Below are 72,089 nucleotides of genomic sequence, written 5' to 3'. Positions count from 1 at the left end.
GTGTCTCTCCGTCTGCACCCCAGTTTAATATTCAAGTCAGCCACTCCAATTTGACAGTCCTGTATTTTATCCCTATTTTCCTTTTGCATAAAAAAGTAATCAATCCGTGAATATACTGAGTGTATTGCCGAGTAATAGCTGAAATCCTTTTTTTTTGGACATCAAAGAATCCCATTTCTTCCCAAGTGTTTTTCACTAGTTTTTTAATTCTCTTACAGTTTGTTGTGTCCAGATCATAATCCATTATCAAATTGAGATCTCCCCCACTTATACATATTCCCTCTGTTTCTACTGCAATCAGATCAAGCAAGGCCCCAAAGAAATACTTATCACTCTCAGGTGGTGCATATATGTTTACCAATGTTACTTTAGTTTTGTCAATTGTCCCTTTCACAATAATATATCGTCCCTCTCTATCTTTTATTTATTTTTGGTACTCAAATTTGACTGCATTAGAAATTAAAATTGCTACTCCTCTTTTACGTGCGTTAGAGTGGGAGCTGTAAAAGGTGTTTTTGAATCCAAATTGTTTTAATTTTTCATGTTCCGTCTGTGAAAGGTGGGTTTCTCTTTTCTTCATTTTTGCTCTTTTTATCGGGTTTGCTAAACCATTAACGTTAAGGGACATAAGCTGAATTCCATCTTGTTTGTTAGTCATAGGTTGATTTTGGTTCAGTCATTTTGTAGTGTCTCCCACTCAGGTTAACAGTGATACAACTATTGGCACTTAACAACATTGAAAACAAGAAAACATGGAAATGTTATTTTAAATACAATTTAATCAAGTTATATTTGGTAAAACTAATGACAAATATTACTAAAAACATATTTTAAAAAGAAAAATATAATTTGTTTTAATGTTTTTAAATATTATTTTGTAGAATATCTTAGGCCCTCAGAGACAGGCTCGCCACTGGTAAAAATATCTCATACATGTGAAACGCTCTCACAAACACACAACAGCGTTGCAGTCGGGAAGAAAAGCAATGTGGAGCGAGAGAGAGCGAGAGAGCAAGAGAGAGAGCACACCTTTATCTGTTTAATAAAGTTGTAAAAAATAAAGTAAGAAATCATTCCAATGTGTACTATAGGACAGTAAAAAGTTTAAAAGGGGAGGGATTAGTCAAATATGCATAAATAAAAAGAAAGAATGCTAAATAGGTAACATAAAATAAGAATAAACAAGTTTACATTTTTTGTTGTGATCATATTCTAAAGATGTTTGAATTATTGAAAAGTATACAGCTTCCTTTCATCCGAGTGTTGAGAGCTGTTTCCATAAATTCATGTTGGGCTCAAAGTAGGGCTGCTCGATTATGGCAAAAATCATAATCTCGATTATTTGGATCATTAATTGATATCACGATTATTAAAAACGATTAACCATTTACTTTGAAAACATCAATTTATTGAAGAAAATAACTTGGAAAGTATGTTTTTAACAGTTGATTACCCTGAACTTTAAGTATAATTCAACTGAAAAACCTATTTAAAAAAAAAAAAAATCGTTTTATTTCGATAATGTTGTTTTCATAATCGTTGCAAGCCAAAAATGTAATCGCGATTAAAATACGATTAATTGAGCAGCCCTAGCTCAAAGTGCACCAGATTGATGCATTTAACTTCAACATTTAAAAAAAATCTTCCTGGGGGTGCATGACCCCGGACCCTAGAGGATGTGACGTCCACCACCAAATAAAGCAGGTTAAAATAATGAAATTGCTAAATTTTCTTTTAGTAAACACTGAAAACGGGTCCCACAGACCCAAACAACACACAAAGGTTAAAGGTAAGCATATAATAATGTTAAAATGTGCTAAATATATACACTGCAAAAAAACAAAAAAGAGGAGTAAAAGTAGCTCACGACTTGTTTTATTTTTTGAAAGTAGCTCTCATCCTTAAAAAGGTTGGAGACCCCTGAGATAGAACGATACATTTGACAATTTTAAGCTTGGCCAACCATTTTATTGGAGCGATGAGGAACAGGTGGGGAATGAAAAGGACCAGCTGTTCAAAGTGGGGAATGACAGAAAAAGTTTGAGAACCACTGGGCTAAGGGGAACTGGGAATATGTATCAGCTGCTTGTGTGAGTCGGACAGTGAATACTTTAGAGCGGCCGCTGCAGTGTGAGCTAACCGGGAGCTAACGGGAGAATAAACTCCCGTGGAAGAGCAGCCAACACTGCAGCGGTTGGTAAATGCTGCAGAAACACATTAATAAACAATGAACCACGGCACTCTGGAGAAAAGTATAAAGTTGGAGAAGTCATTATTTCATTTAATCTGGCTTCGTGTGATTAAAAGCAACACGATCATCGACGCGACGCAGTTCCCCGTTGTTGTTGTTGTGAGCGCCGTAACGCCGTTGGGGAGCAAATCAGCGATGTAAACGGTGACGTCATGACGCAGCAGCGGCAGCACCAGTCGGGCTCTGGGCAGTGTGAACAGAGCGGGAGCAGAAAAGGGAAACCGGAGCTGAACCAGAAAAGCTCTAGCTCGGAGCTAGAAAGGGTAAAGCGCTGGTGTGAAAGCCGCATGAGTGCCCGCGGGCACCATGTTAGCTACCCCTGGTATAAGGCTTCACCCTCTAAAGCTATCGCTATTGGGTAATCCCCACTGCACGTGTGCAGCACTGACAGACTTAATCCACGGCCACCATGACGTGGGCCCCTCCGGGCTCACTTCCGTATAAATAGGAAGTAGGCCCTACAATCCACTCCCACTTTTCTTCAGCACTCCGTTGCAGAAGCATTGTCAGGCAAAACAAGTTCTTTTAAGAGCTACTTACTAAAAAGCAAACATTCCTGGTTCCCCTGGGCCCATCCTCCCTCTCCTCCGGACGGGGGAAACAGGGCGGGGGCCCGGTGTCAACCCGACATATGAGTTACGACCGGAGCTCACGGTGTGAGTCTTGCCGGGGATTAGAGCACGCAAACGCGGCTCTCACTCCCCAGGTGTCGTGCACTCATTGTGTCCGTCTCCCTCTGGCCCACAGACAATGGAGAGCGGACACTGTCAGCCCGGTAGCCGAGCCTAGGTTCGGCTGCCGGGCTGACGCCGGGTCAACGGGTCCCTCTATCCGCCATCACGGCTCTGCCGTCGATAGGCGGTATTCTCCAGGAACTCCCGGAGATCATCGGAAAGGCAGCCGCCTAATGAGATCTCCCCGTTCCCCCGGTTCAGGAGAGCTCTCCTCCGGATGACATAAAAAAAAGCTGCATAAACGGCAGCCTCACAGCCTGTTGGTTGTTAGGCAGCAGAGCTCGCGGCTCAAACCGGCTGTCTTTAAAACCTGTCGGTTAATTAGACAGCCTGGGTTTGTTTCCTATGTCACAGATGTGCCTCCTACACACACCTCCGCTCATTCCTCAAGCAGGTTTGAGCGTGAACCTCAATGTCTGTTTTACGAGTTTTCTCCTAAACGGCGACGTGAAGAGAGCCGCTGTGCAATACAGCGTGTGGAGGTGCATAAACCAGCTGTTTGTTACCTGTCGGTTAACAGACAGCGGGGCTCGCCGTTTGAGCCGGCTGTAACCAGTTGGTTAGCGCGGCAGCAGAGCTCGCCAATAACCTGTCGGTTATTGGCAGCACGGTTTTTCCTCTGTCCCAGATGTGCCTATATATACTACACACGGTCGTAATGAGCCTAGGGCTGGTATTACGCACTGTGTGAATAGCACTGCACACACCTCCGCTCATTCATCAGAGCAGGTTTGAGTGCCTCAATATCCAGAGCCTTCTCCTAAACAGAGACAGGGTGAGAGCCGGTGTGAGAGGCAGTGTGTGGAGGCCCCCTCGCAGCCTTTTCGGTCCGGGCCCCTCTTGGACTGCTTCACGGGCAACGGCGGCGAGGGCTCTGGCGTGGCTCGTCACCATGACAACCACAGCACATCCAAAACATGTTGTGGCTCTCAGAGTATCACGGCCCATCCACACTACAGCGTCGACAGCGTCGACAGCATCGACAGCGTCGAAAACTCCAATCTGCCCATTCACTTTCAATGGGGTGACGTCACGTTGCCTCGCTTTTTCCCCGAACTGAATTGTGGGTAGCAGAGCGGTCCGTCTCCGGCGTCAGAAGTTGAACAATGTTCAACTTCTGACGCCGGAGACGCCGGAGTAGCCAGCGCCAGCCAATCAAATCCCGTTTCTGAAAATCTGACAGCTGAAGCCGTAGCCAATCAAACCGCGTCTAAGCTGGGAGAGATATTCCGCCGTTCATTTCTATATTTCAAAAAAAGTTGGAGGAGAAACTAACTATCGCCGTAGCAATCACCCGGTTTTGTATGACCAGACCCTCTTCACCTACCGGGATACAAACCGGAGGAACCAGGCATGGAGGGAGGTGGCAGAGACAGTGGGTGAAACTGGTAGGTTTTCGCCTGTTTGGGGAGTTTATATATATATATATATATATATTGCTCGCATAAAACCCCCAGGGTTTTTTGCTTTGTATGTCGGGGGCGGGAGATTCATGTGATTGGTTGTTGGTCGTGTTGCTTGAATAAAATCCCCAAGCTCCAGACACGCCCAGCTCCAAGCTTTTTTTGAAGCTGTAGTGTGGACGCTCCGTTACTCAGACTGGCGACGCGTGTGTTCGATGGATAATAATAAGCAGCAAGGCCCACCGGGTAAGCCGGCTGCCCCTAACCTGTCGGTTATAGGCAGCATGGCTCGCTGCATAACCAGCTGTCTTTAAAACCTATTGGTTTTTAGGCAGCTCGGATTTCTTTCCTCTGTCCCAAACCTACCTCCACACGGTCGTAATGAGCCATGAGGGCCATTATTACAGTGTGAACAGCACTACACACACCTCCGCTCATCCCTCAGAGGTGTTGAGCGTGAATGCACCTTAAATGTCCGGTTTACGAGCCTTCTCCTAAACGCGACATAAGGAGAGCCTGTGTGAAATGCAACGTCTGGAGGGCTCTGGCGTGGGTCGTCACCATGAAAACCACAGCACATCCAGAGCAGGTTCGCGCCTTGAGTGACGGCCCGTGTGTTAGATGGACAGAGGGAAGTTAATATGCAGCAAGGCTCCCTGGTTAAGCCGGCTGCCAATAGCCTATTGGTTACTTGGCAGCATGGCTCGCTGCCTAAGCCGGCTGTTTTTTTTAACTTATCGGTTAATAAAACAGCAGGGCTTGCTATTCAAATCTGTCTACCTTAAACTTTTTGGGCTTAGGCAGCATGGATTTTTCCTCTGTCTCAGACAGCTCCTACCCACGGTCGTAATAAGCTCACGGAGGGCCATTATTACGCATCGTGGGGACAGCACTGCACACACCTCCGCTCATCCCTTAGTGGTGTTGAGCGTGAACGCGCGGTTTACGAGTATTCTCCTAAACGACGACATATTGAGAGCCTGTGTGAAATGCAGCGTGTGGAGGGCTCTGGCGTGGTTTGTCACCAACCACAGCACATCCAGAGAATGTACACTTGGCGCTATCAGAGTACTGTGGCGGCGCGTGTGTCCAGGGGCGCCGCCAGGGATGTTGGGCCCCATGAAAATATATCACATTGGGCCCCACCACCAGGCACAGGCCACTTTGTTTATAAATTACCTCGAGGGCCGTACCAAATGGTCTAGCGGTCCGTATACGGCCCGGGGGCCGGAGGTTCCCCACCCCTGCTTTAATATAATAACATTAGTATTAATATCATAACCAAAATACAGACTGATCACTCAATGCTTCAAACTGTCCATCATCCTAAATAGACTAAAAGCAGTTTTTTGTTTTATATAGATCATTGGCTATGTGGGAAAATACTGTGTTTGAAATGTATAATTTAAATTAGATGTTAGCTTTTTGTTATATATATATATATATATATATATATATATATTGTATTCCAGTCTCCCTTCAGATATGTTAAGTGGCATTCAACACAATGCTGCTCTCCTCCTTCAGTTGGGAGAAAAGCTGGTTCAGGTTCAGCCTTATGGGGGGACAGGGCTGCTGAGCCTAAAGATGGATCTGTTGGTCCTGGCACCAGGGGGAGGGACAACTGATTTAGTATGAATATGCGCTAAAAATGTGTCTGTATTTATTAAAGGTAGGTAGGTACGAATGGAGAAACCAGCTCGAGTGCGCTAGAATCTGAAATTACACAACCGAAAAAAATCTGCCCCTTCCTTCAGAGTTCCTTACAGAGCCCCTCCTCCAACACACAAGTTTGTGCACAGATGGAAGGCTGACAGGCAGGTAGGCCATCCAGTCATTTTAGCCGGGCCGGCTCAGATGATTGGTGGTGCTTTTTACAGCGCCAAGGCTTCCACAGATGACATTTTTGTATGTATTTATTGTCAAAGCACTTCATATATTCATTACTATCGGGATGTTAAGAGCCATGGAATATAACAAAAAGTGTTTCTGAAGTGAATTACCTACCATACCTTTTACATGTCAGCTAAAAGAGCAGTGAAATGAAAGACCTCTGAATTTTCTGTAAAGATATTAACAGTACTTAATGTCAGCTTAGTAAACAAAAACACATTAGCTAAGAGACTAATTTCCACCACTCATGGACCACACCCACCTTTTCTTGTGAAAACTGGGTGACATACTGTCGCCCTTTAGTCCCTCTCTCTTGTCTTTCTCTCCTTTCTCTTCTTTTCTTAGAGCCTGACTTTGTTGGTCGTTGAAACATGGTACAACCATAGTACAACACACTTACATAGGCTAAGTACTAGCATCCCTCCTCACATGCTTTCACTCTCTGCAAGTGCCGGTGCCGCACCGCGTTTGGAGGCAGGACCAAACCATTACATGTAAATAGAAGGGGGTGTACAGAGGCTTTGGGTAATTAACTTTTGGAAGAAAATAAGTTAAATGAATCGTAAGTTTAGTGAGTAATTTATCAATATAACGTTCTATTAATGTTAATTATTGAGGATTGATGAAAGGTTACTTACATTTTTTTTCTTAATGTTCTAAACATTTTGGGGCCCCTGTTAGTCACGGGCCCTTAGAATCGTCCTAACTTTTCACCCCCTTACGGCGCCCCTGCGTGTGTCTGATGGACAGATGGATGAGCAGGCGGATGGGCAGAGGGTAGTCTCTGCATTTCGCCTCTCCCCCGCGCAGTTCTACGGGATACAGGAAGTCCTGTCATCCCAGGAACAGTGTCTCGCGCTCCGTGCAGAGCGGCAGGAACTCTGGTTAAAGAAAGCCTTTTCCCAGGGTTCCTCAAAGGGAAGAAAATCGTTTTTTTTTACTCCTGCTATTTTCTGGTCTCGAAGGAGACGGGGCGGGGGGAATGAGACCCATCCTCGATCTGTCAGTGTCCAACAAGGGAATGGCCTTTTCCCATGCTGACGACGATCAAACAGGTGCTGGAGTGTGTTCACCAGGGAGGTTCACATCCATAGTCCTGACTCCTGAACGATGCTTACCTCCACGTAACCATCATCCCGAAACACAGCAAATTCCTGCGTTTCTCATTCCTGGCTCGGTTGGAGACGGTTGGAGCAGCTACTCAGAATGGGGATGAGTGTTATTTTGCCTGGACGACCGGCTGTGGCTGGCTTGCTCCAGGGAGGAAACGGTTTTGCAGACGATACAGCTCGTATCTCATCTGTCAAGCCTGGGTTTCATTATCAACTGGAAGAAGAGCTGTCCTCTTCTCCCGCCTCCAAACTAGGGTTACCAGAAACTGACCGTGATCAAAATCGATTATTCGGCAGCTCTGGCGAATAATAATCGATTATTCGACGCCTCCTTTATATATAAATAAAATCGATTTTTTTAAATAATATTCGATTATGGAGACTGTAACGAATATTCGAATAATCGAATAATCGCTGGCATCCCTACTCCAAACGCGGTGCAGCACCGCCGGCACTTTCTAGCAGAGAGAGAGCATGTGAGGAGCAGGGATGCTAGTACTTACGTGTGTAGTATACCATGTCTCAACGACTAACAAAGTCCGTCTTTCAAAAAAGAAAGGACAGAAAGACAAGAGAGAGGGACTAAAGAGCGAAAGTATGTCACCCAGTTTTTCAAAAGAAAAGGTGGGTGTGGTCCATGAGTGGTGGAAATGTGTCCGTTAGCTATATTTTTTATGTATTTTGTTTACTAAGCTGACATTAAGTACTGTTAATATCTTCACAGAAAATTCAGAGGTTTTTAATTTCACTGCTCTTTTAGCTGACATTTAATAAATGCAGGTACATTTTTAGTAGCTATACTAAATCAATTGTCCCTCCCCCTGGTGCCAGGACCAACAGATCCATAGGCTCAGCAGCCCTATCCCCGCCCATAATGCTGAACCTGAACCAGCTTTTCTCCCAACTGAAGGAGGTGAGCAGCAGAGCCATTTAATAGAAGAGTTACGACATCTCCGTTCACTCCAATGGACCACTTTTTTACAGCAATGGCGGATCGTGGAGTCTCTCAATCGTTCCCCGGAAGTTAGCGCCAAGGCTGGCAGAGCTGTGGAGTTGCAGCATAATAGACCGTTCGTGACGGATTTTTAAAGGTAAGAAGAAGTTTAAAGATTTATATTGCCGATATTATCAGTACATCTGATTCAAATGAACATGTGTATTAAAGGATGTCAGTGGATTATCCCTAAATTAGTAGATTTAGGGAACGTTTACAGATAACAGATTAAGCTGGCATACCGAAGCAAGTTAGCAACACACGTTGAACAGCCTTTTAATTGTAAATTCCGTTCTCTTAATGTCATTTCGTCCAACATGTTGAATTAGAGAAGAGGGGCTTCTAAACGGGATTGTATGCTGGGGTGGAGGGTGTTAAATATTAGATAAATATAACTGTGGTGCGTGTAAGAGTGAGTGTTTTTAGCAGAGCCATATTGTGTCCTTGTGATTCTGTTGATTATTACCTGTCTGTATAATGTTGCAGCTCAGCTGATTTTGGATTGATGGCAAAGGGAGAGGGACTTAAAGAGCCTGTGACACGGTTTTCCCCCATCATCCAAACCCATCAATTTGAGTACATATTGTCCCCTTGAAAACCGTTACTGAACTGATTTTGGATATTTGTACTTTGATAACCATTAATCTGCCCTTCAATGTTGCCAATTTTCTGGATCTTCTCGCGGATTCTTCAAGTCCCGCCAAATGATGGGTGACGTCATTGCGGGCACAGCGCTCCAGCTGCACCGTCCAGGATCCCAGCATCTGCATGTAAACCTTTATATATATACAGTCAGATGTAAACGCACGACGGCGCACACAGCAGCAAGCTCAGACAGCGATGACAGGTTAATGTTGAACGTGTCTGAGAGCTCATATGAGGCTGAAGGATCGGTTTATGTTGTATCTGTTAGAAGTTTAGGAATGAGGTGCGTCAATATGGGCGATCATATGGTCATGTAGCCAGTGGTGGAATGGGACTAAAAATCATCCCGGGACTCTCGACCGGCCCACTTCGGTACCGCTAGTAAATTGTCAACGGGGGGAGTGGGGGATGTCAGGGGCGGCGGGTGCTGTAGATAGTAAATGTAAATATGTAAATATTTGTGTCACTGCATCCTGGTAAAATACAAATATAATGTATAATGTCTGTGTCTTTGACATTAGCGCTGCTAGCCACCTGTGCCCTGTACTACGAAGCCAGTTCAACAGACCCTGGATATGTTTGAGTAACAAACAAACTAAAAACAACAAACTAACAAACGAGATCTCGCTAAGCGGTCCTACGACGCTGGTTATCAACTCGGTAAATCAAGCCAGGGTTTCTCTCTCCAGCTGAGAGCGCGTTCACGTCTAAGACACGAGTGGATCTGACTTTAATTACATTTGTCTCGAGTGTTTCGTCAACATAATGTGTTAAATAATACTTCTGCATACAGTCTGTGACACTGTGAGTGTTGCACGGCCAGATGAGGCTGGAGAAGCTGACTCAGATAAGGAAATATATGATATATTATGATATTATATGATCGATGATCTGATTGATGATGTAATATGAATGATAAGTGCGACACGTCAGCGTCTTCTCTGCATACGGCAGTTTAAACTGTATTTCCTTTATCCTGTAATATAACTTGAGAGATTTAAACTCCGCACACTGAGTTGATCTCTTTTCTATAGACGCCGGAGGTGGGCAGCGTCAGGTAAAATAAGTTATTTAGCCTTCTCAAACCTGAGCCTCACGCGCCGCCTATGGGGGATGTGCTAGTTGCTTATCCGACCGGCCCACTTCGGTACCGGCCCATCGGGATTCGTCCCGATGGCCAGTCCGCCACTGCACCCAGCCCACGTAAACTGTCAACGGGGGGAGCCTCGCTGCGGGGAAACGGTGGACCTAGTGTCCCGATCGGAGTGGGAATAATAATAATAATCCGTGCATTTTATCCATTAATTTCCCCAACATTGTGGTAAAAAAAACACACGTTTAATCCATGTTGTTGGTGTATTACAACTACAAAAAGCATCGGTTTGTTTTCTCATCAGGAAATGCAGACCGGCTCAAACAAACGATTTTTAATCATCATCCTCACGATCATTTAATGTATCATATATTCGCCGAATTGACATGAAAGCACTAATAAATGTAGTTTCATCCACTTGAGTTTACAACCACAAAAATAATCGATTTGTTTTTATATCACATCCGACGGGAGGAAATTCAGCAGCTCTCACTCCCGATTTTTAATCCTAATGTAATCATCATCTTCACCACGATCATTTATGTTTATGTCGCTGAATTGACATGAAAGCACTGACAAATATGAATATACTGTAGTCAACTTCATTAAAACGTTATTAACGTGCCTAATCTCAGTAATTCACCTTTTCTACGCATGACAACACACTTTGTCCGTGTTTGGCTCTCAAAGCGTTCCCGCATTGACGTCACTTCTGGCTTCCCCCAAAACTTCAAAATGAGTCGAAGGAATTTCCCCGCGATGTTCGAAATTATTGATATTTAACGGAACGGTATCGCTTTTTCTTTTTTAAACTGACGGTTCGAGATGACTAGGAGCCCAATATTTCATTGCACAACAGTTGTTGGGATGCTGTCACAGGCTCTTTAAATGTTCAAATAAATGTTGCTCTTCTGTCTATATTGGTCATATGATGCCCCTTGACTGAAATGTTTCCTGTTCAATATCTCCGCTGATTTCCTTAACATTCTGGGATGAGAGTCCACATCACAATTTACTCTAAACTGTCATTTCCCTTTCATCACTCACCTCAGCAATGAACCTCTCTCCACTGTCCCTGTTCTGCCTCTGACTCACTCTCAAGCGCCGAGGTGGTGAAGTGATCATTATTTATTGAGCAGTATACTCTTTCACATTGAATCATAACAAGTCATACTGAATGTAAATACAACTGACTCTAAACGTAAGTCCCAGTCTGTGACATTGGACATTTTGAAGACTCAAAGTCCCAAGCAGTAGGTAGAATATTAGCTAGTCTATGTAATGTTCACAGAAAATAAATAGTTAACTGAATACTGGGATGAAAATGGCCTATAAGCACTCAGTAAAACATAAACACACACAAAAAGCTTCTGAATGATAAGAAGTATAATTAAAACATGATGCACATTACCATTTTGAGAGAGAGTACCGAAGTTAAAGAACTCAGAAAAGAATCTCTTATCGAACTGAGGCTCCAGTAAAACACACTGACATGAGTGTTTACATAACATGAGCACAGAAAGATCGGGTTATTCATGTTCCCTGTTTACATGATAAATAACGTCCGAGGTGTTAAGGCTTCAATGATACTTCTGTGTAACAAAAACTCGGGAATTTAGTACTTTTTGGAGCGTCCCAGATAGCGCCTCCGTTTATTATTGTACAATCACACCACGCTCTCCTTCACCACACCAGGGGGGTATACTACGAAGCAGGATTTTCGCTTAGCCGGCTAATTTCAGGGAAAACTCGGGCTTTCCGGTCCTACGAAGCTGGTTCTCTTTTTAGCAGGCTAGATCTCCATGGTAACTTATGCTGTGCGGCTAACCTGGTCGGGACCAGGTTAGGTTGCAGGCTAAGAGCTCAACTCAGTGAAAGCACTGCCTGCTGACCAATCAGAGCTCAGTGTGCGGAGTTTAAAGCGATCAAGTCATATTACAGGAGAAAGGAAATACAGAAAAGCTGCCGTTGCAGGAAAGACGGCCGGCAAAAATCCCCGACTGTGTGAACGTGAACATTAATGGAATATCACCTCCATCTTCAGAGCAATCTGACTATTATAACATTAGCGTTAAGAAAGCTTACTTAAATATCTGCCACAACATAAGTAACCGGATCAGAGTAACATTAAGTACAGTCCGCGGCATATCACTTCATAATGTATCATATATTTCCTTATCTGAGTCAGCTGAGCCGTATCTGGCCGTGCAACACTCACAGTGTCACATACTGTATGCAGAAGTATTATTTTAAGCAACACATTAAGTTGACGAAACACTCGAGACAAATGTAATTAAAGTCAGATCCAGTCTTCTTTTAGACGGGGCAGTGATATCATAAACCTGTTAATGTACGCATTCAAATACTTTTTCTTTTACCAGCTGTATTCACCTTGCAGGTGCAGCTATGTGGCTTTGATCCTGGATCAAGTGTTTAAGTCATGGATGTTTAAAGTTTAACTTCTTCATATGTCTAATATTATAGTTTACTTTTCATTCAGGAAGTATGACGCTGCGCTGTCCGTATGCTTCTCCATGTTTGTGATTGGTCGAATGCTCCAAATACCACCCCTTTCATGTGAACGCGAACCTAACTAGATAGGACACGGCTGGCTTGAGCGATCCACTTGATAACCCGCGTCGTAGTACCGCTTAGCGAGAGCGCATATGTTTTGGATTAGGCCAACCGGCTAACTCAAACATATTCAGGTTACGTTGAACCAGCTTCGTAGTATAGGCCTCAGGACAGACTGCACATGCTCACAACACATGACCTCTCAACCCAATGCTTACACTAGTAACCTGGCATTTCGATGCCTTTTCTCATCTAAACTATTCAGTATTTGTATCTCTCTATCATGACATAAAGACGAAATTCCTCTCCAGAAGTGAGGCCCCTTTGCCGCCATCGCCGCCATCACTGTTAACTGATTAACTGCTACCAGCTGATGACTTACTTTCCTCTTCTTTGACATTTTTTTTCTTAAGTCCATGTTGTCTGGGGGAGAAAACATATCAAACCAAGAGATCGTCAGCTTTGATTTTCGCTGTATTAACCATTTCCTGAACATTTGGTGTGTGTGCCTACCGGCATCGCTTCATACAACAGATCTCAGCTGTCCAACTATGGCAACACTCCTTGAACATGGCAAGCTATGTGAAAATCTGCCTTGGTACAAAGTAGCAGTGAAAACATGGTATGGAGTTTCATTTATTTGGGCATTCTCTCAATAAGCAAGTGGAATGGATTTGAAAGTGAAGCACTGACACAGCGCTCTACAAAGTGTGGCGAGTGGATAGACTGATTCACAGACTTTCCACATGGTAAAAGTGGGGGGGGTCTAAAATAATCATTTCAAAAAGTGGGGGGGACTTGTCCCACCCTCATATAATGGCTGCGACGCCCATGGTTCTGTAACATACCAGCAAGGTGGTTCCCTCTCATTACTGCAGAGTCTAAGTGAGAGACCCCTCCTAGATGCTGGCAACAAATTATCAGTTAACTCTTCTCTCTGATATGATTGTGCATTATTATTAACTCAACAGAACATCTATAAAGGGGCTAAATAATTTCAATTGTAAATATCACTATATGTCTTAAACATATTTCTACATCTACTTGGTTTTAAATTCATTACTACCAACCAGGAGTTGGATAAACACCAGATACTACAAAAGGAGTTGGTAACAATCTCTGCAGTGAGCAAACATATTCTAATGACTATTAGCAGTTAAAACCCTTCTAACATTATTCTACTTATTGAACTGCTCCCTGATAGGAAGAAACTAATAACAAACTGAACTCTTCTTTCTGCTAAAAATTGATAAATCAATAAACAACTCAGCGTTGGCCGATTGATAAGGCCATTTTGCCAGTTTCTAATAAGTAAAATGGGGATAGCTAAGATCAAAGTCCCAAATCCCCCATTCTTTAATAACTTTGGGGTAATCAAAACTAAATAAAAATCCAATCAAGATCTCCTGCATTGACTGGGATGAACCATTCTCAGAGGTAAAGTTCTGTCTCTCCATTACCTACTGTCACTGTCTCAGGTCCAGAGAGTTGCGAGAGTATGTAAGGGCGGGGGTGCTGATCTCTATCTCGGAGCTGCATGTTAAACCGCACATGTCAAACCGCATCAACATCCGGTGCTTAACCTGCAGCAAGGAGCAGAGTCAAAAAAGGAGAAATCTCCCTCTAAGCAGTTTTGAACATTTTCTTTATAATTTAGTTTAGTTATCTTAAGCCGCTTTTATGGATAATGGTTTTTAGCAAAGTTGGGAGAGGAGAAATCATGTTGATCTACCTAAGCCAACCTCTCCATTTCCCCCTGAACAACAGGATTTTCCCTCCCCAATATCTTCGTTTGTTTAACTCTCTTGTTTTGTTAATCCATGACCCTTAAAGAAACATGTAGATTTTAAGATTAGCTATAGTAGTTTAAGGGCCAGCCAAATCATCTTAAAGGTGAATTTGATCAGGAACAACAATTATTTTGTCATGTACAGTAGTGCTTGTTGAAGCAGTCCAAATCTTAACAAAACACCTAAAACTATTGCGACAGCTAGAATAATAAGAAAAGCCAAAAGTCCCCACTTAGCTTTATTGAAAGCATAGACAATGTTTTTGCCGTAAATCATTCACAAATGTCTTCTTAATTTTACCAAAAACAGAATGCATTGGATCCTATATTGAACTAGCAGACAAAATTGCTCTGAACAGAAAAAGTCCCAGATGGGACTCGCAGGTCCTTAATTTCTCCCCATCCCACGTGCAATGACAGCTAGATATTGCTGCCTTATCCTGAGGTGGCCAATGGCCAACTATCAGCCTCGGCTGATGCTTCAAAGAGCAGTCTCTGCACGTAACACTCTGCCTCCCAGAGTCACCGGGCACATAAGGCCCCCACTCCAAAGGCTCCAGTCTCTCTTCACGAAGGTATCCTTGCTTGGCCATATTGGCATCCAGTAGAGCTTTCCCTACTAGATGAAACCCCAAAAGTCCTTCCTTGGACCAAGATTACCAGCCCCCCGAATGTATTCGCTAGTGCAGTCCATGGCAGGGCCATTATCTTTCTTTCTTAGCTGTGTGCAGTGTATTTAGGCAAAATGTGTCAAGCTCAACAGTATTATTTTTATTTACCTGCACTACGGTGTCTTCTCCCTCAGTTTTAATAATACTAATAATACATTTAATTTCTAAACGCTTTTTTTCAGCAACACCATTAGTTTTTTTTTTGGGTACCTGGCTGGCGCCCCCTAGCAGCGGAGCGCATATTTCAGCAGCGGCGCTGCACCGCCACTATTTGTATATAGGGGAAACACTGTAATAAGCCTTTGTCTCAAATGGAGAACATTGTAACTAAGGAGATTTAAACTATACAGCGATTCTGCACTCGGTCAATCAGCTGCTCTTCATTTTCTTTCCTGCAATATTCAATGAGTGATACAAATATTTTTTACCACAAGTTCTTAATAAAACTGACACTGTTGGACTCGGTACTAGTTGACTGCTACCAGAAATAAAATGAAGTACTTTACTGTGTAGCCTACTTTGTGAGTAATCCTCTGTCAGAGTCCCCTCCATACATAATGCATGTTTTCTGCTATCTTTGATGAATGATAAAAATAAAATGTTACCATTAGTTCCCAATGAAATTGGTACTGTTTGACTTTGTATTAGTTAGCCTACTACTGACAATACATTGAAGTACTTTTACAGTGTATCTTTTGAGAAATACTCTGTCAAAGTCCCCTGCTGAGAACAAAATCAAGCCACTTCTTCTACGTTTGATGAGGGAATTCTTTTTTGTTGCCATTAGTTCTTCGTGAGATTGATCCTGTTGGACTCAGTACTACTGAAACTACCCCCCACGAGTACTATGAAGTACTTATTGTGTACTTTTAAGAGGATGATAGACATGATATCAGCAATACTTCCAGTCAGTACTCCGGCAGCAGCATTTTTACACCTTGGAAAGTCTTTAGAGTCTGGCCTGGATAGCTCGTCACAAATATCCTTCAGCAAAGTGACACACTCTGTCACATGGTTGCCCTCTTATGATGCCGTCTTTTAATATATAATTATTCCTCTGCCGCTAGTTCGTACCTCGCAGATTCTTCAGTCTCATCAGCCTCATCCTTCCATCAGTCCCAGTCAACGCCTCCAGCACACTTCCAGTGTCTGACTCCATATGATATTGTCCTGATGCTGTAAGGGTGATGCCCCATGATCACACAATGACCCCTCTAAAGTCTGAGTGCCAAGGACCTCATATTATGTCTGTCATTAATGTTACATCACCCATTATAACAGTTTTCTTTCCTTTTTTCTCTTCTCTTAACTGAATATTTCTGTCCTTAACCCAATGCAAAGTATTTTTCCTGCACCATTGTAAAGCTTCATAACAGGCATTTTTACTGTACTGTATGTGTTTGGAGAAATTACACAATCAATGGCCCAGAATTGTACTTTTTTGCAATATTTATTAAAATGTCACTAGTTATTTAAACAAACCACTATCTGAGGATAATACAAGCAACCATAAAACACCCTTTATCTAGAGAGCCATTGAAGCCCAATTTATCCTTCCACACATCTTTTCAACTGCTGTATTAATAAAGTTGCCACGTGTTTTCAAATTCAAGTTAAGGCACTATCTGTGTAAAACATTACAAATATTCTTAATTTGCAGTATTTTAAAAGTGTTCAGAAAGACTGCGTCAATTATATGCTATATCTATCTAATATCAATATTATTATTAACTTCAACCAAAGTCAATTTAAATAGCAGGCAAAAATGGGTTAATTGCCATGGATGTGGCGTTTGATATAGTTTACGTTCAATTTGAACTATTTTAGGCAGAAAAACGTATATTGACTAAACCTTTTTTAATAATTTAGAAAGGTTTTTGTGAGAAATAATTTCAAAAGTAAACTTCTTTTTCAATTTATTTTTAAATTTGAAATGTTTGCACACAACATTATTAATGTATACATTTTTATAATTTTTTTAATTATGAATCCATTTATTTTATTGTATTTCCTTGAGGCTGGGGAAGATATCCAGCATGTGGCTCAACATGTAATACAAGTAAGTATATGTACAACATGGAAAAGTAAATAAAAGAAGTGTAATAGGAGGATGTGGATTTATTTTCTCTCACCTTGTAATTACACTATCACACAATCTATAATTTAGCTCTGACCTTCACAAAAACATTTTGTTGAATTGGACACATTTTTCGAAGCTCTATTGACTGACATGCAATGACTGGGACTGATGGAATAATCTGAGAGGAATGAACTAGGAGCAGATAAATAATCATATTTAAAAGACAGCAGCCCCATAAGAGGCCAACAAGAGTCACAACGGTGTGTCACTTTGCTGAAGCATATTTGTGACCAGCTATCCAGGCCAGACTCTAAAGACTTTCCAAGGGGTACAAATGCTGCTGATGGAGTACTGACTCGAAGTATTGCTGATATCATGTCTACCATCCTCTTAAAGTACTCTGTCCAAAAAGCAGTCTCATGAGAAAGGTGTTTTAACGCTTCAATTCAAAATAGCAGAGAAACATGCATTATTGTACTCAGGAGGGGACATTGACAGAGGATTACTCAAAAAGTACACGGTAAAAGTACTTCATAGGACTTGTGGGAGTAGTTTCACTAGTACTGAGTCCAACAGTGTCAATCTCACAAAGAACTAATGGAAAAAAATATTCATCAAACTTAGCAGAATTGATTTTGTTCTCATGATGGGACTTTGAGAGAGGATTAAAAAAAGAAACACACACTCGAAGTACTACAATGTATTTTGATAGGTGGAAGAATACTGAGTTTAGCAGTCTCAATATCATTAAGAACTTATGGTAAAATTGTCTTTTTAACGCTTATTCAAAATAGCAGAAAACATGCATTATGTACTGTGGAGAGGACTCTGACAGAGGATTACTCACAAAGTACACAGTAAAAGTACTTCATTTTATTTCTGGTAGCAGTCAACTAGTAGCCTACTGCAGTGGTTCCCAAACGGTGGGATTTTGTGACAACCATACGTTATTATTGCAATATACAACTACACACAAATAATTATTTTTTAATTTACTATATCAGTACTTTGTATGCACTCATTTCATAATACAGAGGCAAACTCTAATTTAAAAAAAAGTCCTCACAGAACCCCATATTTCGGTGTTAACGCAGTTGCACAGGTGGGAATTATAAGACCGTGACACATCAAAGGCTGAAGGACAACATTAAAACAGAGAAACACGCAAGAGGGAAAATGGAGCGCTTTCTTGTGCGGAGCAAACCACCAACCACCAGTGCAGAGACTGCCGACAACCCACCACCGAAAGAAAAGAGGAAAAAAACTGTCAGCAGACAGTATCATGAAAGTTACCTGTCTTATGGCTTCAGTTGGACCGGGGATGTCAACAATCCTCAGCCCGAGTGCGTCGTCTGTCGGGAGAAGTTAGCTAATGCGAACATGGTTCCAAGCAAGCTGAAAAGGCACTTGGAAACCAAACATCCCTTCCATGTTCAGAGAAACTTGGCCTACTTCAAAAGAGCACGGGATCTGAACCAGAGGCAGCAAGACCGTTTGTTGGATTGTGTGAAAGTGTCTGAAAAGGCAATGGAGGCTAGTTACATGCTTGCGGAGCTCATTGCAAAGCAGAAGAAACCTCACACACCAGACACTCATCGTCCCGGCTTGCAAAAAAAAAATTGCAGGTGTCATGCTGGGTCCAGATGCCGCAAATGAGCTATCCAAAGTGCCGTCGTCTGATAATACAATCAAAAGAAGAATCGACGACATGTCAGAAGACATTGAGCAACATTTGACAGAGAAACTGCAGGCGAGCGGTAGATTTTCCCTACAAATAGACGAATCTACTGACATAAGTGGGGCTGCCCAACTTCTGGCAAACGTCAGATATGTTGATGCTGACTCTATCAAAGAGACGTTTTTCTTCTGCAAAGAAATGGAAAGCCATACTACGGGAGAAGAAATATTCACGGTAACTAATAACTATTTAAAAGAGAACAGTCTGACCTGGAATATGTGCGTCAGTCTTTGCACAGATGGTGCGGCAAGCATGACGGGGAGAGTGAAAGGATTTATTGCTAAGGTGAGAGCACAAAACCGACATATAGTGACAAACCACTGCATTTTGCATCGAGAGGCATTAGTTGCCAAAACCATGCCCCGGGAGTTGACTGAGGCGCTGAATCAGGCTGTGCAGATGGTGAATTACATCAAATCAAGGCCCCTGAAATCTCGCCTCTTCTCCCAGCTGTGCACCGAGATGGGAGCCGACCACCAAAGCCTGATCCTCCACATAGAGGTACGTTGGCTGTCACGGGGGAAAGTCCTATCCCGTCTTTATGAGCTTCGGGAAGAGCTTTTGGAGATTTCATGTGAACACGCTGTCCCACATAAAGACAAGCTCGCGGATGAGAGGTGGTGCGCCATGCTGGCTTACCTCGCAGATGTCACGATTCTTGTGTTGTGTCACGTTTTTAGTTTTGTGTGTCTGGTAGTGGGTGTTTTGCTTTACTCCTTGTCATGTTTTCCTCCCTGTGTATTGTCTGGTCTTTTTCCCTGTGTTTTCCTGTCTGTCGTTAGTTTCCTGGTGTGTCTAATTTCCTGATTGTTTTCACCTGTCACCCCTTCAGTGTCTTCTGTGCTCATCAGTGTCAGCCCCGCCCCTGATTGTTCCCACCTGTGTCTTGTTACCCTGTTTTTAAATTCCCCTGTTCCCCAGTGTTCTTTGTCAGTTCGTTTTTGTCTATGGCCAGGTCTATCTATGCTCCTTGTCTTTTGCCTTGGTCAGGTCTATGCTCTTTTTTGTACTCGTGAAAAGTTGCTGAGTTCCCCAAACAGAAAAACCCCAGAGCCTAAATGCCCAACCCAATCAACCCAACAGGACACAGGTGAGGGGGGGGGGAGACAACACAGGGCACCAGGTGCACACAATCAACGGCAACAGACAAGGGGAAAGGGGAACACATTTCAAAATAAAATACAATAAACACTAATCAATAGTATAAATTGTATAAAAATGCACATGCAAGGCCCGAAGCCATCAGTCCACAGTGACAAAGTTACCTTTGTCACACTATGTTTAGATCAGATGGGCAGGCAGTCAAGCAGCATGTAAAAAGCCTCAATCCCAAGTGAGCTTGTAGTCTTAATTAATGTTAGCATGTGTGCTTAGCTGTAAACACAGTCGGATGGGTGACCAAAACGTCCCCGTTTTCCGGGCAAAGTCCCCTTTTTCGGAATGTGCGTTAAAAAACATAGAGCAAGGTGAAATAAAATGTTACATGTCAGTAAAAACAGAGTAACAGTGTTGTGCCTGTTTGTAGTGTTAGCGTATTTCTTTTTCTAATACTTCTCCTTGCTACTTCTTCTTTCTTCTACCTCTACTTCTTCTTCTTCTACCTCTACTTCTTCGGGCCCTTCTCACTTCTCTTATTTTTCATTTCCTCGCTCCTCGGTCTCGGTCTCACCGGAAGTTGATTTGTCTACGCCAGTGGTTCCCAAACTTTTTGTGCCCAAGACACACCAAAGGACAAGTAACAATCTCAAGGCACACCTATTGTGCAAACTAGCCCTTATAACACGTGTTATCACTCATATCATGTAAAATATCTGTACATGTGCATAATTATTTACTAATGCCAAATAAAATGTGACAAAGACAACTATATTACTCATGAAATATTTCTTAACGAAATATTTCAGAAATTAAATTTGAAACTTTATCAAATTAGGCTTCATCAAAGCAGGAACACGCTCATTTAAACCAGACAGGTCACAAAATTAAAAATGAGGCAAAGGAAACTCAGCAGAAATTCAGCACAGAGAACTGTCAATGCAAGGAAGCTGCATTGTCCATGGTCCTGAACTACAAATTATAAATGTAACATTTCAGCAATCAGCATTGAAACATGTGCTATTGTAAATATTTTTGCCGACTTACAAATTAGTGAGATACATGTGCCTGTCGGGGCGCACAGAATTTTTTAATCCTTGGTGGCACTGCAACCCAGTCTCACGGCATTTCGTGTTCACCAACACGATTTTTAATCTATTGATTCGTGTTCACCATCACGATTTGCCCCTTTTTTTCGTGTTGCACAGCACGATTTTAAAAGCAATGTATTTCTACTGGTAACGTGTTTCGTGCCTGCAGGCTGCAGCACGTCTTTTTCTCCGGTCGGGTCATGGAAGACCGGAAGCTGTGTGGTTCATAAAAACATGTTCTTACTCAGTCAATATCAAGCAACAGTTATTGCTTTTATTTCAAATCGTATAATTTCGGACTTTTGTTGTCGTCTGTGAGAAAAATAAATGGGGCTCAGAGCCTCAGGATACTGAAATCTGTATTTTTTAAATATTTTTTTCCTTCTAATTTGTTATTCTTTTCAAAATAACACACTGTTATTTACTCACCAATAACACACAATTATCCTTGCTTTTATTTATTGGTTTAATTCTATAATCTCGGGCTTTTTTGGCGTCCGTCAGGAACTGAATTTCAAAATAAATATAACCGGAAACAGACGTAGGCATTTCGAGCGATTACCCAAGATCCTCAGCTATGGTTTTAAGCTCGCTGATTGGATGTGTTAGCCGCAATGCATGCTGGGATTTGGTGTTTATATTATATGAAATCCGGAAAACATTTTAAAAGTATAAAATAATACTTAATTCCGAGTGCTCTTGCTTTTGTCTTTGAAAGTCATCACATAACGTCATTGTAATACACGGTTCGGCTGCATTACATATTACAGATCTGCCGTAGTTCTTTATTTAGAGAGCCCTGATGAGAAGACCTTTGGAAAAACTGGAAGAAATGGCGCCGAAACTGAATACTTGACGTGGATCATAAATATATCAACAATTAAACAACATCTTTAATTTTTCTTCACACAATACGTCTCCTTGCAGTATCAACACTAATTCGGCTGACTTTTACATTTGATCTAATTCATAGATAGGTTATATTTACACCATAACGGTGCACAGCTGATAGAAAAGGACTGTAGTTTTTAAAGATATTACTGATTTTCTTTGAATGTAAGAATGTAAATACTGAGTCTGACATAGTATAGAAATATGCTGTAAAATGATGTGAAAGCATGCATAAAACTATACATCTTCAGATGTTGTACATACACACTAATAATACAAAGTTATTATGGCTGTGTGCACCTTGTGTGCACCTCCTAGTGGTTAAAGCACGTTATTGAATTATTGTTTGTATGTGTTATATTTGATTAAAAAAATATTAAGAGTAGGCCTACATACTTTCATAGGGGAAAAGTAGAAATATAGAAATATAGAATATAAAAAATCAAGAAGATACTATAAGTGATCTCTACAATAAAACAGTTTAGTGCAGGATGTACACAGATATTAATAGGTGCAAAACAGAAAAACGGATTAACCTTTATTTAAACATTACATATTAAATATTAAGCCTGACAAAGTAATTAACGTCTAATATATTGCTTTCCTGCAATGTTAACTATGTTGAAGCACTTATTTTAACTGATATTATACACATTAATTATACTCTGATGTATGTAGATAGAATAAGAAATGTGCAGAATGACAGTTTAATGGTGGAGGTACACACATATTGATAGATGTCTTGTAATGTACTGTTGAGGAACCTGTGACCCAAGTGTTTCATTCATTGCATAACTACACCGTAGTTGTGTATGATATGTCAATAAACCTTTGAAAATCTTGAAAGGGATGTGCAAAATAGCCATAATATACAGTCTTTAATGAACTATTAGTAGAGAATAACGAGTAATGAATATACTTTATTACTTGTTTCCATTCATGTCAATTGCAGATACATGTTTAGTCTTCTCAAGCACCAACTATCAAATATCTCTCCTGATTGTTGGCACTTGACAATCACCTTACCTGAATTTTACTCAGGTGTAACTAAAGTCTGATTTAAGGGTTGTTTATATTTCACATAATTAATCAGAATCTGCAAAGTAACTCAAATAAATGCAGTGGAGTAAAAATACCAGGTTAACCTCTGAATTGTAGTGGAGTAGAATTACAAAGTAGCAATGAGCTATCATGTGGGTATACGGCATTAATATAATGCTGCGCATTATGGACACAAGTGATTTTCACCCATTTATTAATTATTTGTTTTACATTTGATAACACCAATGTGTTTAATAATGGCAACTTCTAATTGTGGGAAAAACGAAAACGTTCAGTAGAGACGTCCCATAGAACATTTTGCGAAACACAATAGCCAGCATGTGTAGTTCTGGAGGGGTGTTCGATTCCAGTTTTGGATAGTCTGGTATGGTTTCGTTCCATTTCACACAGCTGTTTGACGCTCTGCGTAACCTTACGGGAACTGTAGTCCTAAAAGATAGCTGGGGATTATGGGTAGTGTAGTGTCTTCGGCCATCCTGAACTCAGAAATGTTGACAATGGCAATGATGCTCGAAATGTCCCTTATAGGCCTACGTCTGTTGCCGGTTATTTTTATTTTGAAATTCAGTTCCTGACGGACACCAAAAAAGCCCGAAATTATGGAATTAAACCAATAAATAAAAGCAAGGATAATTGTGTGTTATTGGTGAGTAAATAACATTGTGTTATTTTGAAAGGAATAACAAATTAGAAGGAAACAAATATTTAAAAATACAGATTTCAGTATCCTGAGGCTCTGAGCCCCATTTATTTTCCTCACAGACGGCAACAAAAGTCCGAAATTATACGATTTAAAATAAAAGCAATAATCGTGGCTTGATATTGAGTAAGAACATGTTTTTATGAACCACACAGCTTCCGGTCTTCCACGACCCGACCGGAGAAAAAGACGTGCTGCAGCCTGCAGGCACGAAACACGTTACCAGTAGAAATACATTGCTTTTAAAATCGTGCTGTGCAACACGAAAAAAAGGGGCAAATCGTGATGGTGAACACGAATCAATAGATTAAAAATCGTGTTGGTGAACACGAAATGCCGTGAGACTGGGTTGGGCACTGAGGAGAGGGCCACTCGCAAGTCAACAGAGAGCCGTGACCTCCTGTTGTTCTTCATGTAAATCAGAGTAGCGAACGCCAACTCCAGAGATGGGGTCGTTACTAAAAAAATGTTATATATTACATATTACTTTAAAAAAAGTAATATATTACACTACTTACAACAAATAGCGTGTGCGTTAGCTTCACCTTAGCATGTGTTCTTTGCAGGTGTTTGTTGAGGTTTGACGTGGTGTTTCCAGCAGTGGATAACAGCTTCTGGCCTGGACACAGTTTGCACCTCACCGTCACATTCCTGTCGATTTCTTCGGACAAACTCAAAATAATCGGCATACCGTCCTCCACCCCTCGAAAGTTATCGCTGACTCAGCCATGTTTATGCAGCACTGCATGTGAAGATGTGGACGCACAAATCGCGCAGATTACGTACATATAAACCTACAAAGTACTGATATAGTAAATTAAAAAATTATAATTTTTGTGTAGTTGTATATTGCAATAATAATGTATGGTTGTCACAAAGTCCCACGGCACACCCGGACTTGTCTCATGGCACACCAGTGTGCCGCGGCACACCGTTTGGGAACCACTGGTCTACGCCATCTTGAGTAGCGTCCCAATGGCCTTATTTTTGCCGGAGGAGCGAGGAGCGATAATGGAGGAGCTATAACCGAGGAACCACCAGACCATCCTTCGATGAAATCCTCAGACACTCGCCCCGCCCCCTTACTGTGTATCGCTCACTGATTGGACGATGCAGTGCAAGCACTGATCTGATGCTTCTTGAGAGCAGTTTCCCAGCGGAGTGAAGAAAATACATGAACCTCACGGGAGTCACTCCTCAGTTTATACCGTGTTTTGTTTCAATTAATGTATCATTTAGTTACAAATATGTGATATATCTGAACAACAAAGTGGTCAAAAATCATTTTATTCATTTTTTGGAAACATTTTCATGATTGCTTTTTTCGTTTTACATTTTCATTTATCGTCATTTCCATTCAGTCAGTCATTAAGTGCTATTTAAAATATTCATTTGCTACATATCCAAACAAACAAAGTGTGCAATCCAATGAATGTTAATCTAACTGGTTTTTGATAGATAACATATCTCTTTTTCTTCTCTGAATTATTTTTATTTATTTTGTGCACTCTAATCAATATTAATCAAACTATTGTTCATTTATACATTTTAAGAATGGCGTTTATCTTTTTTGAGAATTAGTTCTTATTTTATTTTTATTTATTTAGGTCTACAACAGATGATACAAATGTTTGTGTCAGTAAATGTGTACTAACAGAGGCGGGGGTGTGTGTGGAAATAACGGACAGAGCTGGCTGCTGTCAGACGATCAGCTGTGCAGCGTCATCACAAACGGATGTCGCTTCACGTGATGCTCCGGAGGAAAGGACGTCCCATTGCTCTTAAAACTCATTTCCCTGCTTCTCCTGGCTTCACAGCTGTTCGTCTGACAGCAGCCAGCTCTGTCCCCGATGTTTGTATCATCTGTTGTAGACCCAAATACATTAAATACTGTAAAATAAGAACTCATTCTCAAAAAAGATAAACGCCATTCTTAAAATGTATAAATGAAAAAAGCGATTATGAAAATGTTTCCAATAAATGAATAAACATTTTTTTGACCACTTTATTGTTCAGATATATCTAGGGATGGGTATCGTTAGGATTTTATCAATACCGATAGTATTTTTCGATACTCTTATAGAATACTTTTCAATAATTTGGTGCTCAAAATTATAGACATGAATACAAGATGTGAAGATTAAAAAGTCATTTTATTGTAATTTTATTGCAGAAATAACGGTATAACTTACATTAGCTTCTCAGAAGCAGACAAAAATAAATAAAATAACTTAAAGGGGCCTGGCTCGCCCTATCATGCTTTTTGGGGTTTTCCCTCAGACAGAGGATGAAAAGAGGCATTTTTTTTTTTTAAATATAACATTTGTAAATCAGTTACATCTTCATCCAGACATTTCAAACTGACAACCTAGCTCGACAAGAGATCCTTAAAACATTGTCCTACAGTGACATCATGCAAAACTGTGATATGAAGAAATTGGTAAAAAGGCTAAGATGGCAAAAAGATAAAGGCGAGTACGTATATTATTCTGGATTGTACTTTTAAATCATCACAACATAAATGATGTGCTGAACTGACACACGTCAAAATGTCTCTGAAGGTTTAAACATAGAACAAAGTATTCAAGCTTAAAATATGTCAATTCCTAGTAAATGACCAACAATTTCTGAACCATAACGTTGACCTTTTATTTAACAACATTTAAATGCAGTTTTCCAATTCACAATGACATCTATAAGTTTAACTGGTTTATAAAGCATTCAATGAAAGGCCAAATTATTATAGGTGTAGGAACTCACATTAATACACTGTCAGTGTTAATAAACTAAAAAAAGACAAGGCGATGTGCCTGCAAGAGTGCACTCAGGTAAACAAAACATACACGGCACGGCTGAAGCCCACGAAAACGGCATCTATAGTTGCCGAAAGTTTAGTATTTTTAAAATACCGTTACATTTGTCCCGCAAATCGTATCAGGTTGCACTGAGGAGGACGTTGTTAGTGTGCTACTGCTAGCACTATTAGCACTCGCAGTATCGCTATAGCAGCCACATTGTTTAGGCTGTCAAATACGCTGCACCGTTTTTTAGATTCAATGAGTGTCTCGTTTGCAAATGCTTCATTAAGTTGCTTGTGTTACCCCCTTTACAAGCAACTAATTGAGTACATATAGATTACCTTGCACTATTCTTTCACACACACATACGGGTATTGGGCCGAGTGCGACACCGTACTTCCGGTATCCGCCATTTCACGAGGTGCAAGCAGAATATCAGTCTATTGCCTTAATCAATATCTAGTCAACTCTAAAATACCACATATATGCAATGGCATGATAATATTATTGTGACAAGTGGGGTATTCACCTGGTGTTTCCAGAAATTAGACGTAGATGCAGCCAAAATCGACGAAGGCCACTTTCAAGGTTCGTTTTTCCATACATCTGCAGGCAGTCTTGTAAGGGCAATCCGACAACCCACACAGCTCTAGTTTACGCTGGTAACGACCTCGAGCACACCCCTCAAATCCAGAGATGGAATCCGAAAACATGCAGTGATTTCTTCGGTAGTTAATTCAGAAAAAAAAACCTAGTGCGCTCTGCCTGGCTACGTTAGCTAGCTGTTTATATTAGCACCTCCAGGATATTAGCACCTCCAGGAAAATGGCATATTTATATATATATATATGGCGCGCGTTGCATTGTGGGTAGCTCGTGACGTCACTGTGTGTGAAAGAATCGCCACTACATTTTTTAAAGTGCACCCAGACCTTCGATCGCTTCGCTCTGTCCGCCATGCCTGCGGGAGTCTCACAACAATAATAAGAGCGCTGTTGAGAGAGATGACGAGTTGCATTTACAGTGACCAATCAGAAGGTTCTCAACCCAGATATATTGTGGCCAGCCTAAGGCACACCTGTGCAATAATCATGCTGTCTAATCAGCATCTTGATATGCCACACCTGTGAGGTGGGATGGATTATCTCGGCAAAGGAGAAGTGCTCACTATCACAGATTTTTTCAGATTTGTGAACAATATTTGAGAGAAATGGTTATTTTGTGTATATAGAAAATGTTTTAGATCTTTGAGTTCATCTCATGAAAAATGGGAGCAAAAACAAAAGTGTTGCATTTATATTTTTGTTCAGTGTATGTATGAAGACAATATTGCATGTATGTATGAAGACAATGTATGCAAGAGAAGAATGCATGTATCTGTGAGAGAAAGTATAGTGGAAACGGAAGGAGTGGTTGAAACGGAAGGCAGGTCATTATCGCGCTGTGATTGGCTCAGAAGGTCGAGCGGGGCGGGCTCATGTTTAGAACTTCTGCTTCAAATCAACATGATGGAGGGAGATGAATCTTTGTGAATTAATTTGTTTTTCTTTATTAAAAAAGTAAACGAAAGAGCGTCTGAGAGGCCTTTTTGCCCTTTTGCTTTTTACCTTACTAAATGGTCTAATGGTCAGTGGAGCGAGGGGGGAGGAGGAGGGGGGGGGTCGCGAAATTCGCGGAAGTGATTTGAAAACAAAAAGCACTCGTTTGATTGGAACGGTGATATTATAAACAAGGGGAAACTAGGGGAATTTAGCGATCACAACGAAAACGGCCAAGACACACATTGAGCCCAGAAAATGGATGTTATTAAGGGCTGTAAATATAATAAGCCTGTGTCTAAAATGGTCAGCATCAGCTTAGATGGTATTTTAAACTCGATGCACTCTGAAACTATACGGGGCGGCCGAGGACAAAAAATACACATGCGTTAATCGCGTTAAAATAATTAGTGGCGTTCATTTTTTTTTGCCCTAATATTTATATATATATATATGCCGCTAAAACTGTGTAATATACCAGGCTGCTAAATCCTCCAAACTGTTACAGTCAGAACACGTAACATGAACGTGCCGGGCAGCGCGGTCCCGTGGGTTGGATGCGCGTTCAGAATGCAGAGGAAAATAACTCTCAGAATAACGTTATTAGCACATTTTACAACTTGAGGACCTAATTTTTTTTAATAAGGGCTATACAAACGTTCATACTGGGTAGTTTATTTAGTCCAACGATTTACAGACCACTCTTTCCCAATGTAAGTCAATGGGAAAAAGTGTTTCCGGGCCCAGCAACCTAACGGAGGTGTAGTATCGTCGTTTGGCCACAATGAATATTCTCATCAGAGTCCGGCACACTTCCTGGGGGCTTGGTATGAGCCAGCCATGGCTGTTACTGCCAAAAGTCACTTGAGTGAGTCACGTGACTTTTGGCAGTAATATTTCGCCGTGAGAAGAAAAAGTTTTGTACTTGTAAAAAAAGTTGTGTACTTGTAAAACCAATGCTGAATTTGTCTCTGAAACATGATTTATTAGAAAAATGTTATGTGTTTGTTTGATAGATACGTTTTTTCTTTGCAAAACGAAATGCATAAGTTTGTAGATGGTGTTTTGTATTTGCAAACCACATTGTGTTTGTTAGTGAATCATGAGGCATTTGTAAAACCTGTTTAGTTTGTTTGTGGAGTTATGGCAGGAAATTAGCTCCATAGCACGCGCAGCGCAGCGTAGCAGGAGAAAAGAGAGGAAAACGGAGCGAGAAGCAGATGAGCCCAGCGGAGTGATTCAAAGTTTATTTAAAAAAGATAAAAATACCATCCACACCAGTGATGGGTACTGGTGGGGGCCACATCATTGATGTAATGGCCACCAGGGGGCTGCAGATTCACTTGGAACACACACACACACACACACACACACACACACACACACACACACACACACACACACACACACACACACACACACACACACACACACACACACACACACACACACACACACACACACACACACACACACACACACACACACACACACACACACACACACACACACGTCATGTGTTGTATATAATTATTAACAAATATACTAAGTCTGACATCTTCATTGACATTTTACTACTATCTTTCAGAAATGTTATTTAATTTTTACAAGTGCCATGTTTGTATTGAACAGGTTATTTAACAGTGGAATAAAACTACTACAATAAATGTGTGTGCATTGAGATTAACCATTAAGATGACATAAACATGAAATCATGAACACTAACCCAGACATTAGTTGTCTAACTTGAACCTAAGACACTTGTAGCCTGTCTCTGCATTCCCCTTATTCCATAACACAGACGTCTTACCTGTCAACCCGCACTCTGCTGTTCCTCAGCGCCGCTCCCCCGCCCTCCCGCTGAAATTATGAATGAAAAGCATATAGTAATCATAGATTACACGGCAGGTTCCGTGACAGTTTGCTTTCATCTGATTTCAAATAAACAAAGTCTTGGTTTTAGAATACTAAACTTGTTTCGCCTTATTCAAATGATTAATACAACTTTTAAGCTTGTAAAGGCATAATTACAAGCGGCAACTTAACGTCACAGCAGGCATAACAACAGCCTGGAAACAAACACAATACACACAAACGCGTCATAGATTCATGGTATTTGAAATCATGTACGCAGCTCACGACGTAACTAGGAGTCTAGTGGACGGTATCAGTACTACAAGTAGAACAAATTAATATATATATATATTTTTTTATTTATTACGTTGTTTATAAATGCAAAAAGAGGAGGTGGGGCATGCGGCCCCCGGGCCGCCATTTGCCCATCCCTGAAACCCAGTAAACGGTATAGAACATTAACCAGGTTTTTTGGACTGAATACGAAAATTGATCGATCGAGTTGTGTTGCGCGAGTGAGAAGACAACACACACGCACTCTGATACAAGATGGCGAGCCAGACCCATAGACTGCTTTGATCTTCGCACCAGTGTTTCTCAAGAGACAATAGGTGAACTTGCTGCCAGTGGCAGGAGTATTGGAGTTTTTTTTATTTGATCAGAACTGAAGAAATTATAAATTGGAACTGGATTTAAGTTGTACCTGGATTGAAAGAGACACTATATATTGTATTCTAGGTTTTCATTTGTCATAATGTTTTCATTGATGGTACAATTTTTTTCATTGAATTAGATATGTTTTACCTGTGAAAAGGGAAAAGAAAAAGAGTTAACTCAGGATATTAAAGAGATTAAAATAGGAACAACCTATAAATAATACTTAGTAGACCGGTCTAAACCAGCGTTTCAGCCAGGGGGGGCGTCTTGCCGTCATTTGAGGGCGTCCAAAAATATTAATAATTCGAGAGAAGATCGAGAGTTTTTATCGTTTGAAATGACGAAAAGGAAAAAGGACAATCCCTCCGTTGGAGGGGCAAAGGAGTCTGGTGGGAATCTTTTCGGAGTATTGAAGATCGTTTTTCTGAAGGGGACTCTTTAATTTTGCTGGGAGACTTCAACGCACATGTGGGCAATGATGGAGACACTTGGAGGTGCGTGATTGGGAGGAACGGCCTCCCTGATCTGAACCGGAGTGGTGGTTTGTTACTGGACTTATGTGCTAGTCATGGATTGGCCATAACAAACACCATGTTCGAGCATAAGGATGCTCATAAGTGTACGTGGTACCAGAGCACCCTAGGCAAAAGGTCCATGATCGATTTCGTTATCGTATCATCGGACCTGAGGCCGTATGTTTTGGACACTCGGGTAAAGAGAGGGGCGGAGTTGTCAACTGATCACCATCTGGTGGTGAGTTGGGTCGAGTGGCGGGGGAAGCCTCTGGATAGACCTGGTAAGCCCAAACGTGTAGTTCGGGTGAACTGGGAACGTCTGGAGGAGGCCCAAGTTCAGGAGGCCTTCAACTCACACCTCCGGCGGAGCTTTTCGGGCATTCCTGTGGAGGTTGGGGACATTGAACCAGAGTGGTCGGTGTTCAAAGCCTCTATTGCCGAAGCCGCGGCGGGGAGCTGTGGTCTCAAGGTCCTAGGTGCCTCAAGGGGCGGTAACCCTCGAACCTCCTGGTGGACACCGGTGGTCAGGGAAGCCGTCCGACTGAAGAAGGAGGCCTTCAGGGATTTGTTATCCCAGGGGACTCCCGAGGCAGTTGCAAGGTACCGACAGGCCCGAAGGGCAGCAGCCTCATCCGTGGCCGAGGCAAAGCAGCGGGTGTGGGAGAAGTTCGGAGAAGACATGGAGAAGGACTTTCGGACGGCACCAAAGTTGTTCTGGAAAACTGTCCGACACCTCAGGAGGGGGAAGCAGGGAACCATCCAAGCTGTGTACAGTAAGGATGGGACGTTGTTGACCTCAACTGATGGAGTGTTGGGGCGTTGGAAGGAACACTTTGAGGAACTCCTGAACCCGACAACTCCGCCCTCTATGTTAGAGGCAGAGCTGGAGTATGACGGGGGATCAACACCAATCTCCCGGGGGGAGGTCACTGAGGTCGTCAAACAACTCCACAGTGGCAAAGCCCCGGGGGTGGATGAGATCCGCCCCGGAAATGCTGAAGGCTCTGGGTCTTGAGGGACTGTCATGGTTGACACGTCTCATCAACGTTGCGTGGAAGTCGGAAACAGTACCGAAGGAGTGGCAGACCGGGGTGGTGGTTCCCCTTTTTAAAAAGGGGGATCAGAGGGTGTGTGCCAATTACAGAGGCATCACACTACTCAGCCTCCCCGGGAAAGTTTACTCCAAGGTACTCGAAAGGAGGGTCAGGCCGATTGTCGAACCTCAGATTGAGGAGGAACAATGCGGATTCCGTCCTGGTCGTGGAACGACGGATCAGCTTTTTACTCTCGCAAGGATCCTGGAGGGGGCCTGGGAGTACGCTTATCCGGTCTACATGTGTTTTGTAGACTTGGAGAAGGCGTATGACCGGGTTCCCAGGGAGTTACTGTGGGAGGTGCTGCGGGAGTATGGGGTGAGGGGGTCTCTACTCAGGGCCATCCAATCTCTGTACTCCCAAAGCGAGAGCTGTGTCCGGGTCCTCGGCAGTAAGTCGGACCCATTTCCGGTGAGGGTTGGCCTCCGCCAGGGCTGCGCTTTGTCACCAATCCTGTTTGTAATATACATGGATCGGATTTCGAGGCGTAGTCGTGGGGGAGGGGGTCTGCAGTTCGGTAGACTAAGGATTGCACCACTGCTTTTTGCAGATGATGTGGTTCTAATGGCTTCATCGGTCTGCGACCTTCAGCACTCACTGGATCGGTTCGCAACCGAGTGTGAAGTGGCTGGGATGAGGATCAGCACCTCCAAATCTGAGGCCATGGTTCTTAGCAGGAAACCGATGGACTGTCCACTCCAAGTAGGGAATGAGTCCTTACCCCAAGTGAAGGAGTTCAAGTATCTCGGGCTCTTGTTCTCGAGTGAGGGAACAATGGAGCGTGAGATAGGCCGGAGAATCGGAGCAGCGGGAGCGGTACTGCAGTCGCTTTACCGCACCGTTGTGACGAAAAGGGAGCTGAGCCAGAAGGCAGAGCTCTCTGTCTACCGGGCCATTTTCGTTCCTACCCTCACCTGTGGTCATGAAGGATGGGTCATGACCGAAAGAACGAGATCGCGGATACAAGCGGCCGAGATGGGTTTCCTCCGCCGGGTGGCTGGTGTCTCCCTTAGAGATAAGGTGAGAAGTTCGGTCATCAGGGGGGGACTCGGAGTTGAGCCGCTCCTCCTTCGCATCGAAAGAAGCCAGTTGAGGTGGTTCGGGCACCTAGTTAGGATGCCACCTGGGCGCCTCCCTAGGGAGGTGTTCCAGGCACGTCCAGCTGGGAAGAGACCAAGGGGTAGACCTAGGACCAGGTGGAGAGACTATATCTCTTCGCTGGCCTGGGAGTGCCTTGGGATCCCCCATTCAGAGCTGGTTGATGTCGCCAGGGAAAAGAAAGTTTGGGGCTCTCTGCTGGAACTGCTACCCCCGCGACCCGACCACGGATAAGCGGGAAAAGATGGATGGATGGATGGATGGAAGATCGTTTCCCCGACATCGGCGGTGCCTGCTACAGGACTACGCGGAACGTGCACGATTTGGACACGATGAGCGGTGCTAGTGGAGCACGCAAGTGAGCTGCGAGCACTAGAGCCTCGCAGCGGCGAAACTGAGGCTCCGTGGTAAACTGTGGTAACATGAAGAGCCGTTTGGGAGCCGAAAGAGCCAAATGATCCGGCTCACTAACGTAAAAAGACAGTATCTTTAAAGGACGGTTCAAGTCAAAATTCCCCCCGCTCTGGTCTGACGGAAACACTGGTCTAAACTAATATAGGCTATTTTATTTTATCAATACCATTTACTAAGTCAAAGGAATCAGAAAACAAGGGAAAGGTGAAATACTTACCTCTGATCATACTGCAGAAAATATTCATTGTCTATGTTTAATGTTTTGTCTATTTGTCTATTTCGTCAGTAAATTGCCGGCTGTTCTATTCAAACCACCTGGTCTCTGGTCTAATTACTTACCTGTCTATCCACTCTAGTAGAACTCAGAATCTTTCAGGTACACATATACACACATATATTCGCTAATCTCAGTTGTTAATATTTTGAGATTTATACATTTAACTCTTACTTTTTTTGTAATCATCACATCCGTTTCTCTTCTTCTTCCACAGATGTTGGGACCAGACTATAAGAAGAAATGGTGGTTAGCAGCTCTCATCTGCCTTATCTGCTCTGCTCTTACAATCACTCTATATTACAACGTTCGATCTCCTGTGAGCCCCGGGGCTCCTACTCCTACTCCGACAAAGCCCATAGTCCTGCTGTGGTTCTGGCCCATCGGTGTCAAGTTGGATCTCAAAGGTTGCTTGACCCACTTCAACATTGCTAGCTGTGTTCTGACAGATGACAGATCCCTCTACAGCAAGGCCAAGGGAGTCATTTTCTATCATAAAGATATATCCCATGGGTTACAAAACATGCCGAAGGGTCCACGTCCGACTTTTCAGAAGTGGATTTGGTTCCACGTAGAATCCCCGACAAACACAGCAAAGCTCCCTGGTCTGGACAGCCTGTTCAACTTAACACTGAGCTACAGGAGAGACGCTGACGTCACGGTGAGGAACGAGCTCACTATCAGGAAGACAGAAATGACAGAGGACTTTGTTTTGCCAAAAAAAGACAAACTGGTGTGCTGGATAGTCAGTAACACCAACCATGGCACTGGAACAGCTGTGAGAGAGAAATATTATCATGAACTGTCCAAACACGTCGAAATCCACGTCTTCGGTGCAGCCTTTGGAGGGAAGCGTTTGAGCTACGAGGACTACTACTCCACCATAGCCAGCTGTAAGTTTTACCTGTCGTTTGAGAACTCAGTCCACAGAGACTACATCACAGAGAAGGTTAACGGGCCCCTCGTGGCCGGGGCGGTCCCTGTAGTATTGGGACCGCCAAGAGAAAACTACGAGCAGTTCCTTCCCTCCGACGCCTTCATTCACATCAACGATTTCCCTGATGCAAAGTCACTGGCACAGTTTCTGCTGGGCATGAAGGACGAGGCGTACATGCGTTACTTTGAGTGGAGGAAGTTTTTCATGGCCACCCCTCATCTCCTGTCCGCATACAACGAGTTCCTTCAGCCCATCTGCCTCGCCTGCGACCACATGTCAAGAGACTGGGATTTCCGTGTAGTTCATGACCTTTATAAGTGGTACTTTGCATGAAAATGCCAATAAAAACAACATTTGAAAGTGGCTCAGACACATGTATATTCATTACTAGATTCTTTAATATTGTACCTTTTGTCGAGAACTTGTGGGCACTGTATTTTGTTTATAGTATTTGTTAAAAACTGGTTGAAGTCATAATCTAATGCCAACACAGCAGTACCATTAAGACTGGAAACATTGATAAACTACATAATCCTGTATTTACACTCCAGTTTTTCTAAATAAACAAGATATAACATGTACAGTAGTAACTTGTAGAGGTGTTTATCTTGCTGATTTTGATCTTTTAGACAGAACCTGGCTAGCTGCTTCACCTGTTTCTACACTCTAAAAACAAATGCCTTGGCTTAACAAAGAAAATCAACGCAACAGTTTGCATCGATGTTTATTGAGTTATGACAACTTTTAATGAAATTGTCTTAAAGCAACAAAGTTATTTGAGTTAGGGGAGAAGGCTTTTCCTCTACAATCAGAGGTGTTTTTAATGACCACTTACTTAATAATTGGTAGCATAAACACAATTTTTTAAGATGATTACGCAAAAAAAATTAAGTTGTTCCTATTAGTTTTACCACGTTATTTAAAAGGAATTTGAAGTTGTATGTACTTAATTATCCTCATTCGGGATACAAGTTTTTAAGTTGATTACTCAAAAAATGAAGTTGTTCCTATTAGTTTTACCACGTTATTTAAAAGGAATTTGAAGTTGTTTGTACTTAATTATCCTCATTCGGGATACAAGTTTTTAAGTTGATTACTCAAAAAATGAAGTTGTTCCTATTAGTTTTACCACGTTATTTAAAAGGAATTTGAAGTTGTTTGTACTTAATTATCCTCATTCGGGATACAAGTTTTTAAGTTGATTACTCAAAAAATGAAGTTGTTCCTATTAGTTTTACCACGTTATTTAAAAGGAATTTGAAGTTGTATGTACTTAATTATCCTCATTTGGGATAAAAAATGTTAAATTGACAACCATTTATAAATTAAGTTGCTCCAGATATACAATTCAAAAATAATAGGCAAGTAGCTTTTTTATTGTGAACTGCAGTTGTGTATTTCAACACATGATATTTAAACCTTGAGGAAAAAACATTTAAATTGCCCCACAAATAATAAATAAACACATTAGTCATATGAAAGGGGACACAGCAAATACATTCTGCCATCACATCAAAGTTAAACTTTTTGTTAAACTAAAGTAACAAACTTTCCAAAAAATGTAAATAAAGGTTTGAAAAAATAACTGGCCACCAATCTGCAGATCACACATACATTTTACAAAATAATATATATAACAAAGTTGTTTACAGCCACGGTACGGTTAAGCCATAAACTAGCTCTTCAGTGCCTTTGGGTTTTGCTCTCTAATGCCATCATCCCATATTTTCTTTTATAGTCTTTTTATTTGATTATGTACAATAATCGATGCCATTTCATTTACATTGTAATATCACAGTACACTCACTACACTCCCCCCTCCCTCCCTCCACCCGAACCCACACAGGAAAAACCAAAAAAAGTTTATCAAGATAACTTAAACAACAGAGCCATGAAAATAAACATAAAAAGGAAAAGAAAAAAAAAGAAAAAGAAAAAAACATCAAAGTAAAACAAACAAATCCCATCTTTTCTTGACTATCAGCTTTTCTTTAGAACATAACTTTTTCTGTAGAACATAACCTTTTTCTTCTGCAGAACATAACCCAAGTCTACATGGAATGAACAGCCAAAGCCAAGTCTCATGCTGTAGAACTAGTGGAATCTTCAGAAAAGACTGTACTTGAGACTCGTCACTTTGGCACTGGCTTTCAGTCCATCAAGTTCAATGAACAGCTTCTGAAACACTTCAAAAGTGTATTTAAGTTCCTTGTGATAGCTCAGATTCAGAGCATATATTATGCCCATTAGCAAAGCAAAGCACCTTGGGATATCCTTTTTCCTTTCTCTCAACAACTTTGGTTCCCTCGACCACGACGGTTGCCATCTTGGTCAGGTCCTTGGGTGGATCGGTCACTGATAATGGTGATATTCATTACTTGTCCATCAAGGCTGGCCTCGAACTCTTTTGTGTCCTTTTGAAGCAAATGAAATGATAGGTTAGCGTATAAGAGATCATGAATTAAGTAACTGCATACTTTTTAAACTGTCACTCTTAGTGAATTCAGAGCCATTATTACCAGCTGCTAAAGCGATGCTGGGCACAGTGTTTTTACACTGTGCCCAGTGTGGATTTCATTTTATTTTAAGATGTTTAATCACTTACACTAAACTCCTTGAAAAGGTCATTTTCCTTTTCTCCAAGGTACACGACAAGGCAGCGGATGGCTACTTCTCTGCGCACTTCAATTGTATTGTGCTATTTACAGGGTTCTTACACCTTTTCCAAAGTCAAATTCAAGCACTTTTCAAGCATTTTCAAGGTGCATTTTCCAGCTTTTCAAGGATCTTACAGCTGTTGTAAATTACATATTTATATACACATACTCAAATGATTATTTCCCTATCTCACATTAAATCAGATGTTCTTTATGCTATAAACAACCAAATGTGTGTTTCGTGATAGCATTCTACACAAGGATGAAAAATTAAAGAAAAGAAAACTAAGTTTAATATTTCAAAATTAGTGATCTGTACGTAGACTGGCCCTCCCATATAACCTGTCTGAGCCAATATAAAACAATCAGCCAAATAACTTTTCAATACATTATTGATTAATTGTTGAGGTACTTTTAGGTTGGTAGTGAACGCTAGTCAGAGGTACATGGTGTACTTCTACTCCACTACAGTTCAGAGGTACATGGTGTACTTCTACTGCACTACATGTATTTAACACCTTTAGTTACTTCACAGATGTGGATGAATGATGTGAAATATAATCAAGTGTTGAATCAGACTTTAGTTCCACCTGGAGTAAATCCACCAGCTACCCTGCAGTCTACAAAGTCATTCAGACTAGCTGCACCTTCACCAGCTTTGAGAACACTTTCATGATCAATCATTATAAAACATATCATATATATTATTCTGAAATGGACCAATCTGCACAACGACTACTTTTACTGTCTTTCACTATATTTTGATGATCGTACTTTTCTATTTCACTTGAGGAACATTTTGAATGCAGGACTTTTACTGTAACAGAGTATTCCTACACTCTGGTACTTCTACTTTTACTAAGTACAAGATCTGAGTACTTCTACTTTTACTCAAGAACAAGATCTGAGTACTTCTACTTTTACTCAAGTACAAGATCTGAGTACTTCTACTTTTACTCAAGTACAAGATCTGAGTACTTCTACTTTTACTCAAGTACAACATCTGAGTACTTATTCCACCTCTGGTAGTGTATTAGTCTGAATTGTAGCCACAAAATCACGCAGAGCTGCATAGAAATAGACTCACAATGGTAACAAGTGGAAAATAATATTTACAAATGTGTACAATGATTTGTAGGTAATTTTGACTACTCAAGACACCTGACTTATACATCTTCAAAGGAAGACTGTGTTCATTCTACAATTACATGGGATTAAAACAAAATGTAGTTTTACTTTTATAATACTTCAATTTTATATAAAAGACAGTTTGTTTTCATCTGTTTTCAAATAAACAAAGTCTTGGCTTTCAGAATATTAAACTTGTTTCGGCAAATTCAGATGATAAATACAACTTTGAAGCTTCGGCATAATTACAAGCAGAGAACGGACTAATGTAACACCACAGCAGGCATAGCAACAGCCGGTGTTTCTCGTGAGTGTTTCCCCGGTACACAAACGCAAAAATACACAAACACACACACTCGCGAGCTTCCCCAAGACCAGTAATACAAACGAAAATGTGTCTTCGGGTCAATGCGACTGATTTCGATAGAGCAAGTCACATTTGGTTTAGGCACGAAACATACTACGAGTAGAAATACATTGCTTTCAAAATCGCTCTGTGTCGAATCAATAGATTCTATTTCTTGACTATAACACAAAATGCCGTGAGAGCTTCATCCTCTGAACACCACACGATGGCGACTGTAACGCACGTACGCTCCTCTGAAATGATTGTCCCCTGCAATTATTATTATCCCTCAATCGAGTTCGCTATTCAGCTCGCTAACGTTAGCTTAAACAAACGTAACATGCAACGTTAGCCTAACCTAAAATGCTCTTCTACGGCGTACCGTTCATGTGGCTCGTCAGCGCAGACTCTCGCATCGTTATGTTGCACACTTTGCAGGAGGCTACTCGTGGGCTTGACCCTCGTCTCAGCCATGGCTTGCATTTGTCTTCTGCTAGCCAACGCTCGTTGAAACGGCAACCTCCTGGCACACAGTCATCTATCTCTCATCAGAATGCCCAGGTCACACGTAACACAAACACTTGCAGGTCGCGCGCATAACGCGGGAAGGCCGCAGCAGAGCTGTTTTATGTAGAAGCGAAGCAATTCTTTTCTTTTAATCTAAAAAGCGAACTATTCAGTCAGACAGCAATTTATTGTAAAAGTAAAGCATTTACATTTGCAAGCACTTTATCTCAATTTCAAGCACCATTCCCAGAATTCAAGCACTTTCCCAACCTTGAAAACACCACGTCAAATGTCAAGCATTTTCAAGGATTTCAAGCACCCGTACGAACCCTGTATTTATGAAAAAGGGAAAAAAGAGAAATTACCAAAATTAATATATTCTGAATGGGTGACATGCCAACAACTTGCATTTCAATGACAACTCTTAATAATGATCCTACCTCAAGAAGCATGTCCTTGATCTGCCTGATTCTCACTTATAGCTTGATGAAACTATGTCCATCAGTTTTGGGGTGCAATGGTCAAGTTTGCACATAAAAGTGGATTTAAGGCTTACGGTGGTAATTCTCTTGAATTCCTCATTTATCTGTGGACCAAACAAACAGAATAATTAAATATTGCAGACAATTATCTATACTGCCTTCATTTATACTACAACACATTAGTTAAAGAGAAACAACTCCTACATCAGTATGAACTTACATACAGTGGTAAAAAAGCAAGTCACTGAAATTACGCATTCTTTTTGACTCGTTTTCCATTCCAAGTCACTCTCCATATTGGTCACTGAGAAAGTAAAAAACCTGCTAAAGCAAACTAATAGTTGTTACAAGCAGATTTCAGGCTTTCATGATACAGGGGACTACATGTTTACTGTAATGGATTAATTATCTGTAGCATGTTTAACTAACTTCAAGCTGATTTTAATAAAGTTCTGCAAGTGTAACCAATAGCTGCCTGAAGAGGGAGAAATCAATAAATAAAAAAATGTAGTCAATTGGCTACCAAACAATCAATATAATGGCTTTAAATACAAAATATAAGACACATGTGTTGCATCAAATAATGCAGGCCAGCGCTCCATGAAGTCCTTGATTGCAGGGGCTTCAAATATTATGTGTTGCCTACGAAGAGAGAAAGTCTTGGCCATTTTCTCAACAACCACCTGGCAATTATCACTTTTCGTCACATCACTTAAGAGGTCCACTCTCTTTTTCTCCAAACTTCCACTGGTTTCACCTTGAGGATGAGGTGGTAGGTAATTAACTTCAGCCTTTTTAGACTTTTTGACATTTTTAGCAGGAGTCTGGTCCTCTGCTGGTTTCATCTTGAGTGAGTTCACCAGAACTTATGGACAGCCAAGAGCTCGAAGTTTCGATCTGAAGTTGTTCATTTTATATTTTAACCGCTGGATCCATCCATAAAATCCATGGTAAGATCCTGGTTCTTTAAGGAAGGGATGTTGTTTTATCAGGGCCTCTGCTACTTGACTTAGCTGTGCACTTGAAGGATAAGCAGTGTACTCATAAATGACTTCAGCTAATTGTCCAAGAATGTCTGGAAGTATTGAGATGACATCTTTGGTTCCAAAAGGAGCCACAGGACAACTGACATTTTCGTTGCCTGACTGAAGCAGAATCTCTGTACTGGAAGAGCAACGGGGGATTGAAAACTCAGAGGGCCAACCCTTTGACCGCTGGTCTAGGCTTTCCATCATAGGTCCTGGAGAAACAAGCAATGTGTCATGGGAGGACACAGATGGGCAAGCATCATCAGAAGGCTGAATAGAACCATCAACGATGCTCGAGATGGAGTCTATGTCTGTGAAGGTCAAAGTTACTGTAGAGGGATCCTGGATATACACAACCTTGATAGTGTCCTTATCTGAGATGGCATTTGTCGAAAGCAACGAGAAAAACTCATTACCAAAATCAGCATCCTTGTAATGCAAACAGAAATCCCTAGAAATCTGAAATGTATCTCGAACAACTGAATTAAGTTCTTCAACTGTTCCAGGGATCCCAGATGGTAATGTAAGTTTCTGGACAGCATGGTCTGACAGTATCACTCGGAGATGGGCTGGTTGCGACATTAATCAATCTGTAATACATAGAATGTTTGAAATGTTTCAGTAAGTACCATGGCAACAAAAGTCAGTAAAAATACAATATAGTGTTTCCCCCTGAGTTGTAGTCTTTGCACAGTACCAGACTGTGACAGAGCGGCTCTATCACTGACTGCGGGCAACACACACACACACACACACACACACACACACACACACACACACACACACACACACACACACACACACACACACACACACACACACACACACACACACACACACACACACACACACACACACACACACACACACACACACACACACACACACACACACACACACACACACACACACACACACACATTCCCTGCTCCCTGTGTTCTCTCTAAATTGTAATCAAACATCACTATTATCACTCTTTTCCTACCCGTTTCAGTAGCGCGACCATGGGTGCACAGCACACTTGGCCGTTCTATTTTCATTCAAGCATACATTCACAAACATTAAAGTAACTTGTGAGTTGAAGTGTGGGGAAGATTCGCCACCGTGACGGAGTATGGGGGTTATTCCCTATCTTTATTCAAGAGTGTGGTCTTTAAATTTGAGAGCAGACTTTATTGATTTATTTCCCTCAAACCCTGTCCTCGCACTCAAATAGTGCCTGCTTGCGCTTAGATTTGCTCTGCTTCTTCTCAAACTGTACGCTTGCACTCAGATATATTGCTGCTTACAGATTTCCTGTGTTCCAGCTTAAAACCTTCTCCTCACACTCAGGCTGTTTCTGTGCGCTCGTGAAATGTCTGCTGACCAATAGGAGGCCATGTGTCCTTGCGGGTGCGTTCGCTTTACTTATTGTGTTGATTAGATAGATACAACACTTATTAGAGCGTCCCGTAAGGGCGGTTACTCTTTGGTTTATAACTACCGCCCTCCACGGCTTTATAACATAACATGTACTTCACTTGTTTAATGTACACCTTCTTTGGGGGGAAAGCACAGTTAGTATATATATATATATACCAGCACAGGGGCGGATCTACGGGGGGGCAGCTGCCATTAGTTAAAAGTGAATCATTTTAAATATCATTTTAGGCCCGTTAAAAACGCAGCTACGGCCCTGCATTAAACTGCGGAGCGGCGTTCACACAGACCGCGGCTCACACCGCTGCAGAGAGGGAGCGAGCTGTCCCAGCACCTATGGATCAGCTTCCCCTGGGAGCATTTCCCTTTCCACTAGTTTGTTTTTACTAAGGACGAGTGCTTGAAACTAAATATTAATAAAACGCTGCCGTTTGAATCGATAGCGTTTAACAGACGGGCGCTGTTTGGGGCGTTACATTACAAAATACTACGCAGACAGCGTTAGCTGGGAGATCGATCACTTTGCTAAACTACGCGGTAGCCTCCTATTAAATCCACGTAAACTACACATCACAGCCATGAGGCCAGATCAATGAAACCAGGATGCATCCTTTACTGTAAAAACTGGATCCAAACACAGCTGCCTGTGTGCGCTTGATCAATACTTTCTGATGTTATATTTATGATATGCTACATATTAGCTAGGCTACATGGCCCTAACGTGTAAAGTCATACAAGCATTTGTACCAGTGCTTTTCACAAGTAGACTCTTGCAGGCCAGAGTATAGGAGCGATTCAACAACAGCAAAAAGACATATGAGAAGTGATCAGGACGAACAGAAAGAGGAAAAGGAAAAGAGAGATGAAGAGACCAGGAGGGTCAGAGCAGGAGGAAGAGGAGGAGATGAAGAGACCAGGAGGGTCAGAGCAGGAGGAAGAGGAGGAGATGAAGACATTAGTGAAGAAGAAGAAATATATGTGAGGAATAAAGATGAAGTATCAGAAAGAGGGCCAGAGGCAGGGATCAGGAGGCAGATGAAACTCCAGCTGGACCACATGGTATGTTCTTATTCTCCTTACATGTTCCATTACAGCAGCACAAACTAGCAGCTCTTAGTATTGACAAATATTGATTGAAATGTGTTGCTGCAAGAGCAACACATGTAAGAGAAGAAACTGACACTTTTGTGATGTAATTCCCTCAATGCATATCACCCATGGACTGATCCATTATTTTAATAGGAGGGTAAATGGTATGGCGTGACGGGGTTGAAACAAACTGAGGGACAATATTGCAATTTCATAGATAATTCAAGTATTTTTTCAGAATTGATTTTTGATCAGTTAAAGTTGACAAGTATATGATTATATTAGCAGCAACATTTTGGGATAATTGGCCATTTTGATTTATTTAATATTAAATTAATATGTAATAATGCTTAGTGAGGACATGCAAATATGTCTGTCTAATACTAAGACAACCAATTTTTTTTAAAACAAAATATATATTTTTTATTTTACATTGCTTTAAAATACATTTTGTAGTTTCCTTTCATTTAAAATGGTTGAGGTAAGCTTGGGGGACTCAAAGGGCACCCGATTGTTTGTCTGAACACCTTGTTTCTCTTGTGCATTAAGAACACTTGTGCTAGGGCATGAATTAACAATAAATAGGTTATATACAGTATAAAATACCACGTACTGTCCGCCCTCCTATGCCACCCTGGCATGACCTCTTGCCTCCCCTTTGCCCCCCCATGTAAAATGTTCTAGAACCGCCACTGTACCAACACCTTACATAATAGCTACGTTCAGTGGCGGACTGGGACTAAAAATCAGCCCGGGAATACAATAAAATAGTCCCTCCGTTGCCTTCTGCACAAAACATAGTGCGAGGTGGTGGTTGCTATGCAACAACCATAACAACTAGTGAACATATTAGACAGACAGCATTGTCGTTTAGGTGCTTTTTTTTTCTGGAGATAGGCACTTCTCAATCCACTCCTCCATAGTAAGGCCACCCCGGAGGTCGAAGTTAACCTTAAATGTTTCCATCGTAAGCTTTGTTAGTTAGTTAGTTTCGTAACGGACGTAATGTAACCGTTGTACGCATGGTTGTACGGTGTAGCTTATCTCAGACGCGGAGGGATACTGACTCTTGAAAAGTAACTACAATTATACCTGGGATCAGCGCCGGCCCAATCCCAAACCACTCCCTCGACCCTACCCCTCCGTGACGGAGTGAACTCCGTCTGTAGCCACACTCGCAGCTCAACGAGGCTCCCTCCTGTCAGATGGAGGGAGTAAATACAGCAGCAAGCTTTGGGACGGCCTCCCCTCTCTCCGGCAGAAACATGAAATGCCGTAACTGTATGTAACAACGGTTTCAAACAGCATCTCTTAGACAAAAAGTTTAAATGAATAACTCAAATAAAACTCCAAACATCTTTCATTGTGTTTCAAAGCTCTTTTAGTTTTAAACCTGATGTTTATAAGCTTCTTAGTTTTTGCAACGGTCTGTAAATATACACAACTTTATAATAAAATGCACACATTTACCTTTTTCTAGACTAAACACAGGTATGATCCAGGGTTTCCGTTAGCCGGTAATTACCGGTTTTTAGCTGGTAAAATTTATAAAAAACCGGTAAATTCAAAACCTGACGGTCAAAATGTCTGGTAATAATTAGGGAGGCTCCGATCGATCGGCCGCCGGTCATTATCGGCCGATATTCACTCTTAATAGTTTGATCGGTGCTCTCTATAAAGGCCGATCAGGAGAGCTGGATCTGATCGATATGGACATAAACGCGAGTGAAGTGTAACCGGACGAGAGAGAGAGATCAGATCAGCTGATGAGTCTGACCGAGACACGCAGCTCTGCAGGATCACCTGAAGCCCCGCCCTCTGTTTAGCGAGCTGCATGAGAAACTGACGTGCTGTCAGGAGAGAGAGAGGGAGGGAGAGGATCCGTTTCTCCCGTGTTATTATTCAAAGTTGATGTAAACTTCTGAATAATGTACGTTATCTACTACAAGTAGTTTGTTTGAATGTAATAATTATGTTGTTTGTGGCATCATTTATTGAAAAATGAATCTGAATTTTTCGATCTGTTACGATTATAAACTGAAGCAATATAAAAATGAGCCCGTGAACTGAGTTTTAAACTGAAGCATATCTGCTCATAGTCCGGTAATTACCTGCTAACGGAAACTCTGCTACACAACTATTATTATTATTGAAATATGACCGGTAAGTTTCAAATTAGTCCGGTAAAATAAATTCTGCCCGGACAATTGACCGGCGAGAAAAAATCCTAGCGGAAACCCTGGTATGATCCTAAGTTAAAAACATATGAGGTTATCATGAGGTTGTTAACATCGCAGTTTATCAGTGGATGTTTGCTGGAACTACTTGTAAACAGCTTGTTTCCTGACGGACACACACAGCGTGACTCCGGTCAGGTAGAGACCGGTCTCAAATCAGCACCGCTGCAGACTCGCTGTTTGAGGGCTTGATAGCCCACTCCCCCTCCACACTCGTTGCTTTGGAACAGCCCTCAATATGGCGGACCCTCCGCGTGAACGCGAAAACGGAGGGTTAGGGTGTAGGGGTAGGGTGTAGGGGGCGGTTTGGGAATGGGCCGTAGATAGAAGAGTTACGACAACGGAAGTCCAAAACCGGTTATCGTCACGTGGTTCATGTAGACGAGGATCGTTCCCCGGAAGTTCATGGCGGGCAATGTGAATGCATTGATAACAGGAGATAGAACTACGATTGTTGGTAATTAGTAGTGAATAAAGGTAAAAATCGATATGTGTATGTATTTACATCAATATGTTTTTAAAAATAAAATATAATTTGTTAATATTAAAGGAATGGTCCACTCATTAGATAATTAATCAAAACTTCAGTATTTAGTGAAACATTATGTTTAAACCATACCCTGAAGAAATCAGCGATATTCCCCGGTAAATAATGATTTTATCGCTCTTTTTTATCAAAACCTTTATATTCCGTCTGGCCGCCGCCATTTTCAGTAGTCACGTGATGGTCGTGACGTCATCCATGCGTTCACTTTGTCAACACACGGAAACATGGCTGAATATTTGAGTTCGGACTCGTCAGCAGAGGAAGAAGTTTTCATGTTTTATCAGTATGACAATACGACACCCTCTGTCCTAAGACCCTCACATCGTACCAGGAAAAACTTCCGAAGAAAACCCCCAGTTTAAAGGGAACATGGGAGAAACCTCAGGGAGAGCAACAGAGGAGGGATCCCTCTCCCAGGACGGACAGACGTGCAATAGATGCCGTGTGTAAATTGTAGAGATAATACATTTGCAACATAGGTAGTCCAGATGAGTAGTGATACAAATGCCATATCAATCTCATTAGTATGCAGAAAAAGTGACAGGTCGCCCCGCCCCTTTTTGGCCGGAAGTCCCGCCTTATTTGACCGGAAGTCCCGCCTTTTTATTTTTATTTTGAAAACCGGAAGTCCCGCCTCGTTCGACCGGAAGTCCCGCCTCGTTCGACCGGATGTCCCGCCCCCGCTTCCGGCGGATGTCCCGCCCCCGCTTCCGGCGGTTGTCCCGCCCCCGCTTCCGGTTTACAAAATTAAATTAAAATTAAAAAAATGAGAAAAATAAAATGCCGTTGTTTTCAATCAATTAATATGCCTAGGATATATGTCCCGCCTCCTAACCACTTCCTGTGTGGTTAATCCTGTATACAGTATCGAATGTAACTTACAAATATTTGCAAATAACATGAAATTAATCAAAAGTAAAAGCATCTAAAAACATATATTTAAACCTCTCTGTTTTTGCAAACAGGACATGACAGGACATGAGGGGAGAAAACATATGGTGAAGGAGGGGGAACACACACACACACACACACACACTTTCCCCGCCCCTCACCCCTCTCGCTTTAGGGCTGTCTAAATAAAAAGCCAGCGTCGTTGGTCACTCTTAAATATTTTTCAAGTCGAGAGAAAATGCCCAAGAGACGTCTTGATATGAATTTAATCAGCGAGACACCGGTGACAACTTACAGCCATACGTTGGGTGCTCCAAATCAAAGTAAAGCATATAAAAAACAGATATTTTAAAAAGTCAGCCTTTTTGCTAAAGGATAAGGGAGGGGGAAAACCCCAAACCCCCTATGGAGAAGTCATAAACCCCCTATGGAGACAAACATGTTGTAAACAGAGGGAGGTAGGTAATATACTTAAATATATATAGAAAGTCAGAGAATATTTATCAGAGGATAACGCATATACATTTGTACAAGTCGACACGGGTGGATTTTGTAAGAAAACAGAGTTTTCGTACTCAGACCGCTGCAACAATTTCAAGCAGATCTCTGCGATATGCAGTCGCTGTCCGAATATAATGATGGCTTGAATTATTTGTTAACAGTCATAAATGTACTTAGAAAAACCTGTGCTCAAACATTAAAAAGAAAAAGAAAATTAAACCAGTTCAATACGCATTATTCTTATTCTTATCATTCTTTATGAGCGCAGTAACGGTAAGGTATCTAATTACTTATTTATAGGGTTGGGTATCGTTTGAATTTCCACGATTCCGATTCCGATTCTACTTTTCGATTCCGGTTCTTAACGGTTCTCGATTCCGATTCTTTGAGGGGCAGGGTAAAAAAATGATACATGCTTCTTCCACCAAAAAAATTACATTTATTGGAGAAACTTTTACACAGGTTAGTTTAAAGTAATATTCACATTAATCAGTCTGTTTATATTCACTGCTATGTAACTTTAACCTGAGAACCCCTGAAGCTACAACAGTCCAACTTTTAAAAACAGTTCTTGTTGAGAAAAACAAGCATATCTGCCTCTCAGGCATACCGGGAAGAAATGTTTGAACATTTTGAAGTAAAATGCTTCAATCTGGTGCACACGCAGAATTACTAGAGACTAGATCTAGGGGGTACAACTCCAAACACCCATATGAAAAAGATCGGTTTACATTTGAATAATTAAATAACAAATAGCCTACATGTAATGCATTTTATTTTTGTTGTTCATTCATATCTTATTTTACTATTTTATTTATGCATATTTTTTTATCTCTCCAGTTTAAAACGATATGTCTGGTTTACTGTCCTATAGTTTACATTGGAATGATTTCAAACCTGTTTTATCCCAATAATTATAAAGGAGTGCCTTGGAAATATGTGTTTACATAAATTGTGATCAAAACGTTTGAGACCCACTGAGATAACTTAGACTAAAGTGAACTATCTAAACACTGAGAGTCCTTTACCTCACTGAGCTGAAGTTATCAGCCTCTCAGTCTGACTGGAGAGGACTCTCCCTCCACATCATTGTAGAAACATCTTCTTCTTCTTCCGTTAGAGCAGCTAGCACCAGATGCTAATAACAACAGCGCCGGTTCCAGTGCACCCTCGTGAGCTGCGGTTGCCAGATAAGCCAACATCCCCCATTTTCATCACTTGCAGCGCCCATCGTACAGGGCAAATGAAAAGTGTAACCGGGATGAAAAGGGTGTTACATTTACTTAATTATGAATGTTGTTACATCAAGGCCGAAAATTAGGATGAGCACCAACGGTCAAAACATTTATTTTTTCTCCCAGAGCTGTCAGCGCAGCGCCTCCACAGATCTGGCGCCCTAGGCGAACATTTATAATGCCAGTGCGACGGGCCGGCCCTGGTCTCAGGTTACACTGTAGGAAGTGTAGGTACAACGCTACATTTCCCGCCCCGCTGCAGTCATGCAGTAGGCTACGGAGAGCGGCGAGAAACATTTCCTCAGGAATCGAAAAGCGGAACCGAAATTCACATTTCTAAATGATACCGTTGGAATCGAAATGTTGGAACCGGTTCCGAACCGGAACCGGTTCTCGGTACCCAACCCTACTTATTTATCTAGTATTCCATCACATAATAACAGAGATGGTCAAACTGAAGTAGAGACATGGCAGAAATCCTACAATGAAGCAGGACAGTGAAGGGGAAGTCTCTTTTGAAGAGGGTTTTAATAGTTTAAAGATCTTAATGCCCCCTTGATCATATCTTTTTTTTAAAAGACTTTTTCTCTAAAAGGCAGGTTTTGTGATTTTTAAGACTTTTTACAGACACTCGGCAGATTTGTGTGTAACTCTCTCACAAAGGAACAGTAAGTCTCTTACTTTTTTGATAGCGTTTTTTTATGTACGACAACTTTACAACTGGTAGAAAGTTAAGTACTTTTTCTGAGCAGATTTTCTTTAAGACTGTGACTCTTAACACACCAACCCCCCGAGAGCCAGACATACTCATCCCCTTTTCAACGTATTTTGTTTTTGTCTTTCTCGCTTTTTTTTTTCCATTATATTTTTGAAAAAACGACATAGTGATTGCTAGCAAAAATACAACATGCAACTAATACATTATACAATATTACGACTTTTGGCGATATTTTCAACACAATATACTTGTACCCTTTTTTTTTTTTTGTAGGACTTCAAGATATTTTGCATGTCATACATAAACACGGTGTCATCTTTCTTGAAACTGACGTGCTGTCCGTTTTACAAACAAGTTATGTTTATGCTTCTTCATCCTCTGAATGTTCCTCCCCCGTCCCTCTTCACAACAACAATCAAGGTGGATCTGTGAAATGAAACACCTCTTCCCAAAGCGTGACTACCCTATTGAGGGCATGCGTCTAGGGCAGTAGGGTCTAAATCGATGGGCCAGATATACTAACATGCAGAACGTACGGTATGTTTGAAAAAGACTAACCATTTATCCAGTTCAAGCTGTCTTTAAGATGTGACATAGCGCTCTGATTATTTCCCGTAAAATCGTGACAAACTATTACTTGTTCTTACATTTGACCTCTTGCTGCTTGGTTGAAAATGATAGATGAAAAAGAACTTTTTTAAAAAGAGTCAAACCACAAATGTTTTAAGATTGTTACAAAATGTAAAAAATAAAAAAGGTCTGGAGACAAAATTATTTCAGGTGACTCTGGCTTTATTAGGACAACAGACATATAATACAAATGGGTTAGGGGTTAAATATAACCATCGTGGACTTAATAGTCTAACAAAATACTTTTATCTGAATACATTTGTTCTTTTTAAGAAAAAAAATAATTTATTTATTATTTCAGTGGAACAATCCAGTGTTTGTTAACATTAACGCTTTCTTCTCTTTTTTATTGTGTTACTAGGATCTGAGAAAAACCAAGTCTGATGTAGCCTACCCTTATTATCACCAGGATAATGGATATGGGCTTAATGACTGGATGGTACAAAGTAGGGGAGAGGATGTTCCCGAAGAAGAGCTCTCCTCTATATGTAATAGTATTGTAAACGAAACATTTAAAGTGGTCTTGGAATCTTCATTTTTCAGAAACATTCTGTAACATTACCGAATAAATTACACTTACTCTTTTTCTTGTGTTACCAAGATACTTTTAGATACAGTTTGGTGTCTGAAAACTGAAACTGGTTGAATATGAAGTACTTTATAAGGAATTCGGATTCTTTTAAAGGCAGATTTTGGCTTTTTTTCTCTTGCCAAGATACTTTTAGACACACTTTGAGGGATGCAAAACCTTAAAACTAGAAAATGAAGTACAGTCTGATTAGATTTTTTCTTAAAGACTGTTTCTCTAAAAGGTAAGTTTGTGATTTTAACAATTTTCCCTGACACTTGGCAGATTTGGGTGTAATTCTCTCACAAAGGAACTGTAAGATACACTTTTTATGTATGCAAAACCTTAAACTTTTTTTTTTTTTTGAAAATAAAATACTTTGTCTGAATACATTTTCTTTAAAGGCACTTTTTTTTATTTTAACGCTATTTCAGTGGAAAAATACAGTTTTGTTGACATCAAGGCTTTTTTCTCTTTTCTTGTGTTACTAAGATTTTAAACACACTTTGGTGTATGCAACACTTGTTCAGATAAACAAGGTTTTTTCTTTTCTGATAAACTTACATATTTTAGTTATTTTATGTTACCAAGATACTTTGAGATACACCCTGATGTACGCAACACTTAAAAAAGGGTATAATATGAAGTAGTTGGTAAGGAAGGGGTTTTTCTTTAAGGGTGCAAAACTTTAGAACAGGGTAAAATATTAATTTGTATTGAATTGAGTTTTATTTTTTGATTTTCAACATACTATTTGTACACAATGACTTTTCCAGGACGCGCTTCGGAAGCCTTTCAGCACAAGCTTGTAAAATGCAGATGCCTCAAGGAGAGACTTGAAATATCCATACAGAGTTGGATGGAGAAGAAGAAGAAGACTAACAAACAGCAGTCGGATGGAGAAGAAGCCAGGGACTTGTTCGATGCAGTGACTTTTTTCTTTAAGTAAAATAAAAATGGGAAACTACTATGCAAAACGCTCTGTATATATTGATCATAATGTAGTCAATACCCTTTTAATAAGTGTGGTGATAGGGACGATTGAAAACAGAACGAGTAGTGACCCCCGTGTAAGCAGAATGGCTGACGTTTGTAAACTAGAAGACATTTTGGATATCGTTCGTTCTGGCAGTACTATTCCGGGTCATTGGGAAACCATTGTAAACGAAACATTTAAAGTGGTCCTGGAATCTTCATTTTCCGAAACATTCTGTAACATTATCTCAGAAATGAAACAAACATCAAAAGTGTATCATGTGCTCTCATTGTATGCTCTGTTTGTAGATGTAATGCATCTGTGTGTTGAAAACAGCATACACGTGAATATTTTGACTGAAGTGAAAAACTTCCATCACGATATCTCCAGTAATATGGGGAATTCTATGCTGGAGACTGTCCTGGGGATGCTACAATCAGTATAACTATTGATTTTGTGTGTGAAAAAAATAAAAAAAGTGTTTTTTTACATCTAAAAACTGTTGTCATCATTATAGCAAGGGGGGCGTGTCTGATACATGTGTATTACAGTCCTTCTTGTTGTGTTTTTCAGTGTTTTCTGTGTGTCTGTACACACAAAGCACACTTCATTATCTACTTTTCAGCTTTTTTAAAAAGAAAAGTGTGTCTTTCGGTAACTTTCTCAGAGAATTTAAGCATAAATCTGTCAAATGTTCAAAACAGCCTTGTTTTACTGAAATACCCTCAAAATGACAAACTGCCATTAAGAGTCAGATTCTTAACCAAATCTACTGACACAAAGTACTTCATTATCTACTTTTCAGCTTTTAAATACAAAAGTGTATCTTTCGGTAACCTTCTTGAGAGAATTAAGCATAAATCTGTCAAAGATTCTTAACGAAATCTACTGACACAAAGTACTTCATTATCTACTTTTCAGCTTTTATACACAAAGTGTATCTTTCAGTAACTTCCCCAGAGAATTTAAGCATAAATCTGTCAAATGTTCAAAACAGCCTTGTTTCACTGAAATACCCTCAAAATGACAAACTGCCATTATTACGAAATCTCCTCAAACAGAGTACTTTCTACAGATGAAGCCACCCACTCAACGCAATATGTCCCACCCACTCAGCAAATCATATAAAACTAAGGACGACCGTTAAAAACTAGCCATGGATCTGAGAAAAACCAAGTCTGATCCAAGTCCTGCCCTTATTATCACCAGGATAACGGATATGGGCTTAATGACTGGATGTTACAAAGTAGGGGAGAGGATGTTCCCGAAGAAGAGCTCTCCTCTATAACATATCCATGTAAGGTCTTTAGGACAAAAGAGGACCATGATAACATGACATATGAAGAATATCTTTCTTTAAAAGATGGTATTATAGATAACCTTTATAGAAACAGTATATCTCATGCTACTCGCCAAGATCGCAAACGACAATTAGCAGAAAGGAATAGAAAAAGTAAAGAAAAATGAAGAAAAAGAAAAAGCAACATGAAAAGGAGAAGAAAAATTAAAAGCAAACGCAGAATGCGAATGAAAAGAAAAGGGACCATAGGACGGAAAACTAAAAAGACAAAAAGAAGGAAGGTGAAAAGAAAAAGAAACAAAGTGAAGAAATTTAAACTAGAGGATGGTGTTGTAGAGCCATTACCGGATCATAATAATCTTATAGATCATCTCCCGCTAACCGACTGCTACTTACCTTTTAGAGAAACAGTCTTTAAGAAAAAATCTAATCAGACTGTACTTCATTTTCTAGTTTTAAGGTTTTGCATCCCTCAAAGTGTGTCTAAAAGTATCTTGGCAAGAGAAAAAAAGCCAAAATCTGCCTTTAAAAGAATCCGAATTCCTTATAAAGTAATTCATATTCAACCAGTTTCAGTTTTCAGACACCAAACTGTATCTAAAAGTATCTTGGTAACACAAGAAAAAGAGTAAGTGTAATTTATTCGGTAATGTTACAGAATGTTTCTGAAAAATGAAGATTCCAGGACCACTTTAAATGTTTCGTTTACAATACTATTACATATAGAGGAGAGCTCTTCTTCGGGAACATCCTCTCCCCTACTTTGTACCATCCAGTCATTAAGCCCATATCCATTATCCTGGTGATAATAAGGGTAGGCTACATCAGACTTGGTTTTTCTCAGATCCATGGCTAGTTTTCAACGGTCGTCTTGGTGGGGTCCTTCGTTTAGGTGATTTGCTGAGTGGGGTGGGACTTATTGCGTTGAGTGGGGGGAGTCAGTGTAGAATTGAGAGTTTTTAGAAAAAAAAAGTTCTTTAAGCGTTGTAGCTTTTTCATCTCATCTCCAGCAATAGGTCATCATTTAAGAACAAGTAATAGTTTTGTCAAGATTCTACAGAAAAAAGTCAAAAAAGTATAGTACGTCAGAAATATGTAAAAGTCATATAGTATGTTGAAAAGAAAAAAAAAGAAAACTCAATTCAATACAAATTAATGAATATTTTACCCTGTTCTAAAGTTTTGCACCCTTAAAGAAAATCCCTTCCTTACCAACTACTTCATATTATACCCTTTGTTAAGTGTTGCGTACATCAGGGTGTATCTCAAAGTATCTTGGTAACACAAAATAACTAAAATATGTAAGTTTATCAGAAAAGAAAAAACCTTGTTTATCTGAACAAGTGTTGCATACACCAAAGTGTGTTTAAAAGTATCTTAGTAACACAATAAAAAAGAGAAGAAAGCGTTAATGTTAACAAACACTGGATTGTTCCACTGAAATAATAAATAAATAATTTCAAAAAGTGCTCTTAAAAAGAACAAATGTATTCAGATAAAAGTATTTTGTTAGACTATTAAGTCCACGATGGTTATATTTAACCCCTAACCCATTTGTATTATATGTTTGTTGTCCTAATAAAGCCAGAGTCACCTGAAATAATTTTGTCTCCAGACCTTTTTTATTTTTTACATTTTGTAACAATCTTAAAACATTTGTGGTTTGACTCTTTTTAAAAAAGTTCTTTTTCATCTATCATTTTCAACCAAGCAGCAAGAGGTCAAATGTAAGAACAAGTAATAGTTTGTCACGATTTTACGGGAAATAGTCAGAGCGCTATGTCACATCTTAAAGACAGCTTGAACTGGATAAATGGTTAGTCTTTTCAAACATACCGTACGTTCTGCATGTTAGTATATCTGGCCCATCGATTTAGACCCTACTGCCCTAGACGCATGCCCTCAATAGGGTAGTCACGCTTTGGGAAGAGGTGTTTCATTTCACAGATCCACCTTGATTGTTGTTGTGAAGAGGGACGGGGGAGGAACATTCAGAGGATGAAGAAGCATAAACATAACTTGTTTGTAAAACGGACAGCACGTCAGTTTCAAGAAAGATGACACCGTGTTTATGTATGACATGCAAAATATCTTGAGGGTACAAGTATATTGTGTTGAAAATATCGCCAAAAGTCGTAATATTGTATAATGTATTAGTTGCATGTTGTATTTTTGCTAGCAATCACTATGTAGTTTTTTCAAAAATATAATGGAAAAAAAAAAGCGAGAAAGACAAAAACAAAATACGTTGAAAAGGGGATGAGTATGTCTGGCTCTCGGGGGGTTGGTGTGTTAAGAGTCACAGTCTTAAAGAAAATCTGCTCAGAAAAAGTACTTAACTTTCTACCAGTTGTAAAGTTGTCGTACATAAAAAAAACGCTATCAAAAAAGTAAGAGACTTACTGTTCCTTTGTGAGAGAGTTACACACAAATCTGCCGAGTGTCTGTAAAAAGTCTTAAAAATCACAAAACCTGCCTTTTAGAGAAACAGTCTTTTAAAAAAAAGATATGATCAAGGGGGCATTAAGATCTTTAAACTATTAAAACCCTCTTCAAAAGAGACTTCCCCTTCACTGTCCTGCTTCATTGTAGGATTTCTGCCATGTCTCTACTTCAGTTTGACCATCTCTGTTATTATGTGATGGAATACTAGATAAATAAGTAATTAGATACCTTACCGTTACTGCGCTCATAAAGAATGATAAGAATAAGAATAATGCGTATTGAACTGGTTTAATTTTCTTTTTCTTTTTAATGTTTGAGCACAGGTTTTTCTAAGTACATTTATGACTGTTAACAAATAATTCAAGCCATCATTATATTCGGACAGCGACTGCATATCGCAGAGATCTGCTTGAAATTGTTGCAGCGGTCTGAGTACGAAAACTCTGTTTTCTTACAAAATCCACCCGTGTCGACTTGTACAAATGTATATGCGTTATCCTCTGATAAATATTCTCTGACTTTCTATATATATTTAAGTATATTACCTACCTCCCTCTGTTTACAACATGTTTGTCTCCATAGGGGGTTTATGACTTCTCCATAGGGGGTTTGGGGTTTTCCCCCTCCCTTATCCTTTAGCAAAAAGGCTGACTTTTTAAAATATCTGTTTTTTATATGCTTTACTTTGATTTGGAGCACCCAACGTATGGCTGTAAGTTGTCACCGGTGTCTCGCTGATTAAATTCATATCAAGACGTCTCTTGGCCATTTTCTCTCGACTTGAAAAATATTTAAGAGTGACCAAAGACGCTGGCTTTTTATATAGACAGCCCTAAAGCGAGAGGGGTGAGGGGCGGGGAAAGTGTGTGTGTGTGTGAGTGTGTGTGTGTGTGTGTTCCCCCTCCTTCACCATATGTTTTCTCCCCTCATGTCCTGTCATGTCCTGTTTGCAAAAACAGAGAGGTTTAAATATATGTTTTTAGATGCTTTTACTTTTGATTAATTTCATGTTATTTGCAAGTATTTGTAAGTTACATTCGATACTGTATACAGGATTAACCACACAGGAAGTGGTTAGGAGGCGGGACATATATCCTAGGCATATTAATTGATTGAAAACAACGGCATTTTATTTTTCTCATTTTTTTTATTTTAATTTAATTTAAATTTAATTTTGTAAACCGGAAGCGGGGGCGGGACATCCGCCGGAAGCGGGGGCGGGACATCCGGTCGAACGAGGCGGGACTTCCGGTCGAACGAGGCGGGACTTCCGGTTTTCAAAATAAAAAGGTGGGACTTCCGGTCAAATAAGGCGGGACTTCCGGCCAAAAAGGGGCGGGGCGACCTGTCACTTTTTCTGCATACTAATGAGATTGATATGGCATTTGTATCACTACTCACATGTTTGGAAATGCATGTGTGTATAATAGGAAGATGATATAAGATACTATATGTATGCATGTAGTACCACCCTTGCTAGCGATTCCCTCTCTAGTTTAGCATACTCAGCTTCGTTGTCCCTGGCCATAGAATCACGATTTTATGGGGCCGGAAAAAACTGGGGGAAAATACACACTAGTCGGTACTACGCTATATGGAAAGGCCACCAAAAACTGTCCTGGCCTGGACGCTAAAGGACGTTAAAACGGGACTAGCCGCTGCAATGGAAATGCGCTATAACATACCTTATTCTTACTCCGAGCACTACTTCTGCTCCTCCGTCGCTTCACACTTGCAGAGGGCGATTTCTCAACTGGCCGAACTGGTGTCCTGGTCGGTGATGACACCAGAAAGACCGATGGTACTGCATCTCCATTAAGTAATGGTTGTTCCATAAATCCCATGTTATGTTTTATCATACTCTCAGAGTAGTCGTCCGGAAATTTGAAATGTTCGCTGCATACATGAGCCTGTGAATCTTTCGGTTCGGGCCGGCCACATTTCGCTAGCCACTGCCTCTGAATGTACTTCTTACGCTTACCTTTTGGCAACAGATGGAACTAAGCATTCCGTGGATTGTTCCTATCAGAATTGTGGCAATATTTCGCGATACAGTGAGGCATATTTGAAGAGAGAAACTACAGTAAATAACATGGAGATCAACGTGTCCTCGAAAACCAAACGCATGGTTTACGTCACGTCCGGAAAATGGCGGCGCCCACAGTGTTGATGTTATTTCGGTATATAATCAGTTTAAAATCACTGATAATGTCATCGGATTTAAAAAAAAAAAAGAAAGACTGGCAGAGACTGGTCTGTTTTATCGGATGATAATTATTTAAAAATGAGTGTCATGAGCATACCATTCCTTTAAGTGATAATATTAGGATTAGTGTGGACAACTAGTTTACATGTTAGGCTAACAGTGCCATGGTTAAAGAGCCTGTTGCTGTTTATTTATAGCTTTGATGATGATGATGATGATGATGATGATGATGATGATGATGATGATGATGATGATGATGATGATGATGATGATGATGATGATGATGATAAATGTGTTGTTTTAGGAACATCCATTGCAAATACATGGAATTCAATAAACATTGAATAGCATATCATGCAGTTTGTCTGTGCCTTTTCCTCCGTGTTGTCCTGGTTTGCTGTGCTGCCTCCTAGTCGCCACCATGGTGGCGTGTGGTGCAGTGGGTTGTGCGTTGGTGTTCGGATCAGGGGGTCACAGGTTCAAACCCCACTGCAGTCAGCATGTCGTTGTGTCCCTGGGCAAGACACTTCACCCCAAATTGCTCCTGGGGGGATTGCCCACAGTATTGAGTATGTAAGTCGCTTTGGATAAAAGCGTCTAACAAGTGACATGTAAAATGGTGCCTGGGGAAGCTCAAATCGCTCCGAGAAAGGAGTACGAATGTACGGCTTCCCCACTGACACAGAGCGGAGGACAAAATGGCTGGCTCAAGTCAGCAGGAGCAATGTCACGACCAACAGCAACAAAAATATGTGATGTAATTATATACAAACACTGCATTTGCACTTTTTCACAAAACGAAAACCACACCATTGGGAAAGCTTAATGTTTTGTTTAATACAAACAAAACAGGGAAAGGCTTGAAAAACACAGAGTTGAGACTCAGGGTACAGGGTGAGGGTCTCAGTGCAGGTATTCAGGCTCCATTGAATCCCCCTCTGGTTCTTGTGCTGAAAGAGGGAGTAACAGACATGAGAAAGGGTTATACACACCTATATAGCACACCTATTGGATGGGAAATTGCCTTGGGGAGATAAGGTGTGGTCTCTGTTCCCAACTGAAGTTATGGAACTTTATTATTTGTGAGTTTAACAAAGTATGACAAATGGCATCAGTAACAGATGTGATATGAATTTCTATAAAGTTGTCTCACATTCTTGGTCATATTTTATATACAGTATGTAATGAGTATAACATGTCCAGTAAGTATAAAGTGTTTCCTAATACTGTGTATTCAACCACTATGGAATATGTATGTGGGCAGACAAAACTGAGTTGTTCTGTGTGTGAAGTAACCTCAAGTCACTCCTTTGTCAAGACAAAAAAGGGCAAGACTAGGCTGAGAGCAGAGGCTATACCCACCATCTTCGTGCATCGCCCTGTGGTCAAAAAGAGAAGGGCCCCTGTATCTACAAAGCCCATAGCTCATGATCACAGCGATAGTGTGAAAGGTGACACAGGTATAATAAGTATGAACTCTTAGTAACAAAAGTAATATTTCTTATTTTTAAGTGGTATAATATTTTAAATGTTCGAACATTTACAGTGCCATGTCTTCTACTTACATTAGTCTCAAAGATTGAAGGAAGAAGGGAAGGGATCACTGCCCTCCACCTGCCAGCACCCAGCCAGAGGAGCGCAAACAACAAAAACAAGCAAGGTGTCCCGTCATGTACCTGGAAGTTTGGGTTGGCAAAATGGAGTAAGAGAGGGACTTGAAAAACCTTGGTGGCTCTCTATTCATGTAGTTGCAGTTGTCTTGGTTACAGCTCTCAAGTTTTTTTTTGCCATTTTTTTTGCCATTTCCACATCTTTAGAAAATATGAAAAAATTGAAGTGAAATCAACCTCTTCTCTGGAGAACAAACTTTGATTTCTCTGTCTTGTGAGTTTGCAGTCTTGCAGTTTTGCTCCTCCACCTGTAACATCACTGCCCCTCCACCTGCCATACAGTAGGTTACGAACAAGATTACTTCTATAATACAGTGATATAATCAGTGTTGGGACTAACTGTAACGCCGTTATTCTTGGCAGTAACTAGTACTCTAACGCATTACTTTTTAAATTCAGTAACTCAGTTACCGTTACTACATGGTGCGTTACTCCGTTACTGCGTTAGTTTTTTTTATATAGTCAACAGCCAGGTGAACAGAGATGAGAACTGTACTTAAGTACAGTACTTGAGTAAGTGTACTTAGATACTTCCTGTGTCACATGCGGAGACGGGCTGTGGGCGTGTTTGTGTTGTTTACTAACAAGACTGTCATGGCGGCGGCGGAGCTCAAGTCTAGTTTCTCCACCTGGAGATATTCTCACTATTTCACTTTTGTCGAGCACAAAGAAAATAACGTTTTAGTTAAATGTAAGTTGTGTCCTGGCGGGTCAAAGAGCCTATCTACTGCCCAAACCAGTCATTCAAATCTCTTAAAACATCTGCAAAAACAACATGCTGGGACAAAGCTAGTAGCTAAGACCACAGAGACTCAGCCGACGCCACTCCACCTCCACCTGCACCTGAGCAACAGCGGCTGGATTTTAACCAAGGGACTGCTAGCCAGGGAAAAGTCGATAAAGCCATTGCACGGTATGTTGTAGAACACATGCAGGCTATTGCTACAGTGGAGTCACCCGCTTTCAGGGAGCTTGTTAGCATGATAGCATGTCCGGGCGGCACACGGCATATGAAACGGAAAACTTTTTCCAACTACCTGGAGAAAGAATATACAAAAATGTAAAGCCAGCTAATATCGATGCTATCCAGATTGCATATAATGCATGTCAAGTTGATCAATAGATTGTATTATTCTCCAATGCAATAACAGTACTGAAATGAAGGCTATAAGGGCATTAATATAATGGGAGCCTTTTTTTAAAGTAACTAAAACGTTACTTTTCACAGTAACGCATTACTTTTTGGTGTAAGTAATCAGTAAAGTAACTGAGTTACTTTTGAAATGAAGTAACTAGTAATGGTAACTAGTTACTGGTTTTCAGTAACTAGCACAACACTGGATATAATACATGTTTAGTATGTGTGACCCACACAGTGTGTGATCACAATGTTATGTTTATATTTAATATCATTTTATATTACCTGTTTAACAATGGACAACAGGGGGCAGTAGATGGCAGAGTAACACTGCCGTAAAGGAGTTTGTTATAATTTACGCGTCTACCGTAAAATGTCTGACGTGATGACGGAGCTGTCGTTAGCTTGCCATTCTGGCAAGACCCAACAAACGAGCAGTAAAAGGAATTCTCTGCTCCTGTTTTACAGGTCAGTAATGTGTACAGATTGTCACAAATGTTATAAATCACAATGTCTTAAGTTTGAAGTGGTGTTTAGATGTTGTTTATTATGTTTAATGCCGTGTAGAAGACCACCTCGTGGTGGCTGTGTGTGTATGTGTAATGGCGGTCGCTATTTAGATGTAGTAGACTCGCGTAGAAGACCACCTCGTGGTGGCTGTGTGTGTAATGGCGGTCGCTAGTGATGCAAGTGAATTGTTTATAGCTAAGAAGTGTTTTAGGTGTGTTTTGTATGGTCTATGGGTCCTATGGTCAGTCATAATTTAATTATTATAAATGCGTGTTGCTTGATGCTAATGCTAGCATATATTAGACCAATGCTAATACTTTGCCTGAAAAGGTAATTAACAGTGTTTGAATACAGCACCAATATCTATTTTGAAGCAGTACATTCTTATTTGGAGTCATGATGTTAATGACACTTGGTTATACACAAATGTGTTTATTTTGAATACTTCAAGCATACAAGTATATTTTGAAGACATGAACATGTGTTTATATTGAGAGCAGTAAAGGGCCAGGACAATTGTGTTTTGTGCCAATTGTTAATAAATTCTGGCAAGACCCGCCAAACGAGCAGTAAAAGGAATTCTCTGCTCATAATTTCTCCTGTTTTACAGGAAATACTATCTGTCATCGCGCCCTGCATAGCGGGGCCTGTTACATATGCTTACTTATATAAAACAGTAGTATTAAACTTACCTTGTGTTTTCACTCTCACTTAAGTCCCTCTCCCTTTGCCATCAATCCAAAATCAGCTGAGCTGCAACATTATACAGACAGGTAATAATCAACATAATCACAAGGACACAATATGGCTCTGCTAAAAACACTCACTCTTACACGCACCAAAGTTATATTTATCTAATATTTAACTCCCTCCACCCCCGCATACAATCCCGTTTAGAAAACCCTCTTCTATAATTCAACAACGTTGGACGAAATGACATTAAGAGAACGGAATTTACAATTGAAAGGCTGTTCAACGTGTGTTGCTAACTTGCTTCGGTATCCTAGCTTGATCTGTTATCTGTAAACGTTCCCTAAATCTACTAATTTAGGGATAATCCACTGACATCCTTTAATACACATGTTAATTTGAATCAAATGTACTGATAATATCCGCAATATAAATCTTTAAACTTCTTCTTACCTTTAAAAGTCCGTCACGAACGGTCTATTATGCTGCAACTATACGGCTCTTCTAGCCTTGGCGCTAACTTCCGGGGAACGATTGAGAGGCTCCACGATCCGCCATTGCTGTAAAAAAGTGGTCCATTGGAGTGAACGGAGATGTCGTAACTCTTCTATTATATGGCTCTGCGCTCGTCGAGGAACAACCAATCACAGCCGAGAAACATCTCAACTTCCGTAAACACAAGTGTACGGCAAATATGGAAGATAAGTTCATTTCACAGCGGGTGGATCGTAACCCTTACTTTAAGGTCTGTCCGGCATGTCCCCCATATTCAACACAATCATTAATATCCTCCACTTTCCAGTATCAAGTGTCGCTTTCCGGGACACACCCCTACATACAATATTGTGTCTGTTTTGATCCGCTCTGTGTGTATTTACGATATTTACATGAACGCAGAGCGGATCAAAGCAGATACATATACACCGTTTTTTAGGGAAAACACTGCGGTCCCACAGACAATATTGTAATATATCTTTAACAATCAACACCTTAAATGGGTAAATATGGTCGCTTAACGTAGCCTACTACCGTACAACCTGCCTCAGCGCCCCTAAAAGTCGGCACAAGAGTAGACATACAGAGCCGGACCGACGCAGTAAAGTTCTACATCGCCTGACAGCAGACATGAAACAATAATTATTGATATATTGATATAAATTCACCTTAGCTAACACCAGTGAATGACAATGTTTACAAATTGACAGCTGTATTTACGTTGCTCATTGTAACGGCAAATGTGTGTATGAGCCAAGCGGCAAACTCTGGGGAACAGCCGGGAAGCCAATACGGAAGTGCCACACACTGCAGTTCATACATGGGCCGCTAGGGACTGGCTGCAGAAAGGAGCAATTTCCACAGACCCCCATGTTAAAATGCCCAACTTTACAGCAGAAAAAAACATGTTTCTACTAGGGATGTCCCGATCACCTTTTTTTGCTCCCGATCCGATTCCGATCATTTGATTTTGACAATCTGCCGATACCGATTTTTCCCGATCCGATCTTTATGCAATGCATTAAGAGAAAAAAAAGGTAACAGATAACGGCTGGTCATCCAACGCGATGAATTCAGCTATCTTGGCTGTTATTGTGTTGGCCTTTTCACTGTTCTGGGGCAGTTTCTCTTTCCTTTTAAAAGTCGCTGAAAGTGTTGGTTGTTTCAGTGCCGTTACCTGAGTGGCCGCTGTGTACTCGTCGTGTTGTTGTTGGTGTTTGTTTCTCAGGTAGCGTATTAGATTGGTCGTGTTGAACGTAGCTCTGTTCTTTCCACCACGCGGAACCTCTGCCTTGCAAACATTGCATCTGGCTGTTACACTGCCTTCGCTTTCAATGTTATAATACTTCCAAACTTCTGACATTTTCTCTGTCCCGACTCCCGAGTCACCAGCTGAACGTAGCCTCTCGTTAGCTTACTGCTACTATTAGACACTGCGCCCTGCCCACTCTGTTGCCAGCTTTCAGAGAAATAAGCAACCAGGTCTATGAAAATAAGCCCAAAGAAAGCAACACATATATGATGTTGTGTAATTTTAAACCAAAACTAAGTCCTCAGGATGACTTTAAGACGTGAACATGGTCATTTTTGTTTTGTAACATTAAATAAAAAATAAAAAAACCCCGATCCCCGATTTTTTTCTCCCGATCCCCGATTTTTTGAAAATCACGTGATCGGCTCCGATCCCCGATCACGTGATCGGATCGGGACATCTCTAGTTTCTACCCATGGATGCAATAATTAGTATTAGTATCGATATAGTTAGATTCCACCTTCATGATTATGAATCTGTGAGTGAATTGTTTTCTAACACGACCCTTTTATTTATATTAGGTCTTAACGTTTTTGCATAAATTAAGGCGTGGTCACGTTGATGGACACGTACATGCCTCACTGTCAGCTAACAACAACTTGTCCACTCTGCTAGGCTACAACCATAGAGGCTACAACGTTAGTTAGTCATAGTACTGTACTTGACCCTTTAGCTTTAGCCGTGTTCGTGGTGATTGTGACTTTTAGGGAATATTGTTACAAATACCAGACAATTAAAATGTCGTGCTGTGAGCTTGAATGTACTAACAGAACTTCCAAGAAGTCTAAAATGATAATATTATACATGTTAACCCCGTTCGCAGGTGTTTGTGTGCTTGGTAGCTTAGCTTGTTACTTATTAGCCAGCTAAGGACGTAACCCTTTATGCATACATATACATTTTAGTTTATGATTCAGCCTTGGGTAAGACTTTTATAGTCTATGGCTATGACGCCCATAATGCTAAACGGGAGCAAATGTTAATAGGGGACCCAATTATCCCAGTGGTGGCCGCCGGAGCTAACGGAGCCGCAGGGGGCTAGCTCCAGCCGGCGTCCCGGAGCTAGCCCACTGCGGCTCCGTTAGGTCCGGCGGTGGAGTCCGTCTTTTCTCAACGTGTGAATGACAAGCATTAAGAGTAACAAAATATAGCTAATTCTCTTGCAGATTGTCTCATTTGATTATGAATGTAACGTTTATATAGGGGAACGACACTGTTAGCAGTAACTTGGTATGCATGTATTTCATGTTAGCTTAGCTTCTTAGCCTGAGCTAGCTCTGTTTACTTCCAGTTCGGAGGCAGCAGGTCCCGCCTCGGCTCCGCCTCTTTGCCCTTATTTGGAGCAGGCGGGATTAATGACTTAATGTCAGCTTAGTAAAAAAAATACATACAAATGATTTACAATGGACTACGCTTAGCTAACAGACACATTTCCACCACTCATGGACCACACCCACCTTTTCTTTTGAAAAACTGGGTGACATACTGTCGCCCCTTAGTCCCTCTCTTGTCTTTCTGTCCTTTCTTTTTTGAAAGCCTGACTTTGTTAGTCGTTGAGATAGGGGTGGGCGATATTGAAAAATATGTTATCACGATATTTTCAAGCAGTATCACGATAGACGATATATATCACGATATTTTTTCATGTCGGTTATTATGGTTATTTTTCAAGTTACTTAACAGTACAAGCACCTACAAGGTAACAGAAACTAAAACAAAAAGGAGTAACAGACCAAAATAGCATTTCAAGCTGGTTTTATTTCAGAAATGAAACCCTGAATGAACAAGTGAGCAGTGAACATCAATAAACATGAAAAGGAGGGTAAAACATAACTAAGTAAAACATAAATCATCAATGAGGAAAAGTCAGTGCCAAACAATTAAAATGTAAACTTTAGAGTAGACTTGAAGTGTAATAAAATACTTTAGCATAACTGAAGGGAAAAACATAAAACGCCACCGCGTCAGTTATGTCTTTCCACCGTTTGCTAGTCTTTCCATAAGGAGCCCCTTTATGAAATGCCTGCCCTATGGTAGTTTGTTTTGGTGCAGTCGCTGCAGTAGATTGTGCATTCACACGCGGGGGACCTTGCACTCTTACAGTCTCTGCATGCTCTTTCTGGTGCTTGCGTTTGAGGTGGTCTCGTAAGCCCGACGTGTTGCCATCTGTCGCTTTGAAATTTCCTTTTTTTCCGCTGTCATAGCCCCCTGCGCCGCGCACGGAGAGCCTCTTCCCCTCCCGCAATTTTTTATTTTTTTTTATCACGATAGGACGATATCTCTGAAAAAGCATATCGTGGAGACCTAATATCGTCACGACGATATATATCGTCATATCGCCCACCCCTACGTTGAGACATGGTATACTACACACGTAAGTACTTGCATCCCTGCTCCTCACATGCTCTCTCTCTGCTAGAAAGTGCCGGCGGTGCTGCACCGCGTTTGGAGGCGGGACCAAACCATTAAATGTAAATAGAGGGGGGTGTACAGAGGCTTTGGATAATTAACTTTTGGAAGAAAATAAGTTGAATGAATTGTAAGTGTAATGGCAATTTTAACTGTTCCAATGTTCTATATCCTTTGCCATTAATTCCATTTGCCATTAATTCACAGGAGGGTTTAGAGTGATGCTGTTTAGAGTGAACTGTTCACCTTTGCCCCCATCTTGACCTCTCAGGTTCACAAAGCTTTAATGAGCCTAGATGTAAAGAAATCTTCAGGCCCAGACAAGATAGAGCCGTTCTTCTTCAAAGTTGCTGCAGGTCTGATTGCAGAACCCATAACCTCTATTCTGAATCTCAGTCTTTATGCTGGTGAATTACCTAGCTCATGGAAGTCGGCCATGGTTCTCCCCTTGTTAAAGGGCGGAGACCCCTCTGACCTAAATAATTATCGCCCTATTTCCAGACTGTCTGTAATGGCCAAAGTCTTTGAATCTCTTGTAAACGAACAACTGAAAAAGTTTCTAACTGACCATAATATTCTTAGCGAGTCTCAGTCCGGCTTCAGATCAGGCCATAGTACTACTTCAGCGGCTATGCTAGTCTCAAATGACATCATTGAAGCACTAGACAAGAAAAAACACTGTGCAGCATTATTTGTTGATCTGTCTAAAGCTTTTGATTCTGTGGATCATGCATTGCTACTGCAGAGGCTTGGCTGCATAGGTCTTGGCAAAATGGCTTTGAGCTGGTTTAAAAACTATCTATCTGAAAGAACTCAGTGTGTCTCAGTAGAAGATTATACCTCAGCTGCTCTTACTATAAACAAAGGTGTTCCACAAGGCTCTATTTTGGCCCCTGTCTTATTCTCCATCTTTATAAATGAACTAGGAAATGGGATAAACCCAGCACGGTTTCATTTATACGCCGATGATACAGTTGTTTATACAGTGGCTTCCTCTTTAACTCAGGCTATAGAGCTTCTACAGGATGCTTTTAATACACTGCAACACTCCTTGCTAAGGCTAAGACTGGTCCTTAATGCAAAAAAGACCAAGTACATGACCTTCTCTCGCTCTCGAGCTAATACAGCTGTCCCTCCGATTCTTACACTGGAAGGGACATGCCTTGACAAAGTAGCATCCTACAAATATCTGGGCATATGGATTGATGAAAAGATGGCCTTTGATGTTCATATTGGGAACCTACTGAGAAAACTTAGACCTAAACTGGGCTTTTTCTTTCGTTTAAGGAAATGTTTCCCGTCTGAAGCCAGGAAGAGAATTGTGCAGAGTTCCTTTCTGTCTGTATTAGACTATGGCGATGTGATCTATATGCATGCTTCTTCCTCCCTGCTTAAAAAGCTGGACTCTGCGTACCATACTGCTATACGTTTTGTAACGGGTGCAGGCTCTCGCACCCACCACTGCACTTTGTATCAGTCCTTAGGATGGTCCTCTCTGTACCAAAGAAGACAATCACACATGTTGATTTGTATCCTTAAGTCATTGCTAGGTAAGCTGCCCTTATATATCTCCAGACTTCTGTCATTTTATACTTGCTTTTTTAATACTAGACGAGCAGCAAATGGGATGCTTTTAAATGTTCCTTTGATGCAGTCAGAGCTTGGTAAAGCTGCATTCTCCCACTATGCTCCCTTTTTATGGAATACGCTGCAAGTAAAACTTTGTCTAGAGGCACTTCCTACTGTAAATGCTTTTAAAGGTATGCTACGATTAGCTCTTCATGAAACATGTAACTGTTTTACCTGATGCTATTGCTGATGTGATTATGTTTCTTGCCACTGCACAAATGGCCTTCTGTATTTATATTTGAATTGTATGTTTTTTTTGTTTAATGCCTTTGTTTTATGTTGAAACTTGTTGTGTGCCGTGTTGGTCAGGACTCCCTGGAAGAAGAGATCTTGTATCTCAATGGGACATTCCTGGATAAATAAAGGATAAATTCAAATTAAAATTAAAAATCCAGACGCAGACACAAACAGATGATTTCCGGTATTTTGCTGCAGTTTAGAATGATGTTTTATTGCTTTACATACCAAGGTTTAGTTATACTTTGTCAAAGAGTTGTGGTATGAGCATCTGCCGGGCTGGTGGAATCGGTGTGCTCTTCCTCCTGTGTCCTCGTCCTTTCCTGTCACCCCTTTTATACACCCGGTGCAGCTAAACCCCGCCACTAAGTGTTCAAAAATAATATTGCACTATACATATAAACAAGGTAAACTGAGACACCAACAACACCCATAAAATGAGTCCTACAGTAAGTTTAGTGAGTACATTACCAATATAACGTCATATTAATGTTAATTAGTGATGAATGATGAAAGGTTACTTTGTTTGGGCCCCCGTGGTGAGCCACCCCCCAGCTCCGCCACTGGTGAGGCAACATATGGATGAATTAGCAACATTTCTGTTGAATAGGTAGCAATCTTGCTAATTCCATATTGGTTTATCGACACAATATTGGTCTGGTGGCCCACCGTGCTGGAAAACGACCTAACCATCTAGCTGTAGCATCCATCTCTGGAGCTTCGTCTACTCTCTTAATGGCTAAAGTTATGGCCCAACTGAAGCTTGTTTACAAAAGAGCTAACAACAGTTGCCATTGTCTTTTGTTATATTCAAATGACTATGAAAAACGATTAAATAACTACTCTACTCTCATTGTCTGTATTTGGCTGATGGAGATAAAAGAATTCCCGGCATACAAGATTAAAACTGAGAGGTTTAGTTGAATACATGCTTTGAGGCATGTTTGTTTACTCTTTCTCAAGTTATGAACAATATTTTCAATGGCTCTCTGTAGGTGACATGCACTGACTTTGTGTTTTTACATATATATTTTTAAGAGCATGCAATGACAGCAGGTTTTAGATGGATTAGCATGAGGATTGTGGTAATGTCATCGAGGTAATTTGCTTCTGTTTCTATCTCATTGTCTCTCATTGACGCCCGCAGAATGATTTTCTATGCTCAATATTTGTCGATGTCAAGCCACCGATCCATAATTTAAATCCTCTGATCCCCTGATGTTGTTCAGCTCATGACACAATAAGGCTTCTATTATGGGTCAGTAAGACTGATTGATGAAAGAGGTGTCAGGCTAATAGATACACAACTGGATGTGGAGGGCTTCAGATCCAGTAATATAGATGCTAAGAAGTTCATTATAAAGGACTGTAACCACATTATATTGTCAACACTTCCAATTTAGACTAAAACATGTCTGTTAGTCTGTCACCCAACCCTGATTGTGGCTTTCCGACCAAAGCCCATTTGTTCCTACTCATAACACATACAAATAAATAATAATAATAATAATGCATTTTATTTATGGGCGCCTTTCAAAACTCTCAAGGACACCTTACAGAGCATAATTAAAGAAGAGCACACAGTAATACAAGACTTAAAAAATTAAAAACAACAATCAGTTTAGCAGAGATTAAGAAATGGAATATGCCAGTTTAAAAAGGTGTGTTTTCAGGCTGGATTTGAAGGTTGGGAGTGAGTCCATATTGCGGATGTCTTGTGGGAGAGAGTTCCAGAGACGGGGGGCAGAGTGGCTGAAGGCTCGTGACCCCATGGTGATCAGGCGGGCAGAAGGTACAATGAGTTGGAAGGCAGAGGAGGATCGGAGAATACGAGAGGGAGTGTAGATGTGAAGGAGCTCAGAGAGATATGGAGGTGCAAGAGTGTGAAGGGCCTTGAAGGTGAGGAGCAGCACTTTGAAGTCTATGCGCTGCTTAACGGGGAGCCAATGGAGTTGTTGGAGAACCATATATATATATATATGTGTATGAAATATATATATGAAATGAAAATCATATATGAATATATACAGCTTGAACTTTCTAAACATGTACAGTGTAGTTTTACAAAATAGTAGAAATAAACCATGCATGTGTTGTGAACTTGATTGAAGATTAAGTGTAAGCAAGTATTAGTAGCTATTGGTAGGCTTTCAATGTTCCAAGGTCAGTCTTAAATTAATTGTTGATTAATTAATGAGAACTTAAAATGTTATTAAATATAGTTGTACAGTATACTTCTGGATCTAAATGAATTTTATGTTTATCTTCTGTCATTGGTATTACGTTAGGACATTTTGTGTACACTGCAGTGAGTTAGTGTAAGTGCTTAGAGTCAGGTCCTCTGGCCCTCATAACTATCTCATTGACAATATGTCAAAGACAGACAGAAATGTCAGACAGAAGTCTCCATATTGAAACTATAAATACAACTGGGTTGGGTTTATGAAGGTTAAAGAAATGGCTACAGGTTTCCATCCACCTGTTTTTAATGCATGTTTTCAGTTTGCTCAGTAAGAAATGAAAATGTTCCACCATGTTTTCCATCATTTAAGGTTCACCTGCTGCTCTTTTAATAATATATTCAGTTTATACTTTCTTCTTTTACAATGGTGTAAGGGCATCCGACTGGGGAATAATGCCTCTATCTGTCGATTTGGTCAAACTGTGAATTTCTCAACATCGGACATCAACTTCACAACATACTGATTGAATTGCTGGAGACCAGAGGAAACGTTGTGTCTAGTCTACTGCAAGCTCTTTATATTTATGTGACATATTATTAGTAGCGCATTATGTACACAGTGTGAAGTGTATGGAGAGGGAACCCCTATTAACGTTAACACCGCCAAACAGCATGCTGTGAACAGCTTGCGCTCCGTTGCTTGCTGTAGCAAGCAATTTAACAGTTGCTCTTGAGAGAATAGGCTATGAAATTGTACATTTTGAACAGCCACTGCATTTATCCAAATAATGGCAGTAGCTGGAGACACGCATCATAATATTTTTTACAGAAAATATGTGCTACATGTGAATGGTAAAACAGTGAATGAGGATACTTGCAACTATTCCTTTAAAGCTATTGATCGATGAAGGAGAAGACAGCTGTTTCAAACATTCTAATCCATTGAATTTCGATACAGTGATTAGAATCACTGACAGGATTGCTGTGTGTGTGTGTGTGTGTGTGTGTGTGTGTGTGTGTGTGTGTGTGTGTGTGTGTGTGTGTGTGTGTGTGTGTGTGTGTGTGTGTGTGTGTGTGTGTGTGTGTGTGTGTGTGTTAGTCTCACTGAATCACATGAGTGGGCATCTTGCTCTTTACCGAGACTCGTGTACTATTTTTAGAGCCATAATGTTTTCAGTTTGGCTGTTGTCTCCTTCCTGTTGCACTGTGATTCACGAGCGAGGTAAAAATAATGAGATTCATTCGAGCCAATTCAAATGCTGATAATCAGTCCTCCTGCATTTTACAGTATTGTATTATTACAATGAGGAAAGCAGAAACTCTTGGGAGAGAATGACACATACCAGTCCTGCTCTCCAACAGACGTATCTTGAGTGTTGGCCCAAGGCAGCAGATTGAAGATAAGATACTGTATATAAACTTCTATCCAGCTAAGTGGATAAAGAGAAGAGGTGGCAGGGACTACGGTGTCCCCTGAGGCCCATTATAAGCTTCTCAGTGGTGCCATCCATACTTAGCGTGGCTCTGCATCATTAGGATAGATATGGTTGCCGACATAATGAGTGTGGCAACCGGCAAACGTCAATCTGTCATCGCTCCCGGGAGACGGGAGGACTGAGGGAGATTGAAGGGGCCGCGGGCAGCTTGGAGATTGTCTTTGTATCTCAGATGCTTCAGTGTAGGTGTGACAGCATCAGGTTGGACAGGAGACTCTGCTGGTAAATTGTTTCCTCAAGGAATATTCTAAATGCTTTGACGAGATGTTTTCTGATGCTGGATTGTTACATCTTTGTTAGTAAATTGCACCAATTTCACTTCACAAAAGGGACAGGAAGTCAACATCAATGTACTCACAGTGAAGAGTGTTTCTGATGAGAACGTAATGTGCAGGGAGGCTCATGATGACACTCTT

General features: G+C 40.8%; 1 protein-coding gene and 2 long non-coding RNA genes across 3 annotated transcripts; 2 read left to right on the top strand and 1 right to left on the bottom strand.

The window, feature by feature from the left end:
* The first annotated feature begins 19,334 nt into the window (after positions 1-19,334).
* Positions 19,335-35,328, top strand: LOC117454892 (4-galactosyl-N-acetylglucosaminide 3-alpha-L-fucosyltransferase 9-like). Its single transcript, XM_071204761.1, has 5 exons — positions 19,335-19,478; positions 19,760-19,766; positions 19,899-19,910; positions 20,018-20,067; positions 34,276-35,328. The coding sequence occupies exons 1-5, from the start codon at positions 19,335-19,337 to the stop codon at positions 35,326-35,328; spliced, it is 1,266 nt and encodes a 421-aa protein (XP_071060862.1).
* A 1,052-nt stretch (positions 35,329-36,380) lies between these two features.
* Positions 36,381-49,393, bottom strand: LOC139434782 (uncharacterized). Its single transcript, XR_011644089.1, has 4 exons — positions 48,856-49,393; positions 40,074-40,219; positions 39,904-39,963; positions 36,381-37,409 (listed from the first exon to the last, which is right to left on the bottom strand). It is a non-coding gene; the product is annotated as an uncharacterized lncRNA (long non-coding RNA).
* LOC139434784 (uncharacterized) lies at positions 48,208-50,994 on the top strand. Its single transcript, XR_011644091.1, has 2 exons — positions 48,208-48,289; positions 50,772-50,994. It is a non-coding gene; the product is annotated as an uncharacterized lncRNA (long non-coding RNA).
* The last annotated feature ends 21,095 nt before the right edge of the window (positions 50,995-72,089 follow it).

This window comes from Pseudochaenichthys georgianus, chromosome 11, assembly GCF_902827115.2.
Source record: "Pseudochaenichthys georgianus chromosome 11, fPseGeo1.2, whole genome shotgun sequence".
NCBI classification, from domain to species: domain Eukaryota; kingdom Metazoa; phylum Chordata; class Actinopteri; order Perciformes; family Channichthyidae; genus Pseudochaenichthys; species Pseudochaenichthys georgianus.
Note: the sequence above shows the minus strand (reverse complement) of the source record. Positions and strands in the feature narration are given on the sequence as shown.

Bases quoted from the DNA above. Each gene is read 5' to 3' on its own strand.
- LOC117454892 (XM_071204761.1), top strand. From the start codon at position 19,335: ATGCCCCGGGAGTTGACTGAGGCGCTGAATCAGGCTGTGCAGATGGTG. The intron at 20,068-34,275 runs GTGAGGGGGGGG...CTTCTTCCACAG, and splicing joins ATCAACCCAACAGGACACAG to ATGTTGGGACCAGACTATAA.